We start from the raw sequence: 60,948 nt of genomic DNA, 5'->3' as shown, positions 1-60,948 counted from the left end.
GAGGACTCTGGGGCGGGTGGAGGAGGAGGAGGAGGAGGACTCTGGGGCGGGTGGAGGAGGAGGAGGAGGACTCTGGGGCGGGTGGAGGAGGACTCTGGGGCGGGTGGAGGAGGAGGAGGAGGACTCTGGGGCGGGTGGAGGAGAAGGAGGAGGACTCTGGGGCGGGTGGAGGAGGAGGAGGAGGACTCTGGGGCGGGTGGAGGGGGACTCTGGGGCGGGTGGAGGAGGAGGAGGAGGAGGAGGACTCTGGGGCGGGTGGAGGAGGAGGAGGAGGAGGAGGACTCTGGGGCGGGTGGAGGAGGACTCTGGGGCGGGTGGAGGAGGAGGAGGAGGAGGACTCTGGAGCGGGTGGAGGAGGAGGAGGAGGACTCTGGGGCGGGTGGAGGAGGACTCTGGGGCGGGTGGAGGAGGAGGAGGAGGACTCTGGGGCGGGTGGAGGAGGAGGAGGACTCTGGGGCGGGTGGAGGAGGAGGACTCTGGGGCGGGTGGAGGAGGAGGAGGAGGACTCTGGGGCAGGTGGAGGATGAGGAGGAGGAGGACTCTGGGGCGGGTGGAGGAGGAGGAGGAGGACTCTGGGGCGGGTGGAGGAGGACTCTGGGGCGGGTGGAGGAGGAGGAGGAGGACTCTGGGGCGGGTGGAGGAGGAGGAGGAGGACTCTGGGGCGGGTGGAGGAGGAGGAGGACTCTGGGGCGGGTGGAGGAGGACTCTGGGGCGGGTGGAGGAGGAGGAGGAGGACTCTGGGGCGGGTGGAGGAGGAGGAGGACTCTAGGGCGGGTGGAGGAAGAGGACTCTGGGGCGGGTGGAGGAGGAGGAGGAGGACTCTGGGGCAGGTGGAGGATGAGGAGGAGGAGGACTCTGGGGCGGGTGGAGGAGGAGGAGGAGGACTCTGGGGCGGGTGGAGGAGGACTCTGGGGCGGGTGGAGGAGGAGGAGGAGGAGGAGGAGGAGGAGGAGGACTCTGGGGCGGGTGGAGGAGGAGGACTCTGGGGCGGGTGGAGGAGGAGGAGGACTCTGGGGCGGGTGGAGGAGGACTCTGGGGCGGGTGGAGGAGGAGGAGGAGGACTCTGGGGCGGGTGGAGGAGGAGGACTCTGGGGCGGGTGGAGGAGGAGGAGGAGGACTCTGGGGCGGGTGGAGGAGGAGGAGGAGGACTCTGGGGCGGGAGGAGGAGGAGGAGGACTCTGGGGCGGGTGGAGGAGGACTCTGGGGCGGGTGGAGGAGGAGGAGGAGGACTCTGGGGCGGGTGGAGGAGGAGGAGGACTCTGGGGCGGGTGGAGGAAGAGGACTCTGGGGCGGGTGGAGGAGGAGGAGGAGGACTCTGGGGCAGGTGGAGGATGAGGAGGAGGAGGACTCTGGGGCGGGTGGAGGAGGAGGAGGAGGACTCTGGGGCGGGTGGAGGAGGACTCTGGGGCGGGTGGAGGAGGAGGAGGAGGAGGACTCTGGGGCGGGTGGAGGAGGAGGAGGAGGACTCTGGGGCGGGTGGAGGAGGAGGACTCTGGGGCGGGTGGCGGAGGAGGACTCTGGGGCGGGTGGAGGAGGAGGACTCTGGGGCGGGTGGAGGAGGAGGAGGAGGACTCTGGGGCGGGTGGAGGAGGAGGAGGACTCTGGGGCGGGTGGAGGAGGACTCTGGGGCGGGTGGAGGAGGAGGAGGAGGACTCTGGGGCGGGTGGAGGAGGAGGAGGAGGACTCTGGGGCAGGTGGAGGATGAGGAGGAGGAGGACTCTGGGGCGGGTGGAGGAGGAGGAGGAGGACTCTGGGGCGGGTGGAGGAGGACTCTGGGGCGGGTGGAGGAGGAGGAGGAGGAGGACTCTGGGGCGGGTGGAGGAGGACTCTGGGGCGGGTGGAGGAGGAGGAGGAGGAGGACTCTGGGGAGGGTGGAGGAGGACTCTGGGGCGGGTGGAGGAGGAGGAGGAGGAGGACTCTGGGGCGGGTGGAGGAGGAGGAGGAGGAGGACTCTGGGGCGGGTGGAGGAGGACTCTGGGGCGGGTGGAGGAGGAGGAGGAGGAGGACTCTGGGGCGGGTGGAGGAGGAGGAGGAGGACTCTGGGGCGGGTGGAGGAGGACTCTGGGGCGGGTGGAGGAGGAGGAGGAGGACTCTGGGGCGGGTGGAGGAGGAGGAGGAGGACTCTGGGGCGGGTGGAGGAGGAGGAGGAGGACTCTGGGGCGGGTGGAGGGGGACTCTGGGGCGGGTGGAGGAGGAGGAGGAGGAGGAGGAGGAGGACTCTGGGGCGGGTGGAGGAGGAGGAGGAGGAGGAGGACTCTGGGGCGGGTGGAGGAGGACTCTGGGGCGGGTGGAGGAGGAGGAGGAGGAGGACTCTGGAGCGGGTGGAGGAGGAGGAGGAGGACTCTGGGGCGGGTGGAGGAGGACTCTGGGGCGGGTGGAGGAGGAGGAGGAGGACTCTGGGGCGGGTGGAGGAGGAGGAGGACTCTGGGGCGGGTGGAGGAGGAGGACTCTGGGGCGGGTGGAGGAGGAGGAGGAGGACTCTGGGGCAGGTGGAGGATGAGGAGGAGGAGGACTCTGGGGCGGGTGGAGGAGGACTCTGGGGCGGGTGGAGGAGGAGGAGGAGGACTCTGGGGCGGGTGGAGGAGGAGGAGGACTCTGGGGCGGGTGGAGGAAGAGGACTCTGGGGCGGGTGGAGGAGGAGGAGGAGGACTCTGGGGCAGGTGGAGGATGAGGAGGAGGAGGACTCTGGGGCGGGTGGAGGAGGAGGAGGAGGACTCTGGGGTGGGTGGAGGAGGACTCTGGGGCGGGTGGAGGAGGAGGAGGAGGAGGACTCTGGGGCGGGTGGAGGAGGAGGAGGAGGACTCTGGGGCGGGTGGAGGAGGAGGACTCTGGGGCGGGTGGAGGAGGAGGAGGACTCTGGGGCGGGTGGAGGAGGACTCTGGGGCGGGTGGAGGAGGAGGAGGAGGACTCTGGGGCGGGTGGAGGAGGAGGACTCTGGGGCGGGTGGAGGAGGAGGAGGAGGACTCTGGGGCGGGTGGAGGAGGAGGAGGAGGAGGAGGACTCTGGGGCGGGTGGAGGAGGACTCTGGGGCGGGTGGAGGAGGAGGAGGAGGAGGACTCTGGGGCGGGTGGAGGAGGAGGAGGAGGACTCTGGGGCGGGTGGAGGAGGACTCTGGGGCGGGTGGAGGAGGAGGAGGAGGACTCTGGGGCGGGTGGAGGAGAAGGAGGAGGACTCTGGGGCGGGTGGAGGAGGAGGAGGAGGACTCTGGGGCGGGTGGAGGGGGACTCTGGGGCGGGTGGAGGAGGAGGAGGAGGAGGAGGACTCTGGGGCGGGTGGAGGAGGAGGAGGAGGAGGAGGACTCTGGGGCGGGTGGAGGAGGACTCTGGGGCGGGTGGAGGAGGAGGAGGAGGAGGACTCTGGAGCGGGTGGAGGAGGAGGAGGAGGACTCTGGGGCGGGTGGAGGAGGACTCTGGGGCGGGTGGAGGAGGAGGAGGAGGACTCTGGGGCGGGTGGAGGAGGAGGAGGACTCTGGGGCGGGTGGAGGAGGAGGACTCTGGGGCGGGTGGAGGAGGAGGAGGAGGACTCTGGGGCAGGTGGAGGATGAGGAGGAGGAGGACTCTGGGGCGGGTGGAGGAGGAGGAGGAGGACTCTGGGGCGGGTGGAGGAGGACTCTGGGGCGGGTGGAGGAGGAGGAGGAGGACTCTGGGGCGGGTGGAGGAGGAGGAGGAGGACTCTGGGGCGGGTGGAGGAGGAGGAGGACTCTGGGGCGGGTGGAGGAGGACTCTGGGGCGGGTGGAGGAGGAGGAGGAGGACTCTGGGGCGGGTGGAGGAGGAGGAGGACTCTAGGGCGGGTGGAGGAAGAGGACTCTGGGGCGGGTGGAGGAGGAGGAGGAGGACTCTGGGGCAGGTGGAGGATGAGGAGGAGGAGGACTCTGGGGCGGGTGGAGGAGGAGGAGGAGGACTCTGGGGCGGGTGGAGGAGGACTCTGGGGCGGGTGGAGGAGGAGGAGGAGGAGGAGGAGGAGGAGGAGGACTCTGGGGCGGGTGGAGGAGGAGGACTCTGGGGCGGGTGGAGGAGGAGGAGGACTCTGGGGCGGGTGGAGGAGGACTCTGGGGCGGGTGGAGGAGGAGGAGGAGGACTCTGGGGCGGGTGGAGGAGGAGGACTCTGGGGCGGGTGGAGGAGGAGGAGGAGGACTCTGGGGCGGGTGGAGGAGGAGGAGGAGGACTCTGGGGCGGGAGGAGGAGGAGGAGGACTCTGGGGCGGGTGGAGGAGGACTCTGGGGCGGGTGGAGGAGGAGGAGGAGGACTCTGGGGCGGGTGGAGGAGGAGGAGGACTCTGGGGCGGGTGGAGGAAGAGGACTCTGGGGCGGGTGGAGGAGGAGGAGGAGGACTCTGGGGCAGGTGGAGGATGAGGAGGAGGAGGACTCTGGGGCGGGTGGAGGAGGAGGAGGAGGACTCTGGGGCGGGTGGAGGAGGACTCTGGGGCGGGTGGAGGAGGAGGAGGAGGAGGACTCTGGGGCGGGTGGAGGAGGAGGAGGAGGACTCTGGGGCGGGTGGAGGAGGAGGACTCTGGGGCGGGTGGCGGAGGAGGACTCTGGGGCGGGTGGAGGAGGAGGACTCTGGGGCGGGTGGAGGAGGAGGAGGAGGACTCTGGGGCGGGTGGAGGAGGAGGAGGACTCTGGGGCGGGTGGAGGAGGACTCTGGGGCGGGTGGAGGAGGAGGAGGAGGACTCTGGGGCGGGTGGAGGAGGAGGAGGAGGACTCTGGGGCAGGTGGAGGATGAGGAGGAGGAGGACTCTGGGGCGGGTGGAGGAGGAGGAGGAGGACTCTGGGGCGGGTGGAGGAGGACTCTGGGGCGGGTGGAGGAGGAGGAGGAGGAGGACTCTGGGGCGGGTGGAGGAGGAGGAGGAGGACTCTGGGGCGGGTGGAGGAGGAGGACTCTGGGGCGGGTGGAGGAGGAGGAGGACTCTGGGGCGGGTGGAGGAGGACTCTGGGGCGGGTGGAGGAGGAGGAGGAGGACTCTGGGGCGGGTGGAGGAGGAGGAGGAGGACTCTGGGGCGGGTGGAGGAGGAGGACTCTGGGGCGGGTGGAGGAGGAGGAGGAGGACTCTGGGGCAGGTGGAGGATGAGGAGGAGGAGGATTCTGGGGCGGGTGGAGGAGGATGAGGAGGACTCTGGGGCGGGTGGAGGAGGACTCTGGGGCGGGTGGAGGAGGAGGAGGAGGAGGACTCTGGGGCGGGTGGAGGAGGACTCTGGGGCGGGTGGAAGAGGAGGAGGAGGAGGACTCTGGGGAAGGTGGAGGAGGACTCTGGGGCGGGTGGAGGAGGAGGAGGAGGACTCTGGGGCGGGTGGAGGAGGAGGAGGAGGACTCTGGGGCGGGTGGAGGAGGACTCTGGGGCGGGTGGAGGAGGAGGAGGAGGAGGACTCTGGGGCGGGTGGAGGAGGAGGAGGAGGAGGACTCTGGGGCGGGTGGAGGAGGACTCTGGGGCGGGTGGAGGAGGAGGACTCTGGGGCGGGTGGAGGAGGAGGAGGACTCTGGGGCGGGTGGAGGAGGAGGACTCTGGGGCGGGTGGAGGAGGAGGAGGAGGACTCTGGGGCAGGTGGAGGATGAGGAGGAGGAGGACTCTGGGGCGGGTGGAGGAGGAGGAGGAGGACTCTGGGGCGGGTGGAGGAGGACTCTGGGGCGGGTGGAGGAGGAGGAGGAGGACTCTGGGGCGGGTGGAGGAGGAGGACTCTGGGGCGGGTGGAGGAGGAGGAGGAGGACTCTGGGCGCAGCGGCACAGGGATGACTCATATTTGGGGTTGCCTAGCTACAGCCTGGAGTTGTTTTCTTTAGACTGTGAGCGTGAGTACAGTCTGGAATCTGGATTTCATTGAGAGTCCAGGGCTCAGGGGGCGGTGGAGTAACACAGGGGCTGGTGGAGTAACACAGGGGCCGGTGGAGTAACACAGGGGGTGGTGGAGTAACACAGGGGCTGGTGGAGTAACACAGGGGGCGGTGGAGTAACACAGGGGCCGGTAGAGTAACACAGGGGGAGGTGGAGTAACACAGGGGCCGGTGGAATAAACTCAGGGGCCGGTGGAGTAACACAGGGGGAGGTGGAGTAACACAGGGGCTGGTGGAGTAACACAGGGGGCGGTGGAGTAACACAGGGGCTGGTGGAGTAACACAGGGGCCGGTGGAGTAACACAGGGGGTGGTGGAGTAACACAGGGGCTGGTGGAGTAACACAGGGGGCGGTGGAGTAACACAGGGGCCGGTAGAGTAACACAGGGGGAGGTGGAGTAACACAGGGGCCGGTGGAATAAACTCAGGGGCCGGTGGAGTAACACAGGGGGAGGTGGAGTAACACAGGGGCTGGTGGAGTAACACAGGGGGCGGTGGAGTAACACAGGGGCCGGTAGAGTAACACAGGGGGAGGTGGAGTAACACAGGGGCCGGTGGAATAAACTCAGGGGCCGGTGGAGTAACACAGGGGGAGGTGGAGTAACACAGGGGCCGGTGGAATAAACTCAGGGGCCGGTGGAGTAACACAGGGGGAGGTGGAGTAACACAGGGGCTGGTGGAGTAACACAGGGGCCGGTAGAGTAACACAGGGGGAGGTGGAGTAACACAGGGGCTGGTGGAGTAACACAGGGGCTGGTGGAGTAACACAGGGGCCGGTAGAGTAACACAGGGGGAGGTGGAGTAACACAGGGGCTGGTGGAGTAACACAGGGGGCGGTGGAGTAACACAGGGGCCGGTGGAATAAACTCAGGGGCCGGTGGAGTAACACAGGGGGAGGTGGAGTAACACAGGGGGTGGTGGAGTAACACAGGAGCCGGTGGAGTAACACAGGGGCCGGTGGAGTAACACAGGGGGCGGTGGAGTAACACAGGGGCCGGTGGAGTAACACAGGGGCCGGTGGAGTAACACAGGGGGAGGTGGAGTAACACAGGGGCTGGTGGAGTAACACAGGGGCCGGTAGAGTAACACAGGGGGAGGTGGAGTAACACAGGGGCTGGTGGAGTAACACAGGGGCTGGTGGAGTAACACAGGGGCCGGTAGAGTAACACAGGGGGAGGTGGAGTAACACAGGGGCTGGTGGAGTAACACAGGGGCTGGTGGAGTAACACAGGGGCTGGTGGAGTAACACAGGGGGCGGTGGAGTAACACAGGGGCCGGTGGAATAAACTCAGGGGCCGGTGGAGTAACACAGGGGGAGGTGGAGTAACACAGGGGGTGGTGGAGTAACACAGGAGCCGGTGGAGTAACACAGGGGCCGGTGGAGTAACACAGGGGGCGGTGGAGTAACACAGGGGCCGGTGGAGTAACACAGGGGCCGGTGGAGTAACACAGGGGCCGGTGGAGTAACACAGGGGGAGGTGGAGTAACACAGGGGCCGGTGGAGTAACACAGGGGGTGGTGGAGTAACACAGGGGCCGGTGGAGTAACACAGGGGCCGGTGGAGTAACACAGGGGGCGGTGGAGTAACACAGGGGGAGGTGGAGTAACACAGGGGCCGGTGGAGTAACACAGGGGGTGGTGGAGTAACACAGGGGCCGGTGGAGTAACACAGGGGCCGGTGGAGTAACACAGGGGCTGGTGGAGTAACACAGGGGGCGGTGGAGTAACACAGGGGCCGGTAGAGTAACACAGGGGGAGGTGGAGTAACACAGGGGCCGGTGGAATAAACTCAGGGGGAGGTGGAGTAACACAGGGGCCGGTGGAATAAACTCAGGGGGCGGTGGAGTAACACAGGGGGTGGTGGAGTAACACAGGGGCCGGTGGAGTAACACAGGGGCCGGTGGAGTAAACAGAAGACGGAATGTGGAGTGACTGTAGTAATGTGAGAGTGAGTCAAATCTGCGTGAGGAAGTGAATCAAGAATCTTTGGCTGGTAACCATGGAAACAGGCTAGTTCAGCTTTTGTAAATATGAGGAATGTTCCTTTTATTCAATATAAATGGGACTGTGGACATGTATTTGATTGACACTAGTGCTGTCGAGGATTCTAAGATGAACTTAATATGACAAAAGCTGTGGAATCAAACCGGTTCAACAGTAAATACAGTTATTAAATACAGTTATTAAATAAAGTTATTAAATACAGTTATTAAATACAGTTATTAAATATAGTTATTAAATACAGTTATTAAATATAGTTATTAAATATAGTTATTAAATACAGTTATTAAATATTAAATATAGTTATTAAATACAGTTATTAAATAAAGTTATTAAATATAGTTATTCAATACAGTTATTAAATACAGTTATTAAATACAGTTATTAAATAAAGTTATTAAATACAGTTATTAAATACAGTTATTAAATATAGTTATTAAATACAGTTATTAAATACAGTTATTAAATATAGTTATTAAATATAGTTATTAAATACAGTTATTAAATATTAAATATAGTTATTAAATACAGTTATTAAATAAAGTTATTAAATATAGTTATTAAATACAGTTATTAAATACAGTTATTAAATATAGTTATTAAATACAGTTATTAAATACAGTTATTAAATACAGTTATTAAATATTAAATACAGTTATTAAATATAGTTATTAAATATAGTTATTAAATACAGTTATTAAATATAGTTATTAAATGCAGTTATTAAATACAGTTATTAAATATAGTTATTAAATGCAGTTATTAAATATAGTTATTAAATACAGTTATTAAATACAGTTATTAAATACAGTTATTAAATATACAGTTATTAAATACAGTTATTAAATACAGTTATTAAATATAGTAATTAAATACAGTTATACATGTGACATCATCTGTCTTTGGACCAGTTGATGATTAATCTCGTCCTTCCACACGACGACGGCCGAATACAAAAAATTAAAATGGCAATTGACAGCAGCAGATTTTCTCATATTTTGCATTTTCACGTCCAACTGTCAGAATTATAAACGTGATGAACGTTTTGTGTCTAAATCCATGAATATCATTCAATCATTCTTTTAGTCCTATTGACCACAGAATAATACATAATGTTCATTCATTGTTCAGAATCATATCATATAATCCACGTTTGTGACGTTTGACCACATTGGGCCGTGACGTTTGTTGGACCGTTGACCACATTGGGCCGTGACGTTTGTTGGACCGTTGACCACATTGGGCCGTGACGTTTGTTGGACCGTTGACCACATTGGGCCGTGACGTTTGTTGGACCGTTGACCACATTGGGCCGTGACGTTTGTTGGACCGTTGACCACATTGGGCCGTGGACGTTTGTTGGACCGTTGACAACATTGGGCCGTGACGTTTGTTGGACCGTTGACCACATTGGGCCGTGACGTTTGTTGGACCGTTGACCACATTGGGCCGTGACGTTTGTTGGACCGTTGACCACATTGGGCCGTGGCGTTTGTTGGACCGCTGACCACATTGGGCCGTGACGTTTGTTGGACCGTTGACCACATTGGGCCGTGACGTTTGTTGGACCGTTGACCACATTGGGCCGTGACGTTTGTTGGACCGTTGACCACATTGGGCCGTGACGTTTGTTGGACCGTTGACCACATTGGGCCGTGGACGTTTGTTGGACCGTTGACCACATTGGGCCGTGACGTTTGTTGGACCGTTGACCACATTGGGCCGTGACGTTTGTTGGACCGTTGACCACATTGGGCCGTGACGTTTGTTGGACCGTTGACCACATTGGGCCGTGGCGTTTGTTGGACCGCTGACCACATTGGGCCGTGACGTTTGTTGGACCGTTGACCACATTGGGCCGTGACGTTTGTTGGACCGTTGACCACATTGGGCCGTGACGTTTGTTGGACCGTTGACCACATTGGGCCGTGACGTTTGTTGGACCGTTGACCACATTGGGCCGTGACGTTTGTTGGACCGTTGACCACATTGGGCCGTGGACGTTTGTTGGACCGTTGACCACATTGGGCCGTGACGTTTGTTGGACCGTTGACCATATTGGGCCGTGGACGTTTGTTGGACCGTTGACCACATTGGGCCGTGACGTTTGTTGGACCGTTGACCACATTGGGCCGTGGACGTTTGTTGGACCGTTGACCACATTGGGCCGTGACGTTTGTTGGACCGTTGACCACATTGGGCCGTGACGTTTGTTGGACCGTTGACCACATTGGGCCGTGGACGTTTGTTGGACCGTTGACCACATTGGGCCGTGGCGTTTGTTGGACCGTTGACCACATTGGGCCGTGACGTTTGTTGGACCGTTGACCACATTGGGCCGTGACGTTTGTTGGACCGTTGACCACATTGGGCCGTGACGTTTGTTGGACCGTTGACCACATTGGGCCGTGACGTTTGTTGGACCGTTGACCACATTGGGCCGTGGACGTTTGTTGGACCGTTGACCACATTGGGCCGTGACGTTTGTTGGACCGTTGACCACATTGGGCCGTGACGTTTGTTGGACCGTTGACCACATTGGGCCGTGGACGTTTGTTGGACCGTTGACCACATTGGGCCGTGGCGTTTGTTGGACCGTTGACCACATTGGGCCGTGGCGTTTGTTGGACCGTTGACCACATTGGGCCGTGGCGTTTGTTGGACCGTTGACCACATTGGGCCGTGACGTTTGTTGGACCGTTGACCACATTGGGCCGTGACGTTTGTTGGACCGTTGACCACATTGGGCCGTGGACGTTTGTTGGACCGTTGACCACATTGGGCCGTGGCGTTTGTTGGACCGTTGACCACATTGGGCCGTGACGTTTGTTGGACCGTTGACCACATTGGGCCGTGGACGTTTGTTGGACCGTTGACCACATTGGGCCGTGGACGTTTGTTGGACCGTTGACCACATTGGGCCGTGGCGTTTGTTGGACCGTTGACCACATTGGGCCGTGACGTTTGTTGGACCGTTGACCACATTGGGCCGTGGACGTTTGTTGGACCGTTGACCACATTGGGCCGTGACGTTTGTTGGACCGTTGACCACATTGGGCCGTGACGTTTGTTGGACCGTTGACCACATTGGGCCGTGACGTTTGTTGGACCGTTGACTACATTGGGCCGTGACGTTTGTTGGACCGTTGACCACATTGGGCCGTGGACGTTTGTTGGACCGTTGACCACATTGGGCCGTGGACGTTTGTTGGACCGTTGACCACATTGGGCCGTGGCGTTTGTTGGACCGTTGACCACATTGGGCCGTGACGTTTGTTGGACCGTTGACCACATTGGGCCGTGGACGTTTGTTGGACCGTTGACCACATTGGGCCGTGGACGTTTGTTGGACCGTTGACCACATTGGGCCGTGGCGTTTGTTGGACCGTTGACCACATTGGGCCGTGACGTTTGTTGGACCGTTGACCACATTGGGCCGTGGACGTTTGTTGGACCGTTGACCACATTGGGCCGTGACGTTTGTTGGACCGTTGACCACATTGGGCCGTGACGTTTGTTGGACCGTTGACCACATTGGGCCGTGACGTTTGTTGGACCGTTGACCACATTGGGCCGTGGACGTTTGTTGGACCGTTGACCACATTGGGCCGTGACGTTTGTTGGACCGTTGACTACATTGGGCCGTGACGTTTGTTGGACCGTTGACCACATTGGGCCGTGACGTTTGTTGGACCGTTGACCACATTGGGCCGTGGACGTTTGTTGGACCGTTGACCACATTGGGCCGTGACGTTTGTTGGACCGTTGACTACATTGGGCCGTGACGTTTGTTGGACCGTTGACCACATTGGGCCGTGGACGTTTGTTGGACCGTTGACCACATTGGGCCGTGGACGTTTGTTGGACCGTTGACCACATTGGGCCGTGGCGTTTGTTGGACCGTTGACCACATTGGGCCGTGACGTTTGTTGGACCGTTGACCACATTGGGCCGTGGACGTTTGTTGGACCGTTGACCACATTGGGCCGTGGACGTTTGTTGGACCGTTGACCACATTGGGCCGTGGCGTTTGTTGGACCGTTGACCACATTGGGCCGTGACGTTTGTTGGACCGTTGACCACATTGGGCCGTGGACGTTTGTTGGACCGTTGACCACATTGGGCCGTGACGTTTGTTGGACCGTTGACCACATTGGGCCGTGACGTTTGTTGGACCGTTGACCACATTGGGCCGTGACGTTTGTTGGACCGTTGACCACATTGGGCCGTGGACGTTTGTTGGACCGTTGACCACATTGGGCCGTGACGTTTGTTGGACCGTTGACTACATTGGGCCGTGACGTTTGTTGGACCGTTGACCACATTGGGCCGTGGACGTTTGTTGGACCGTTGACCACATTGGGCCGTGGCGTTTATTGGACCGTTGACCACATTGGGCCGTGGACGTTTGTTGGACCGTTGACCACATTGGGCCGTGGACGTTTGTTGGACCGTTGACCACATTGGGCCGTGGCGTTTATTGGACCGTTGACCACATTGGGCCGTGACGTTTGTTGGACCGTTGACCACATTGGGCCATGACGTTTGTTGGACCGTTGACCACATTTGGCCGTGGACGTTTGTTGGACCGTTGACCACATTGGGCCGTGACGTTTGTTGGACCGTTGACCACATTGGGCCGTGGACGTTTGTTGGACCGTTGACCACATTGGGCCGTGGACGTTTGTTGGACCGTTGACCACATTGGGCCGTGGACGTTTGTTGGACCGTTGACCACATTGGGCCGTGGCGTTTGTTGGACCGTTGACCGCATTGGGCCGTGACGTTTGTTGGACCGTTGACCACATTGGGCCGTGGACGTTTGTTGCACCGTTGACCACATTGGGCCGTGGCGTTTGTTGGACCGTTGACCACATTGGGCCGTGGCGTTTGTTGGACTGTTGACCACATTGGGCCGTGACGTTTGTTGGACCGTTGACCACATTGGGCCGTGGACGTTTGTTGAACCGTTGACCACATTGGGCCGTGGACATTTGTTGGACCGTTGACCACATTGGGCCGTGGCGTTTGTTGGACCGTTGACCACATTGGGCCGTGGACGTTTGTTGGACCGTTGACCACATTGGGCCGTGGACGTTTGTTGGACCGTTGACCACATTGGGCCGTGGACGTTTGTTGGACCGTTGACCACATTGGGCCGTGACGTTTGTTGGACCGTTGACCACATTGGGCCGTGGACGTTTGTTGGACCGTTGACCACATCCGTGACGTTTGTTGGACCGCTGACCACATTGGGCCGTGGCGTTTGTTGGACTGTTGACCACATTGGGCCGTGACGTTTGTTGGACCGTTGACCACATTGGGCCGTGGACGTTTGTTGAACCGTTGACCACATTGGGCCGTGGACATTTGTTGGACCGTTGACCACATTGGGCCGTGGCGTTTGTTGGACCGTTGACCACATTGGGCCGTGGCGTTTGTTGGACTGTTGACCACATTGGGCCGTGGCGTTTGTTGGACTGTTGACCACATTGGGCCGTGGCGTTTGTTGGACCATTGACCACATTGGGCTGTGGCGTTTGTTGGACCGTTGACCACATTGGGCCGTGGCGTTTGTTGGACCGTTGACCACATTGGGCCGTGGACGTTTGTTGGACCGCTGACCACATTGGGCCGTGGACGTTTGTTGGACCGCTGACCACATTGGGCCGTGTACGTTTGTTGGACCGCTGACCACATTGGGCCGTGGACGTTTGTTGGACCGCTGACCACATTGGGCCGTGGCGTTTGTTGGACCGTTGACCACATTGGGCCGTGGACGATTGTTGGACCGTTGACCACATTGGGCCGTGGACGTTTGTTGGACCGTTGACCACATTGGGCCGTGACGTTTGTTGGACCGTTGACCACATTGGGCCGTGACGTTTGTTGGACCGTTGACCACATTGGGCCGTGGACGTTTGTTGGACCGTTGACCACATTGGGCCGTGGCGTTTGTTGGACCGTTGACCACATTGGGCCGTGACGTTTGTTGGACCGTTGACCACATTGGGCCGTGACGTTTGTTGGACCGTTGACCACATTGGGCCGTGACGTTTGTTGGACCGCTGACCACATTGGGCCGTGGACGTTTGTTGGACCGTTGACCACATTGGGCCGTGAACGTTTGTTGGACCGCTGACCACATTGGGCCGTGGCGTTTGTTGGACCGTTGACCACATTGGGCCGTGGCGTTTGTTGGACCGTTGACCACATTGGGCCGTGGACGTTTGTTGGACCGTTGACCACATTGGGCCGTGGCGTTTGTTGGACCGTTGACCACATTGGGCCGTGGCGTCTGTTGGACTGTTGACCACATTGGGCCGTGGCGTTTGTAGGACCGTTGACCACATTGGGCCGTGGCGTTTGTTGGACTGCTGACCACATTGGGCCGTGGCGTTTGTTGGACCGTTGACCACAATGGGCCGTGGCGTTTGTTGGACCGTTGACCACAATGGGCCGTGGCATGGTGTGAAGACTTTGGAATGTGGCGGCGCTCGGCTGCTTTTGTGTTGAAACAGCTCCGAGCAAACGCCTCAATTAAAGGATTTGGACTCGGCGGAGGCTCTGTTTTTGGGCGTCTGTGAGAGAAATGTCTTTATAATTCACAGTAAAACACATCGGCCGCTGGGGAAACAAGTTAAATGTGCTTTTAACACCCTGGGAGTGTAAAATGTGCAGATATCTGGCATTAGACACTATCACAAGGGTTCCTGTCCCTGAAAGTCTTTCCCGGTTCAGATCAGAACAACATTAGGACAAAGAGCTGTTTGTGGAGCGTCCTCATGTGATTTGATGGGAAATAATACATATTCTTAGCAGCGTCCCATCGATCTAAAGGAGACGGTGTGGACAGGACGCTCCGCTTCAAAATGGCACGACTTATACACGATGTAATAAAGATATGATAATATAACAGCCCCTGGCAGTGGGCGGAGTCTGTGGCAGTAATGTCATTATGATGTTTTTCATTAGCAGACAAGTTGGAGATTTAAGATAATTGTGGCTGTCTGGTGGTGTAGTGGTTTAGGGCGCTGCACATAGACCTCGATGATGTGGGCGGGGCAACCCTTAACCCATTTTAACCCATTCTCACCCTAACCCTGTATCTCCTGCGTTGCAACAATGAAATGTCCCCATGTGTGGACAATAAAGGAATATCTTATCTTATCTTGCACTAATCCTTTCTTTTTGCCCCCAGTGTGTTCCACACAGTTCACACCTGCTGCAGTTACACAGAGTGGATGAGTGATGAGGGCGTGGCCCGGATCAGTCTCATTGCACATAGAGCTTGACTCTCCAGGTGAGGCCCACACGCCCAAAGCCCAATCTGGTCCGACCACATTCTGCTTTGTCTCCACTTCTGACGGTGTCTAACTCCTACTTCACCGTGTTCACCGGCCACAGCACCTGCACCTGCACCTGCCTCAGACATGACTGTGGTGCTGACGGGACGTCTTATGTCTTATGTCTTATGGTTGGAGAAGTGTGCGGTGTGTGCACTTTTATGATGTATCGTGGTGTTTTCATAAAAGAACAAACAACATATGATTAATCCGCACCTTCTATTGTGTTGCTACAGGAACGACTTGATCGACTCTGAAGCGTTCCCTTTTCTTTGTCCGCTCTAGAAAACTGGAAGAAGCTAAAGTCGGGGAAATGTTCTCTCCAGCGTTTATTAGCATTTGACGTTTGTTACTCGAGCTGAATAAATGTGACCTCCTTTAGTGGCCCTAAAGTGGACAATTACCTGTGCTCCAGCCTGTTATTATCCAGCTTCACCTGCCCAAAGCCCCAGCTTCACCTGCCCAAAGCCCCTGACAAGATAATATATGACTAACACGTGTTTGTCAAGATGACGAAGAGATCAGTGGATTTTCACAAAGCGACTGACCTCAGAGTCTCATTCCACGAAGAGGACTCAGTGTGTCTGGTGTGTTCTGGTAATACTCGAGTACTAGAGTCATTGAGCTACTTTCTGTGTAGCATGTAGCTCAAGAAAAACAGGAAATCTCTACACAATAAATCATCAGCAGCCGTCCACAAACTGGCACAGGTCTGAAGGTGTCGAAATGTATTCCTCCTTTACTATTTTATGGACTTGCACAAACACTGTTTTTCATGTGTAATCCAGAGAAAATATACTTTCACAAACACTTGTCAGTGTTTATTGTTTTCTGATGTCGTCTTAAACTGTCCCGTGTGAATACAACTTATCCTGACATACAACAATGAACATTGCTTCATAGTTTTTACACTTTTAACCACATTCTTGTCATTCTGAAATGTCTAAAAGTCAAGAAACAGACACAAATGATGCCTTCAATATATTTATTCATGTTTATTGTCTAATGTCTAACTAGATTCATATTTGAACTTGAGGTTCGATACAGAAATAACTCTTGGATTGGGCACTTTAGTTTACATAATGCTGTGGCTGTTACAAATAAGAAATATTAACTAAACACACAAAACACACTAAACACACAAAGCACACGAAACACACGAAACACATTAAACACATTAAAACACATTAAACACATTGAACACATTAAACACATTAAAACACATTAAACACATTAAACACATTGAACACATTAAACACATTAAACACATTAAAACACATTAAACACACTAAACACATTAAACACATTAAACACATTAAACACATTAAAACACATTAAACACATTAAACACATTAAACACATTAAACACATTAAAACACATTAAACACATTAAACACATTAAACACATTAAACACATTAAACACATTAAAACACATTAAACACATTAAACACATTAAACACATTAAACACATTAAACACATTAAAACACATTAAACACATTAAACACACTAAACACATTAAACACACTAAACACATTAAACACATGAAACACACTAAACACATTAAACACATTAAACACATTAAAACACACTAAACACATTAAACACATTGAACACATTAAACACACTAAACACATTAAACACATGAAACACACTAAACACACGAAACACATTAAACACATTAAAACACACTAAACACATTAAACACACTAAACACATTAAACACATTAAACACATTAAAACACATTAAACACACTAAACACATTAAACACATTAAACACATTAAACACATTAAAACACATTAAACACATTAAACACATTAAACACATTAAACACATTAAACACATTAAAACACATTAAACACATTGAACACATTAAACACATTAAACACACTAAACACATTAAACACATGAAACACACTAAACACATTAAACACATTAAACACATTAAACACATTAAAACACACTAAACACACGAAACACATTAAACACACTAAACACATTAAACACATTGAACACATTAAACACACTAAACACATTAAACACACGAAACACATTAAACACACAAAACACATTAAACACATTAAACACACTAAACACACTAAACACACGAAACACATTAAACACACGAAACACATTAAACACATTAAACACACTAAACACACTAAACACACTAAACACACAAAACACATTAAACACACGAAACACATTAAACACATTAAACACACTAAACACACTAAACACACTAAACACACGAAACACATTAAACACATTAAACACACTAAACACATTAAACACACTAAACACATTAAACACATTAAACACACTAAACACACTAAACACATTAAACACATTAAACACATTAAACACACTAAACACACTAAACACATTAAACACACTAAACACATTAAACACACTAAACACACTAAACACATTAAACACATATCATGTGATCATGTCATGTGATCCTGCTGAGAACAGCTTTAGTCCCAGTTTAAGTGATCAATGTGTCGACTTGACCATGAATTCTCTGAAGTCTGCTCTTGACGTTGTAGCGCCGTTAAAACAGAAGGTCATTAGGCCAAAGCGCGCCTCCCCATGGTACAACCAAGAACTGCGTTCACATAAACAAAGAGTTAGAAAGTTAGAGGGATTATTTCGTCGCTCTCACACCGAAGAATCCCTAAAAGCATGGAAAAGTTGCCTGCTGTCCTATAAGCAGGCTCTGCGTAAGGCCCAAACCAGATATTATTCAAATCTAATAGAAGTCAACAAAAGTAACACTAAATTCCTTTTCAGCACTGTAGCTAGGCTAACAAACTGTCACAGTGCAGTAGAGCCCTCAATCCCAGCTACACTTAGCTCTGATGATTTCCTCCTATTTTTTAACAATAAAATAAAAACAATCAGAGATAAATTAGATGAAATTACCCCCGCTATTAGCCCTGAACTAGCCCAAGCTGTAAATCTAACGTCTCATATACATCCACCTGTAAACTTAGAAAGGTTCACAGCTGTTGATCAAGCAGAGATAACTTCAGCCATTATGTCCTCTAAAAGCTCAACTTGTGTCCTAGACCCCATTCCAAGCAGACTCCTCAAAGACATTCTCCCCCTAATTATAGACCCTATTCTTAATATAATAAATACTTCACTCCAAAGTGGCTATGTTCCACAGTCCTTCAAACATGCAGTCATTAAACCTCTTCTGAAAAAGCCTAATCTAGATCCTGACCTATTGGTAAACTACAGACCTATTTCAAATCTTCCCTTCGTCTCTAAAATCCTTGAAAAAGTTGTAGTAAAACAGCTTTGTCGCCACCTGCAGGACAATAACTTATTTGAAGTTTTCCAGTCAGGGTTCAGAGCCCACCACAGCACTGAAACTGCACTAGTTAAAGTCACAAATGATTTGTTATTAGCCGCTGACGATGGACTGGTCTCAATCCTGGTTCTGTTGGACCTCAGCGCAGCGTTTGACACCATCGACCACAACATTCTACTGCAGAGGTTAGAATGTGATGTAGGTGTTGGAGGAACAGCCCTCAGCTGGTTTAAATCCTATCTATCTGATAGGTTCCAATTTGTTAATGTAAACCAGAGCTCCTCACCAAGCTCTAAAGTAATTTACGGTGTGCCACAGGGTTCGGTACTCGGTCCAATTCTGTTTACTCTTTATATGCTGCCATTAGGCAACATTATCAGGTCACATGACATTAACTTCCACTGCTCTGCAGACGACACTCAGCTGTATTTATCAATGAAACCTGATCAGAGCGATCAAGTAGACAGACTTAGTACTTGTGTGAAGGAGATAAAAACCTGGATGACACTAAACTACCTGCTTCTTAACCCTGAAAAAACCGAGGTCATTGTGCTTGGCCCTAAGCATCTACGAGACGCTCTATCTGAGCAGATAGTCACACTGGACAATGTCAGTGTAGCCTCCAGTTCTACTGTAAGAAACCTTGGAGTCTTATTTGACCAGGAGCTCTCATTTAAAGCTCATATAAATCAAGCCTGTAAAACAGCCTATTTCCATTTGCGCAACATCGCCAAAATCAGAAGAATCCTGCCTAAAAGTGATGCCGAAAAACTTATCCATGCATTTGTAACGACTAGATTAGACTACTGTAACTCCCTGCTTGCAGCGTGTCCTAAAAGCTCCATAAAAAGCTTTCAACTGGTTCAAAATGCAGCAGCAAGATTACTAACAGGAACAAAAAGAAGAGAGCACATTACGCCGGTGCTGAAGTCTCTTCACTGGCTCCCCGTCAAGTTTAGAATCACATTTAAAATTCTACTCTTGACCTACAAAGCCATAAATGACATGGCCCCATCCTACCTCAAAGATGCTATAGAACCATATCATCCAAACAGAGCTCTTCGCTCTCAGAATGCTGGCCTTCTGGTGGTGCCAAGAGTCTCTAAAAGTACTGTAGGAGGTAGAGCGTTTAACTATCAAGCTCCTGTGTTATGGAATCAGCTCCCGACCCATGTTAAATATGCTGACACAGTCTCTTCATTTAAGTCCAGGCTTAAAACGTTCCTCTTCGAAATCGCTTATGGTCAGACTAGTTAGGAACAGAAACATAAACCCACAGCTTTAGCTACGCTGCCCTAGGAGCAACTATGCTGGGGGAAGTATGACAGCTTGAGCACTATCCTCTTCTTCTTCTGACTACTTATGCTATCAAACAATATTTATTTTTTGATTCCACTTGCAAACTGTTCACCGCCTTCTTTTCTTTCTCTCACTCCTGAGGACCTGTGGACCCAGATGCCCCTCCCCTGGTGAAGTGGTCCCTGCCCTGTGTGGACGGTCCCTCATCTGCCTGAAGAGTGGGTCCAGCTCGCCTCAGTCGGTCCCTCATCTGCCTGAAGAGTGGGTCCAGCTCCAGTCTCCTCGTGTCCGTCTGTCCGTCTGTGAGAGTCGGATCTCTCCTTCACTGGAACTCCTCCAGGTTTCTACGCTTTTTTCCCAAAGAGGTTTTTTGTAGTTTTTCCTGGCACAGAAGGAGAGTCTAAGGACGGAGGACCCTGGGACATCGTCCCTCGCCACCACAGACATTGTTGATTCATTTCTCCCTGTGGCCCTCAGAGGCAACTGTTGTTGTGATTTTGGGCCTTACAAAAATAAATTGATTTGATTTGATTTGATTTTGACATTAAACACACTAAACACATTAAACACATTAAACACATTAAACACACGAAACACATTAAACACACTAAACACATTAAACACATTAAACACACTAAACACATTAAACACATTAAACACATTAAACACATTAAACACATTAAACACATTAAACACACGAAACACATTAAACACACTAAACACATTAAACACATTAAACACAATAAACACATTAAACACATTAAAACACATTAAACACATTAAACACTCTAAACACATTAAACACATTAAACACATTAAAACACATTAAAACACATTAAACACACTAAACACATTAAACACACTAAACACATTAAACACATGAAAACACATTAAACACATTAAACACACGAAACACATTAAACACATTAAACACAATAAACACATTAAACACATTAAAACACATTAAACACATTAAACACATTAAACACACGAAACACATTAAACACACTAAACACATTAAACACATTAAACACACTAAACACATTAAACACATTAAACACATTAAACACATTAAACACATTAAACACATTAAACACACGAAACACATTAAACACACTAAACACATTAAACACATTAAACACAATAAACACATTAAACACATTAAAACACATTAAACACATTAAACACTCTAAACACATTAAACACATTAAACACATTAAAACACATTAAAACACACTAAACACATTAAACACATTAAACACAATAAACACATTAAACACATTAAAACACATTAAACACATTAAACACACGAAACACATTAAACACACGAAACACACGAAACACATTAAAACACACTAAACACATTAAACACATTAAAACACATTAAAACACATTACACATGAAACACACTAAACACTCTAAACACATTAAACACATTAAACACATTAAAACACATTAAAACACATTAAACACACTAAACACATTAAACACACTAAACACATTAAACACATTAAAACACATTAAACACACTAAACACATTAGACACACTAAACACATTAAACACATTAAAACACATTTAAACAAATTAAACACATTAAACACATTAAACACACCAAACACACTAAACACACAAAACACACGAAACACACGAAACACGTTAAACACATTAAAACACATTAAACACACTAAACACATTAAACACACTAAACACATTAAACACATTAAAACACATTAAACACACTAAACACATTAGACACACTAAACACATTAAACACATTAAAACACATTTAAACAAATTAAACACATTAAACACATTAAACACACCAAACACACTAAACACACAAAACACACGAAACACACGAAACACGTTAAACACATTAAAACACATTAAACACACTAAACACATTAAACACACTAAACACATTAAACACATTAAAACACATTAAAACACATTAAACACACTAAACACATTAAACACACTAAACACATTAAACACATTAAAACACATTAAACACACTAAACACATTAGACACACTAAACACATTAAACACATTAAAACACATTTAAACAAATTAAACACATTAAACACATTAAACACACCAAACACACTAAACACACAAAACACACGAAACACACGAAACACGTTAAACACATTAAAACACATTAAACACACTAAACACATTAAACACACTAAACACATTAAACACATTAAAACACATTAAAACACATTAAACACACTAAACACATTAAACACACTAAACACATTAAACACATTAAAACACATTAAACACACTAAACACATTAGACACACTAAACACATTAAACACATTAAAACACATTTAAACAAATTAAACACATTAAACACATTAAACACACCAAACACACTAAACACACAAAACACACGAAACACACGAAACACGTTAAACACATTAAAACACATTAAACACACTAAACACATTAAACACACTAAACACATTAAACACACTAAACACATGAAACACACTAAACACATTAAACACATGAAACACACTAAACACATTAAACACACTAAACACATTAAACACATGAAACACACTAAACACATTAAACACATTAAAACACATTAAACACATTAAACACACTAAACACATTAAACACATTAAACACATTTAAACAAATTAAACACATTAAACACATTAAACACACTAAACACATTAAACACACTAAACACATTAAACACATGAAACACACTAAACACATTAAACACATGAAACACACTAAACACATTAAACACATTAAAACACATTAAACACACTAAACACACTAAACACATTAAACACATTAAACACATTTAAACAAATTAAACACATTAAACACATTAAACACACTAAACACACTAAACACACTAAACACACTAAACACATTAAACACACTAAACACATTAAACACTGGACAGTTACTAAGGAACTCTCCACTCTGTGTGAAGTCTCATATCCACCATATTCTCCCTCCATCTCCTTTGCTTTTAGTCCCTCCCTTGATTTCCTTCTCTCAAAAGCTAACTTGAACTCTTGTAACCCACTGCCACCTTTGCCATGGCAACCAGCAGCATTCTTTCTTGTTGAAACTCCTTCCTCAGCAACAAGAGCCGGAAAAGAGATCTACGAGGGAGTCGACCGGGGAGAAAACCGCATCACTCTGTTATGTAGTGCTGCCACTGTTTACATGCACACAGTACTATGATTACGCCCCGGCTGCAGTCTGTTGCCATGACGACGGCGGTACACAGCGCGTGTCCGGAGTTATGGGAGTCCCGCTTTAGCTCGCCCCGCCCCCCTCAAGCCCCAGTGAGTCGCCCAGAACGTCGAAAAAGGATCAGCCGGAAGAAAAAAGACATGAGCGCAAATGTCCATCAGATGTGGAAGTCAATTTAGCACGTGTGTGAGTGAAGGGGGAGGGGTCTGGGGAGAGGGAAGACTGTCATGGAGGGTGGAGAGAGGGTGGAGGAGGAGAGACGTGACAGAGAGGGGTGTGGACAAAAGAGGCAGGGCAAAAGAGGGCGGATGGGTAACTTCTACGGATGTACATTTAGACTGGAAAGTTAGTATCTGTGAGTAGTAGAGGGATTTAGACTCGAGAGGAGGCAGACACCAAGCAAAAAAGTGAGTATTTCTTTTTACTCTTTTCAATCATACATTCAATCTCTGCATGAACAATTAACAGTGACTATAACTGCAACATTAAAGTCACATTCAGAAGCCAAGGCGGCGCTGGAAGCAGAAAAACACTCTCGTCAGTTACTTTTATTGTGGGGTTATTTTCACCGGCTAAAGTTCGGTCGCCTTGGAAGACGTGTTTATTTTCCATGTGCAAAAACCACATGATTACCTCCATGTGCACTTCTTGGACTGCTCCCATTCACACCACACAGTTACAGTCCAGAGCAGGCCACACTGGAGCCACAGCTCTGCAGATCTGAGAGTTTACATCGATTTGAAGTCAGGGACGTGGTCAGCACATTGTAGAAGTATGAGTAAAGTATGAGTAAAGTATGAGTAAAGTATGAGTAAAGTAGTCTTTGGTTGTCTTGGGTTATGAGGGAATAATCAGCCATGGACCCAACCCTGACCACTCCTTATTCCACGTCTGAGCAGCTCCAGATTCACCTCCACAACACAAGCGGCAAATCAAGTTTTTGCTTGAGTTGTTTTTGGAGCATAATCCATATTGTTTGATTTCAAAGGAATTGTTCAACTCAAACGTGACCTCAGAATGGACGCTAGAACTCTTGTCCCATCTCTGAGACTAAAGTGGGACAATAACGTCTCTCCCTGATCTAATGGGAACATGTACGTTGGAAAACGGCAGGTGTCGTGTTGTAGTGGGAACGACTGTGTGTGAATGACCTCACAATGGTGGGACAGGGTGTGGGCCCCTGAGTCAGGTATTCTTGGCAGTTATTTTAAGGAGTGGCGTGTATTTTGACAGCACTATAGACATGCCTGAACTCATCTGCACTGAATTGACTTCCCTCCACTCAACGTCTCTCATTCCAACTGACAATTGAAGGCAATAGTTTAACTTTTATTGCACAAATGTCGCCAGTGTTTACCTTTTATTTGAACGAGCGACTGCTGCATCCTATTTGCAAAGTTTGGGTTGAGAGCGTGCGTGTCGGAGTCATTAGAAGTTGGGAAGCCACACCCTGACTCGATGCCCATTCCATGCGTTTAGAAAATGCGTCACAATAATGTCTTCTGCTCTGTGCACAGATGTGAGGTGTGGAGCGCTCTCTGTGTGCGTTCCACCCGCACCGAGCCTTGCAGTCATTCTGTGCAGTCAGTTGCAAAGTGGTTTGACATGTTTCGTGTCTTTTCTCTCACCAGCGACGCCACCATGCTGATTCTTCTCGTCGCCATCTTTTCCCTTCACGTCATCGCCATCATCCTCCTCTTGGTGGCCACGATTGACAATGTAAGGACGGCCGATCATCTCGTTCGAACCTAAAGACGTAGCGCACCAGGGCCAATCGGGTTTGAACATGAGCGCACAGAAAGGTGTTGATGGAGGGCGCGGTGGTGAAAGAGGGTTTCTGCTTCACCTTCTGTCGGCGCTCAGAGCCTCATTCCTCCCGCTCAGCACTTGCTCTGATCTACAGCTGAATAGTTCACATTTCTGGTTGACAGATTGTGTCACAGATGGAAGTGACGTTTCAGCTTGAACATGAAATAAGTTGGATTCCTTTGTTCGTACTATTCACCACAAATATGTAAAGTACCGTGTATCTTCTTCTTCTAGGCCTGGTGGGTGGCTGACTCCATGTCCACGGATATCTGGGGGCGCTGGATCTTAACAAAAGGCGTGTGGAACTTAACTGACCTGCCCGAAGGCGCTCACTATCCAACGGGTGAGTTTATGAAGTAAATCTGTTTCAAGTGTACACAGAGGCCGCAGTGTTTAAGTTCATGTTTGAGACAAAAGCACAAGACACGGACTGACCACAAACAACGTACAATACACTGACTAACAACGTACAATACACAGACTAACAACGTACAATACACTGACTAACAACGTACAATACACAGACTAACAACGTACAATACACTGACTAACAACGTACAATACACAGACTAACAACGTACAATACACGGACAAACAACGTACAATACACTGACTAACAACGCACAACACACTGACAAACAACGCACAATACACGGACAAACAATGTACAATACACTGACTAACAACGTACAAAACACTGACCAACAACGTACAATACACTGACTAACAATGTGCAATACACGGACTAACAACTTACAATACACTGACAAACAACGTAACAACTTACAATACACTGACTAACAACGTACAATACACTGACTAACAACGTACAATACACTGACAAACAACGTAACAACTTACAATACACTGACTAACAACGTACAATACACTGACTAACAACGTACAATACACTGACTAACAACTTACAATACACGGACTAACAACGTACAATACACTGACTAACAACTTACAATACACGGACAAACAATGTACAATACAGTGACTAACAACGTACAATACACTGACTAACAATGTACAATACACAGACTAACAACTTACAATACACTGACTAACAACGTAACAACTTACAATACACTGACTAACAACGTACAAAACACTGACTAACAACGTACAATACACTGACTAACAACGTACAATACACTGACTAACAACGTACAAAACACTGACTAACAACGTACAATACACTGACTAACAACGTACAATACACTGACTAACAACGTACAAAACACTGACTAACAACGTACAATACACTGACTAACAACGTACAAAACACTGACTAACAACTTACAATACACTGACTAACAACGTAACAACTTACAATACACTGACTAACAACGTACAAAACACTGACTAACAACGTACAATACACTGACTAACAACGTACAAAACACTGACCAACAACGTACAATACACTGACTAACAATGTACAATACACAGACTAACAACTTACAATACACTGACTAACAACGTAACAACTTACAATACACTGACTAACAACGTACAATACACTGACTAACAACGTACAAAACACTGACTAACAACGTACAAAACACTGACTAACAACGTACAATACACTGACTAACAACGTACAATACACTGACTAACAACGTACAATACACTGACTAACAACGTACAAAACACTGACTAACAACGTACAATACACTGACTAACAACTTACAATACACGGACTAACAACGTACAATACACTGACTAACAACGTACAATACACTGACTAACAACTTACAATACACGGACTATCAACGTACAATACACTGACTAACGACTTACAATACACTGACTAACAACTTACAATACACAGACTAACAACGTACAATACACTGACTAACAACGTACAATACACTGACTAACAACTTACAATACACAGACTAACAACTTACAATACACTGACTAACAACGTACAATACACTGACTAACAACGTACAATACACTAACTAACAACTTACAATACACTGACTAACAACTTACAATGCACTGACAAACAACGTACAATACACTAACAACGTACAATACACTAACTAACAACGTACAATACACTAACAACGTACAATACACTAACAACGTACAATACACTAACTAACAACGTACAATACACTAACAACGTACAATACACTGACTAACAACGTACAATACACTGACTAACAACGTACAATACACTGACTAACAATGTACAATACACTGATAACTAACAACGTACAATACACTGACTAACAACGTACAATACACTAACAACGTACAATACACTAACTAACAACGTACAATACACTAACAACGTACAATACACTGACTAACAACGTACAATACACTGACTAACAACGTACAATACACTGACTAACAACGTACAATACACGGACTAACAACTTACAATACACTGACTAACAACGTACAAAACACTGACCAACAACGTACAATACACTGACCAACAACGTACAATACACTGACTAACAACGTACAATACACTGACTAACAACATACAATACACAATCCAAAGAAAGGGAAACTTTTGAGATGACTCAAAAGGGGTAAAAGTGATGTTAAATCAGCTTCAATCAAACTGAAACAAAATAAATAAATACAAAACACAGTAACAAATGTAGGATTTTCAAAGGTGGGCGTGGCATGGAATATTTTTATGACACTGACTGATACATCTGTAAAGTTTATACCATCAATATCTGTATATTACATGTATAATAGTCTACACAATGATTGATCAAAACTGTGTGTACATTCCACAAATAATCAGAGGTTGGAGAGAACAAAACGCTGTCATTAATAACAGAACTCATAACTAAACTGCAACACAATATTCATAACTGGGAGTGTTTGGAACATCTGAGGTTTCAACATTCTCCACTTACAGCTGATGCCACGATGTCAGCACTTTATTCAGAGCAAAGGAAAACCAGGGCTTTATCTTTTAGCCTATTATAATTATGATTTTGGCATTTCAAATAATTGCATTCCTTGACTTTGCCACATCTCTCTCTGGCTCCCCCTGCAGACTACCTCCAGGCGGTGCAGGCCAGCTCCGTGCTCGCCTGTATATTCTCCATCTTGGGCATCTTTGTGTTCATCGCTCAGCTCTTCACGTTAACCAAGGGCAAGAGGTTCACCATCTCTGGGATCTTCCAGTTCCTCGCCTGTAAGTGACCACGCCCTTCCTCAAAGTACTGTTTCCTGTTGTCATATGTTCATGTTGTGACCCCTCTGACCTTTGACCCAGGCCTGTGCATCATGATCGCAGCCTCCATCTACACCGACCGCTTCCACCTGAACGAGAGCTCAGGCGGTTACGGTCACTCCTTCATCCTGGCCTGGATCGCCTTCGGTCTGACCTTCATCTCCTCCATCGTTTATTTCGTGCTACGTAAAAAGACGGCGTGACGTCGCCACAGCTGAACGCGGAGTATTTTTGAACAAAAGTATTGTTGACGTTACTAAATTAAGAATGATTCATGTTTTAAAACACATGTATATTTAAATTGCCTATTTAGGGGCGACGTTTTAGTAACTGGAAACTGTTACAATATGAAATAAACAGTTACAACATTAAATTTCCAAATCATCAAAGATTAGTTTTGTGCTAATTAGTTTTTAAATTTTTCTCTTGAAAGTGATTAACATTCAAGCATCAGTAAGAATACGTTGTTTGTGATTCGTTAGTATCGTTGTGTTTGTACAATTCTACTGCTCAAAAACAAGTCAGATTATGATTTTATAGTTACATATGTGTGTTATTAAAATGTATGTTTCATTGTCACATTTTCCCACAGTTCATTGTGTATGTACATAAATGTTTCTTATAACGCTCTGACCTGTTCTCTTTATACAATAGTTTTTAAGATATTAAACAATAAAACACAATCGATTATTGCTCGTCTGGTTTTTACTTCAATCATAAACGGCTGACGACACATTTGATACAGGTTGTGTGTGTTCTGTGTGTGTTCTGTGTGTGCTCTGTGTGTACTCTGTGTGTGTTCTGTGTGTGCTCTGTGTGTACTCTGTGTGTGTTCTGTGTGTGTTCTGTGTGTGCTCTGTGTGTGTTCTGTGTGTGTTCTGTGTGTGTTCTGTGTGTGCTCTGTGTGTACTCTGTGTGTGTTCTGTGTGTGTTCTGTGTGTGCTCTGTGTGTGCTCTGTGTGTGTTCTGTGTGTGTTCTGTGTGTGTTCTGTGTGTGCACTGTGTGTGCTCTGTGTGTGTTCTGTGTGTGTTCTGTGTGTGTTCTGTGTGTGTTCTGTGTGTGTTTTGTGTGTGCTCTGTGTGTGTTCTGTGTGTGTACTGTGTGTGTTCTGTGTGTGTTCTGTGTGTGCTCTGTGTGTGCTCTGTGTGTGTTCTGTGTGTGTACTGTGTGTGTTCTGTGTGTGCTCTGTGTGTGTTCTGTGTGTGCTCTGTGTGTGCTCTGTGTGTGTTCTGTGTGTGTTCTGTGTGTGTTCTGTGTGTGTACTGTGTGTGTTCTGTGTGTGTTCTGTGTGTGTACTGTGTGTGTTCTGTGTGTGTTCTGTGTGTGTTCTGTGTGTGTTCTGTGTGTGCTCTGTGTGTGCTCTGTGTGTGCTCTGTGTGTGTTCTGTGTGTGTTCTGTGTGTGTTCTGTGTGTACTCTGTGTGTGTTCTGTGTGTGTTCTGTGTGTGTTCTGTGTGTGTTCTGTGTGTGTTCTGTGTGTGTTCTGTGTGTACTCTGTGTGTGTTCTGTGTGTGTTCTGTGTGTGTTCTGTGTGTGTTCTGTGTGTGCTCTGTGTGTGTTCTGTGTGTGTTCTGTGTGTGTTCTGTGTGTACTCTGTGTGTGTTCTGTGTGTGCTCTGTGTGTGTTCTGTGTGTGCTCTGTGTGTGTTCTGTGTGTGTTCTGTGTGTGTTTGACATCATGTGGACTTTGCAGCATCATTGATCCAAATGTAACTCTGTATTAAAGATGGCTGCCGTCATCTTCATCTTCATCTTCATCATACTCCGGACATAGATCCTGATGTTGGAAATAGGGCGAGTGCATGGAGACAGACAGGGCTGTGGCGGGGGACGACAGGGCTGTGGAGGGGGACGGCAGGGACAGGCGGTGATGAGGGGATGTGGGTGTGGTCTGTGACGTAGGAGGAGGGAAGGACAGTGAGTGGTGTAGTTGAGGTGAATGCGAGTGCCTGAGGGCAGACGAGGTGGGCGGGGCAGGAGCCTCGTAGTATGGGGACAGGTGAGACAGGTGCGGTGGAGACGGGGACCAGCCCGTGCTCGCAGGTGCAGGGCTGTAATAAGGAGCAGGAGGTGGAAGTCCCATGAAGTTGAAGCTGCAGGTGTAAAGGCTGGACATGCGCCGGGGCCCCACCATCAGGACCTTCTTGGTGTAGTTGTTGAGGGTGGAGACTCCGGCCGACATAGACACAGTGAAGGCCAACCACGCCACGCTGAGGACACACAGCACAGGGGTCACCAAGGTCAACCGGGCCAAGGTCAACTCAGACTGATGCCATCAGCTTGTACAAACAGGACTTACTAAAAGGCCCAGGAGTATCCATAGCTGTGAGGTTTGAAGTCCTCTGGTCCCATGGAGGCCGTGGTCTGAAACACCTGCATGAACATCATGTGGCCCACCATGCCCAGCAGACCTGGGGTCAGCAAACAGAAGCATGTCCAGTACAACCTGACAAGTACCAGGGCAGTGCTGGTGGCTCATACCTCCAAGAACAGTGAAAACTGCAGCGAATGCGTTGAGCAGCTGGCCCCAGCGCTTGGTGGAGGGGAAAAAGGCGCCCATGCACAGCTGAGCAGACAGCAGTGTGCAGCTGAGCAGCAGCAGCGCGATGTACATGAGCTCCAAGGTCAGATACAGCCACATCATGGCTGAGGACACAACACACGTCTGACCAGAGTGCGCACAGGGAGCGTGCACAGAGAGCGTGCACAGAGAGTGGAGCATGCACAGAGAGCGTGCACAGGGAGCGTGCACAGAGAGCGTGCACAGAGAGTGGAGCATGCACAGAGAGTGCGCACAGGGAGCGTGCACAGAGAGCGTGCACAGAGAGCATGCACAGAGAGCATGCACAGAGAGCGTGCACAGGGAGCGTGCACAGAGAGCATGCACAGAGAGCGTGCACAGGGAGTGTGCACAGAGAGCGTGCACAGAGAGCGTGCACAGAGAGCATGCACAGAGAGCGTGCACAGAGTGGAGCATGCACAGAGAGCGTGCACAGGGAGCGTGCACAGAGAGCGTGCACAGAGAGTGGAGCATGCACAGAGAGCGTGCACAGGGAGCGTGCACAGAGAGCGTGCACAGAGAGCCTGCACAGAGAGCCTGCACAGAGAGCGTGCACAAAGAGCGTGCACAGAGAGCGTGCACAGAGAGTGGAGCGTGCACAGGGAGCGTGCACAGAGAGCGTGCACAGAGAGCAAGCACAGAGAGCCTGCACAGAGAGCGTGCACAGAGAGCGTGCACAGGGAGCGTGCACAGAGAGCGTGCACAGGGAGCGTGCACAGAGAGCGTGCACAGAGAGCATGCACAGAGAGCCTGCACAGAGAGCGTGCACAGAGAGTGTGCACAGAGAGCGGAGCGTGAACAGAGAGCGTGCACAGGCAGCGTGCACAGGGAGCGTGCACAGAGAGCGGAGCGTGCACAGGGAGCGTGCACAGGGAGCGTGCACAGAGAGCGGAGCGTGCACAGGGAGCGTGCACAGGGACCGTGCACAGGGAGCGTGCACAGAGAGAGAGCGTGCACAGAGAGCGTGCACAGAGAGAGAGCGTGCACAGAGAGCGTGCACAGAGAGCGTGCACAGGGACCGTGCACAGGGAGCGTGCACAGAGAGAGAGCGTGCACAGAGAGCGTGCACAGAGAGCGGAGCGTGCACAGGGAGCGTGCACAGGGAGCGTGCACAGAGAGAGAGCGTGCACAGAGAGCCTGCACAGAGAAAGCAGCAGAAAAGTAAGTACCTTTTTCAGAATCTGGAGTCAGAGCGTACAGTCCTCTGCACTTCTCTTCTGGAGAAAGAAATGTTACATTTGTGAAGAATTTATTGAAGTAATAACAATTTATCTCTGTGAAAAACATGAACTTTTGCCTTTTGAGTTGTAGCAAGTGACATTTAATATATATATATATATATATATATATATATATATATATATATATATATATATATACAAAATTCTTGAACTTATGTGTTCCTAAAGCCTAAAGGTTTGGACAGGACAGGACAGGACAGGAGGGGACAGGACCCAATCTAATAAAACTCTGAGAACACCAACAATGAGATTTGAATAAAATGGCTAAAATAAAGGTTGAATTTGCATATGTTTGTTTTTAAAACCTTTCCTTTTTATAGAATATTTCTTATATTATTATTATTATTATTATATATTATATTTAATTATATCACAGTCTGTTTCAAATCCTGTTGAAATGAGTTGTGAAGCGAGTGAATCCTATTATCCTTTCTCCCCCGTTCTAATCCATAATTGAGTCATGTCTCAAATCTAAATCTCTCCAGCCGTTCACAGAGAGGGAAAATCCTCTTCACGCAGCAGCAGCACAGACACAGCACAGACACATCACAGACACAGCACAGACACATCACAGACACATCACAGACACAGCACAGACACATCACAGACACAGCACAGACACATCACAGACACAGCACAGACACATCACAGACACAGCACGTACACAGACACATCACAGACAGAGACACATCACAGACACATCACAAACACAGCACAGACACAGCACAGACACATCACAGACAGAGACACATCACAGACACATCACAGACAGAGACACATCACAGACACAGCACAAACACAGCACAGACACAGCACAGACACATCACAGACACAGACACATCACAGACACAGCACAGACACATCACAGACACATCACAAACACATCACAGACACAGCACAGACACAGCACAGACACAGCACAGACACATCACAGACACAGCACGTACACAGACACATCACAGACAGAGACACATCACAGACACATCACAGACACATTACAAACACATCACAGACACATCACAAACACATCACAGACACATCACAAACACATCACAGACACAGCACAGACACAGCACAGACACAGCACAGACACAGACACATCACAGACACATCACAGACACATCACAGACACATCACAGACACATCACAGACACATCACAGACACAATACAAACACAGACACAGCACAGACACAGACACATCACAAACACATCACAAACACATCACAGACACATCACAGACACAGCACAGACACAGACACATCACAGACACATCACAGACACATCACAAACACATCACAAACACATCACAGACACAGCACAGACACAGCACAGACACATCACAGACACATCACAGACACATCACAAACACATCACAAACACATCACAGACACATCAGAGACACATCACAGACACATCACAGACACAACACAGACACAGCACAGACACATCACAGACACATCACAGACACATCACAGACACATCACAGACACAGCACAGACACAACACAGACACAACACAGACACAACACAGACACATCACAGACACATCACAGACACAGCACAGACACAGCACAGACACAGACACATCACAGACACATCACAGACACATCACAAACACAGACACAGCACAGACACAGCACAGACAAATCACAGACACAGCACAGACACAGCACAGACACATGACAGAAACAGCACAGACACATCACAGACACAGCACTGACACAGACACATCACACACACAGCACAGACACAACACAGACACAGACACATCACAAACACATCACAGACACAGCACAGACACATCACAGACACAGACACATCACAGACACAGCACGTACACAGACACATCACAGACAGAGACACATCACAGACACATCACAAACACAGCACAGACACAGCACAGACACATCACAGACAGAGACACATCACAGACACATCACAGACAGAGACACATCACAGACACAGCACAAACACAGCACAGACACAGCACAGACACATCACAGACACAGACACATCACAGACACAGCACAGACACATCACAGACACAGCACAGACACAGCACAGACACAGCACAGACACAGCACAGACACAGCACAGACACATCACAGACACATCACAGACACATCACAGACACAGCACGTACACAGACACATCACAGACAGAGACACATCACAGACACATCACAAACACAGCACAGACACAGCACAGACACATCACAGACAGAGACACATCACAGACACATCACAGATTGAGACACATCACAGACACAGCACAAACACAGCACAGACACAGCACAGACACATCACAGACACAGCACAAACACAGCACAGACACAGCACAGACACATCACAGACAGAGACACATCACAGACACATCACAGACACATTACAAACACATCACAGACACATCACAAACACATCACAGACACAGCACAGACACAGCACAGACACAGCACAGACACAGACACATCACAGACACATCACAGACACATCACAGACACATCACAGACACATCACAGACACATCACAGACACAATACAAACACAGACACAGCACAGACACAGACACATCACAAACACATCACAAACACATCACAGACACATCACAGACACAGCACAGACACAGACACATCACAGAAACATCACAGACACATCACAAACACATCACAAACACATCACAGACACAGCACAGACACAGCACAGACACATCACAGACACATCACAGACACATCACAAACACATCACAAACACATCACAGACACATCAGAGACACATCACAGACACATCACAGACACAACACAGACACAGCACAGACACATCACAGACACATCACAGACACATCACAGACACATCACAGACACAGCACAGACACAACACAGACACAACACAGACACAACACAGACACATCACAGACACATCACAGACACAGCACAGACACAGCACAGACACAGACACATCACAGACACATCACAGACACATCACAAACACAGACACAGCACAGACACAGCACAGACAAATCACAGACACAGCACAGACACAGCACAGACACATGACAGAAACAGCACAGACACATCACAGACACAGCACTGACACAGACACATCACACACACAGCACAGACACACCACAGACACAACACAGACACAGACACATCACAAACACATCACAGACACAGCACAGACACATCACAGACACAGACACATCACAGACACAGCACGTACACAGACACATCACAGACAGAGACACATCACAGACACATCACAAACACAGCACAGACACAGCACAGACACATCACAGACAGAGACACATCACAGACACATCACAGACAGAGACACATCACAGACACAGCACAAACACAGCACAGACACAGCACAGACACATCACAGACACAGACACATCACAGACACAGCACAGACACATCACAGACACAGCACAGACACAGCACAGACACAGCACAGACACAGCACAGACACAGCACAGACACATCACAGACACATCACAGACACATCACAGACACATCACAGACACAGCACGTACACAGACACATCACAGACAGAGACACATCACAGACACATCACAAACACAGCACAGACACAGCACAGACACATCACAGACAGAGACACATCACAGACACATCACAGATTGAGACACATCACAGACACAGCACAAACACAGCACAGACACAGCACAGACACATCACAGACACAGACACATCACAGACACAGCACAGACACATCACAGACACATCACAAACACATCACAGACACAGCACAGACACAGCACAGACACAGCACAGACACATCACAGACACAGCACGTACACAGACACATCACAGACAGAGACACATCACAGACACATCACAGACACATTACAAACACATCACAGACACATCACAAACACATCACAGACACAGCACAGACACAGCACAGACACAGCACAGACACAGACACATCACAGACACATCACAGACACATCACAGACACATCACAGACACATCACAAACACATCACAGACACATCACAGACACAGCACAGACACAGCACAGACACATCACAGACACATCACAGACACAATACAAACACAGACACAGCACAGACACAGACACATCACAAACACATCACAAACACATCACAGACACATCACAGACACATCACAAACACATCACAAACACATCACAGACACAGCACAGACACAGCACAGACACATCACAGACACATCACAGACACATCACAAACACATCACAAACACATCACAGACACAGCACAGACACAGCACAGACACAACACAGACACAGCACAGACACATCACAGACACATCACAGACACATCACAGACACATCACAGACACAGCACAGACACAACACAGACACAACACAGACACATCACAGACACATCACAGACACATCACAGACACATCACAGACACAGCACAGACACAACACAGACACAGCACAGACACAGCACAGACACATGACAGACACAGACACATGACAGACACATGACAGACACATCACAGACACAGACACATCACAGACACATCACAGACACAGCACAGACACATCACAGACACATCACAAACACATCACAGACACATCACAGACACAGCACAGACACAACACAGACACAACACAGACACATCACAGACACATCACAGACACATCACAGACACATCACAGACACATCACAGACACATCACAGACACATCAGAGACACATCACAGACACATCACAGACACAACACAGACACAGCACAGACACATCACAGACACATCACAGACACATCACAGACACATCACAGACACAGCACAGACACAACACAGACACAACACAGACACAACACAGACACATCACAGACACATCACAGACACAGCACAGACACAGCACAGACACAGACACATCACAGACACATCACAGACACATCACAAACACAGACACAGCACAGACACAGCACAGACAAATCACAGACACAGCACAGACACAGCACAGACACATGACAGAAACAGCACAGACACATCACAGACACAGCACTGACACAGACACATCACACACACAGCACAGACACACCACAGACACAACACAGACACAGACACATCACAAACACATCACAGACACAGCACAGACACATCACAGACACAGACACATCACAGACACAGCACAGACACAGCACAGACACATCACAGACACAGACACATCACAGACACAGCACAGACACAGCACAGACACAGATATATCACAGACACATCACAGACACATCACAAACACATCACAGACACAGCACAGACACATCACAGACATATCACAGACACATCACAGACACATCACAGACACATCACAAAAACATCACAGACACATCACAGACATATCACAGACACAGCACAGACACATCATAGACACATCACAGACACATCACAGACACAGCACAGACACAGACACATCACAGACACATCACAGACACATCACAGACACATCACAGACACAGCACAGACACATCACAGACACAGACACAGCACTGACACAGACACATCACAGACACAGCACAGACACATCACAGACACATCACAGACACAGACACATCACAAACACATCACAGACACATCACAAACACATCACAGACACAGACCCATCATAGACACAGCACAGACACAGACACAGACACATCACAGACACATCACAGACACAGACACATCACAGACACATCACAGACACAGACACAGCACAGACACATCACAGACACATCACAGACACAACACAGACACAGCACAGACACAACACAGACACAGCACAGACACAGACACAGACACATCACAGACACATCACAGACACATCACAGACACAACACAGACACATCACAGACACATCACAAACACAGACACAGCACAGACACAGACACATCACAGACACATCACAGACACATCACAGACACATCACAGACACAGCACAGACACAGCACAGACACATGACAGACACAGACACATGACAGACACATGACAGACACATCACAGACACAGACACATCACAGACACAGACACATCACAGACACAGACACATCACAGACACATCACAGACACATCACAGACACATCACAGACACAGCAAAGACACATCACAGACACATCACAGACACATCACAGACACAGCAAAGACACATCACAGACACAGCACAGACACATCACAAACACAGACACATGACAGACACATGACAGACACAGACACATCACAGACAGAGACACATCACAGACACAGCACAAACACAGCACAGACACAGCACAGACACATCACAGACACATCACAGACAGAGACACATCACAGACACATCACAGACAGAGACACAGCACAGACACACCACAGACACAGACACATCACAGACAGAGCACAGACACATCACAGACACATCACAGACACATCACAGACACATCACAGACACATCACAGACACAGCAAAGACACATCACAGACACAGCACAGACACATCACAAACACAGACACATGACAGACACATGACAGACACATGACAGACACAGACACATCACAGACACATCACAGACACAGACACATCACAGACACATCACAGACACATCACAGACACATCACAGACACAGCAAAGACACATCACAGACACATCACAGACACATCACAGCACAGACACAGCACAGACACAGACACATCACAGACACAGACACATCACAGACACAGACACATCACAGACACATCACAGACACATCACAGACACATCACAGACACAGCAAAGACACATCACAGACACAGCACAGACACATCACAAACACAGACACATGACAGACACATGACAGACACATGACAGACACAGACACATCACAGACACATCACAGACACATCACAGACACATCACAGACACATCACAGACACATCACAGACACATCACAGACACAGCAAAGACACATCACAGACACATCACAGACACATCACAGCACAGACACAGCACAGACACAGACACATCACAGACACAGCAAAGACACATCACAGACACAGCACAGACACATCACAAACACAGACACATGACAGACACATGACAGACACAGACACATCACAGACACATCACAGACACAGACACATCACAGACACATCACAGACACATCACAGACACATCACAGACACATCACAGACACAGCAAAGACACATCACAGACACATCACAGACACATCACAGCACAGACACAGCACAGACACAGACACATCACAGACACAGCAAAGACACATCACAGACACAGCACAGACACAGCACATCACAGACACATCACAGCACAGACACATCACAGACACAGACACAGACACAGCACTGACACAGACACATCACAGACACAGACACAGACACATCACAGACACATCACAAACACAGACACAGCACAGACACATCACAGACACTTCAGCACCGGCCCCTCTGGCCTCTGACCCTCAAACTGTGGCTCCTGGTGTCACCTTGGGACCATGAGTCACATGACCAGAGCTTAAAGCTCAGAGTCATTGGGAGTGTGAGCGATGAGGAACACGGTGGAGATACAAGAGAAAACAACCACGGCACATTGACCATTTTCACAGTATCTGAGACTTTTCTTCATTCTCAGATTCACTCGTAGACATTTCGGTGCTTTCACTAGTCTCAGAATGAACCCAGACCAATAGAAAAAGTACGTATTGTTTTGATAGAAGAACGTCTTATTTACAGAAGCTACTCACCCCATTCGTCCGAGTAGATGTTCTCCTCACACGTGATGAAAAGCCCGGTGTGGAACACGGGAAACACAAACCGATCGTCTCCGGTCTCCCAGGAGAACTGGATGTCGGAGGAGTCGGACACGCCTGGGACCGGGATGCAGTTGCTGTGTTTCTTGGCCGTGCAGAGGGGCTTGGGCACCTTCTGTTGGCCCACACACCAGTACGAAGAGAGCAGAGCGGAAGTGGCGAGGAACAGAGACAACGTGGTCTGGAGGAAAGACAGACGAGGGGAACGCATCTGCCGTATGAACGCCATGTCTGAGGAAACACACATCATGAGGAAACACACATCATGAGGAAACACACATCATGAACGCCATGTCTGAGGAAACACACATCATGAGGAAACACACATCATGAGGAAACACACATCATGAACGCCATGTCTGAGGAAACACACATCATGAGGAAACACACATCATGAACGCCATGTCTGAGGAAACACACATCATGAACGCCATGTCTGAGGAAACACACATCATGAGGAAACACACATCATGAACGCCATGTCTGAGGAAACACACATCATGAACGCCATGTCTGAGGAAACACACATCATGAGGAAACACACATCATGAACGCCATGTCTGAGGAAACACACATCATGAGGAAACACACATCATGAACGCCATGTCTGAGGAAACACACATCATGAGGAAACACACATCATGAACGCCATGTCTGAGGAAACACACATCATGAGGAAACACACATCATGAACGCCATGTCTGAGGAAACACACATCATGAACGCCATGTCTGAGGAAACACACATCATGAGGAAACACACATCATGAACGCCATGTCTGAGGAAACACACATCATGAACGCCATGTCTGAGGAAACACACATCATGAGGAAACACACATCATGAGGAAACACACATCATGAACGCCATGTCTGAGGAAACACACATCATGAGGAAACACACATCATGAACGCCATGTCTGAGGAAACACACATCATGAGGAAACACACATCATGAGGAAACACACATCATGAGGAAACACACATCATGAGGAAACACACATCATGAGGAAACACACATCATGAGGAAACACACATCATGAACGCCATGTCTGAGGAAACACACATCATGAGGAAACACACATCATGAACGCCATGTCTGAGGAAACACACATCATGAGGAAACACACATCATGAGGAAACACACATCATGAGGAAACACACATCATGAACGCCATGTCTGAGGAAACACACATCATGAACGCCATGTCTGAGGAAACACACATCATGAGGAAACACACATCATGAGGAAACACACATCATGAGGAAACACACATCATGAACGCCATGTCTGAGGAAACACACATCATGAACGCCATGTCTGAGGAAACACACATCATGAGGAAACACACATCATGAACGCCATGTCTGAGGAAACACACATCATGAGGAAACACACATCATGAGGAAACACACATCATGAACGCCATGTCCGAGCACAGGCCAATTTACTTTCGTTCATTTTTGATCACCTATTTCGCCCGTTTGGGAATGTTTTGGTCACATGATCATGGTAAATGTCTCTCGAACACAGTGATAGAATTAACAAAGCGATTATGATTCTGTAAGAGAAGCGCTGACAATCACGATATATTCCTTTAGTCGAGAAAAACTAAAACTAACTACTGAAAACTACAGAATATTAACCTGATTTCCTATCCAATTGTCAGTTTCTCTATAGTATTATCATTATTGTCATCTATATATATTTTTACACTAAAGACACTTGTTAAGAGTCAATGTTAAACTTTATTTTTCCTGCACTTTTCGCCCAAAACCATAAGTGACGGTGACAGTTTCCATGGCAAAGTGTTTCTGCTCAACTGCCTTCTCTGATTAGTGCGGTGTTCAAAGAAAAGGTGCAGGGAGCCAGTGGTTTTACATGACCAATCACCTTCAGACAGTGAGCAGAATAACAACACACTGCAGCTAATTAGGGAGAGACTGAAAAATCAAGGACAAAATAAGTTGCCATGGAACCTCTCCAGGAGCCGCACGCTCAGAGCAGCGAGGCCTGCGATCGGTCCAGCAATGTATTCAATCAGAGCCAGAAATGAGAAGCCCTCACCTTGTTTAGCGCGGCGTAAAGCTGACTTTATGTCCTCCTCATGTCAGAGTGGCGGTGAATGTGCCTCCCGGGCTGGCTCCTCTCCCATCAGCGACCTCTGTTACCGGGCAGCCGCCAGTCTTTATGGTACAGTCCTACAGAGAGTCTCACACACTCACACAAACCCACACTCTTTAATCCATCCACATAAATCCAACACAGACAAGTCACTTCCATCTGCTTTCATTTTCATTTACTGGACTCATCTTTGCCCTCGCGCTTCCACTGATTCACATGCTCAGAAATCAAGCAATATTTCAGTCTGGGAATGACCTGCGAACCTTGAAATCTAAAAAATGGAATAAAAATAGATTGGTTTGTCCCAGCTTTTTAAAAAAAATATATGTTTGCTGAATGTTTTGTTAAAATTTGTAGTAGATATTATTTGAGAACAGATAAAGGCAGCTTATGTTTTTTAAATGACAAACTGTGACGTTCAAAAGTAATCGAGGAATGTATATATATATATATATTTCTTTTTTCTTTCTACGAGGCTTTGCACCCTTTATGACAAAACATAATTGTGTCGTGTTAGAGAATACATAAGAATATATTTAAGACCGTATAGACATTCTGAGGTTTCTATTTTTTACCATTAGGAGTTTTTTGTTTGGTTTATCTTTTTATTGCCAATTACCACAAATTAGGAGTGTGCGATATGCCTAAAAGTCCATACGATATTTTTTAGAGCCAAGATCAGAATTTCATGCCGGAGCTTGACCAATAGGAGCAGGTGGGAAAAGTGTGTCTGTTTGAGCATAAACCGAGATTAAACAGAGAATTTAATCTCAAAAAGACAATTTCATAGAAAGCTCATTACACTTCTCTTTTATCATCATACTTAGATTTAGACTCAAATACAAATCGAATGCAGCTGCTCAATAGACATCAATTCAACAAAAGTATGTCATATTCACGCAGTGTCATGAACTTGTGGATGTAAACATGTGTACTTAGCACATTGTGGCTGGTGTGGATATTTCTACCTCTAACCTCACTCATTAGAGGTCATAAATGAACTACACGATCTGGGGTGTCTCAGTGGCTCACCTGTCACTCTCAGTGGCTCACCTGTCACTCTCAATGGCTCACCTCACCTGTCACTCTCAATGGCTCACCTCACCTGTCACTCTCAGTGGCTCACCTGTCACTCTCAATGGCTCACCTGTCACTCTCAATGGCTCACCTCACCTGTCACTCTCAGTGGCTCACCTGTCACTCTCAATGGCTCACCTCACCTGTCACTCTCAATGGCTCACCTCACCTGTCACTCTCAGTGGCTCACCTGTCACTCTCAGTGGCTCACCTGTCACTCTCAGTGGCTCACCTGTCACTCTCAGTGGCTCACCTGTCACTCTCAATGGCTCACCTGTCACTCTCAGTGGCTCACCTGTCACTCTCAATGGCTCACCTGTCACTCTCAGTGGCTCACCTGTCACTCTCAATGGCTCACCTGTCACTCTCAGTGGCTCACCTGTCACTCTCAATGGCTCACCTCACCTGTCACTCTCAATGGCTTACCTGTCACTCTCAGTGGCTTACCTGTCACTCTCAGTGGCTCACCTGTCACTCTCAGTGGCTCACCTGTCACTCTCAGTGGCTCACCTGTCACTCTCAATGGCTCACCTGTCACTCTCAATGGCTCACCTCACCTGTCACTCTCAATGGCTCACCTGTCACTCTCAATGGCTCACCTCACCTGTCACTCTCAATGGCTCACCTCACCTGTCACTCTCAGTGGCTCACCTGTCACTCTCAGTGGCTCACCTGTCACTCTCAGTGGCTCACCTGTCACTCTCAGTGGCTCACCTGTCACTCTCAATGGCTCACCTGTCACTCTCAGTGGCTCACCTGTCACTCTCAATGGCTCACCTGTCACTCTCAGTGGCTCACCTGTCACTCTCAATGGCTCACCTGTCACTCTCAGTGGCTCACCTGTCACTCTCAGTGGCTCACCTGTCACTCTCAATGGCTCACCTCACCTGTCACTCTCAATGGCTTACCTGTCACTCTCAGTGGCTTACCTGTCACTCTCAGTGGCTCACCTGTCACTCTCAGTGGCTCACCTGTCACTCTCAGTGGCTCACCTGTCACTCTCAATGGCTCACCTGTCACTCTCAATGGCTCACCTCACCTGTCACTCTCAATGGCTCACCTGTCACTCTCAATGGCTCACCTCACCTGTCACTCTCAGTGGCTTACCTGTCACTCTCAGTGGCTCACCTGTCACTCTCAGTGGCTCACCTGTCACTCTCAGTGGCTCACCTGTCACTCTCAATGGCTCACCTGTCACTCTCAATGGCTCACCTCACCTGTCACTCTCAATGGCTCACCTGTCACTCTCAATGGCTCACCTCACCTGTCACTCTCAATGGCTCACCTCACCTGTCACTCTCAGTGGCTCACCTGTCACTCTCAGTGGCTCACCTGTCACTCTCAGTGGCTCACCTGTCACTCTCAATGGCTCACCTGTCACTCTCAGTGGCTCACCTGTCACTCTCAATGGCTCACCTGTCACTCTCAGTGGCTCACCTGTCACTCTCAATGGCTCACCTGTCACTCTCAGTGGCTCACCTGTCACTCTCAGTGGCTCACCTGTCACTCTCAATGGCTCACCTCACCTGTCACTCTCAATGGCTTACCTGTCACTCTCAGTGGCTTACCTGTCACTCTCAGTGGCTCACCTGTCACTCTCAGTGGCTCACCTGTCACTCTCAGTGGCTCACCTGTCACTCTCAATGGCTCACCTGTCACTCTCAATGGCTCACCTCACCTGTCACTCTCAATGGCTCACCTGTCACTCTCAGTGGCTCACCTGTCACTCTCAGTGGCTCACCTGTCACTCTCAATGGCTCACCTCACCTGTCACTCTCAGTGGCTCACCTGTCACTCTCAGTGGCTCACCTGTCATGCACATAACAGACTGAGGCAGTATTCTCTCTCCCTGTCACTCCCCCATCCCCATCTCCACTTCCTGTCTGTCTTTACTGCCTCTAGAGAACAAAAGACAAACAGTCAAAACCACATTTGACACGAATCATTCAAAAGTGAAACATCATTGAAGCATTTTAAGTGTATTCATAATTCATATACATATTGACAGGTTTCTAATACAGCATGGTTCTGATAGCGTCACTGTCTTCTTTCAGGGTTTTTTTTTGCTTTTTTTTTTACAAGAATAACGATAAAAATAATAAAGACAACACCATGAAAAACCCACTTTGAAGTTGTATGGCAATTCTTCTTTTGGATGGATTCTGTAACTCCACGTCAGACGCACTCCTTGAAACATTTTGGTGATTAACATGAACGTCGCACCTACTTAACGAGATGTCCAAGAGCATATACACTTTTAGTCCCATAACTTTTCATTTGTAACATCTTTGCACCGGGGCAAAAGTCCATCAAAGCGGTCCAGGACGGCAGGAAACACACTGTCCCAACGTTTGCACGATTGTACTTAAAAAATAAGCGTGAGTCCGTTTGTGTTTTTCATGATCAGTACCGTAGGAATCCCAATGGTGAAAAATAAGAACACTTTTCAAATCCACATATATGCAGTTTCTTTAGTCTCACACACACTCACCTCTCATTCAGACACATGAAATTTGAAAGGCAACAGATCAGTCCATTCTGCAAGGCAATAATGTCTTTGTGGCAAAACTCGACCCTGACGTCCCATCGGCACGAAAAGACTCCTCCCTCTCCAGGAATGAACATTGTAAAAACTCCAAGTAATGTCTTAAATAAAAGCCAGATACATCCATTTCATCGTAATAGGTAAATACTGATGAGGATACAAAATCATAAGAACTCAAATAAATGTACAAATATAAAATAATACTCATCTTTAAGGATACTGCGTTCTATTTTCGGGTGCAACAAACTCCAATACATGATGAGAATAATTGAAAGCAAAGTTTACATGACAATACAGAGGGTAATAATGAACAAAAGCTTTAAGGGCATTGTGAAAAATAAAGCCTCAAAGGAGAGTCGGTGTCCATTACAAAAATGTTCTTTGTTGCACTTTGATCCGCATTGTTCCCCTTTCCTCGGTGTTGCAAGTGGGTTTTCCTGCATGGACAGGTATTTTTGTAAAAGTGTTGTGTAGTTTGCAGTCCTGGATGTGAATGATTCAGATTCCGTTGAGAAATAGTACAGTCCCTTGTTCTCTTACTATGTGCCAGTCTGATGCTTTTGTTTGGAGCAGTATCAACTATTCACTGGTCACACATCTGCAGACCGAACCAACCTGAAGAGGACAGAACACAGCAGTTGTTTCATTCCATTTCATTAAAAAACTCAACGTTTTTTAAGCATACATACATTTATATACATACACACTCTCTAAAAATCTCTTTTAATGCATCACCTGCATATGTATTGTTAGAATGTAATTAACCAATGTAGCATAGAGTTGAATGAAGTTTTGCAAAGGAGTTAAATGTGAGAAGGAGTGGCACAAACACACTCTTAGTACAGCCGTTGAGGTACTCTGCAGCACAACCGCTGTGAGAAATGAAATGGGAATGTCTTAACAGAAAAGACACAAACAGCCTCAGGCCCAGAAATTAAGAGTCCATTTAACCAGGGGCCACTAATGAAAACGCTGCCTCCACTAAACAATGACACAGAAGAACATCAGTCAGAGCTGATCCAACCTATTCACTGTGTGTGGCAGCAAAACAGCTCTGATTGAAACACTGATGGACGAGTGTGAATGTCTCATGAAGCAAAGAAGAGCTGGGATCAAACCGCTGACCTTGATAAGCGACGAGAACATTCCTCCAAACAATAACAGTTCATCTTTTTCTTTTTGTTAAGCCTGCAATAGTATGTACTGCAATCTGTACTATGAAGGTGTAATATCCACCTACATCTCTGATTTATAATGTAATTCATAATATATAGTGTATATATATATATATATATGTATATATACATATACATATATATATATATATATATATATATATATATACATATATATATATATATATATATATATATTTTTTTTTTTTTAACTACCTGCTTAAACTGTTCTTTCTAAGAGAGCTGTGTAATCACATTGAGTGCAGTACAATCTTAGCATTTAATATTTCAAATGAAGCTTCATGTATTCATTTAGTCTATGCTGGAGCTTTATGGCCAATCGTTGATGGGTTAAAACGTTCAAATATTAGTCCCTCGTTAATTAGATTATAAATAACTTTTTTACTTACAGTTGTCGTAGTCAAACTGGTCACTTTCCTCTCTGCTTCTCTCACCCTCTTTCTGACTGCTCCAGGTATACAGACTTGAATGGCCGGATGCTCGGGGTAAACTGCTGGACATACAAATCAGCCAAATTCATATTAATCAAAAGTTACGAGTGAATTTTTACTTAAATGGCTGAAATTAAAAGTGACTAACCTTTCTTTCTTTACCTTGTGCTTCGGACACCGCAGTGAGAAATTATCTTCATTCAGAGAGCAATCTGGATAAAACAAAGATAACTTGATTAATGAGCACTACAGACTCATTAGCCCTGATCCATTGTTAGATCTCTCTTCTCACCTGCTTCAATAGCACATAGGTAGTGATAACGGAGTGTACAGCCTTTACTGTAGCAGCCCAGTGTTGAGCCGACCATGTTGCAGAAGGAACAACACTGGGAAACAAAGACGCAAAACACAAAGTTACTGAAAGCATTCATGACAAACGTAAGGTGACAAAGTCAAAGTTAACTCACTGTTTCTCTGGCTCCATCTAGCGCTTCCTGCAAGCCGTACAATTTTCCACTAACAAGATACACCCCACTGGTCCAAACAATACATGCTTCATGCACCCACAGCTCCTCCGGGTCCATGGGCATTTGAGGCAGCTGGGCGAGCTGCGCCAGGGGCCCCAGGGAGTCTAGAGCAGGAGGCGGGGGCTGGAAGGGCAGGGAGGCCTTGCTGTTCGATGGCACCATTCTGGGGTTCTTCTCACTGGACTTGTGCCGTCGTTTGAAGCGGGGGTGCGACGTGAGTTTTCTATGCTGAGGTCGCGGCGCCTGAGTTTCTTCGGCCGGCTTTTGTTGCTCAATTTCACTGTCTGGTTCTCTCTTGAGTTCTGGTAAATGCATTATGTCAAAATTCATGTCCCAGCTTAGACGAGATGGTTTATTGGTGCTGGGTGAGAGGAAGGGAGAAGCGCTGCTGAATCTCTCAGTTATGTGCATCATTTCCTCTGGCGGAGCTGGAAAGGCAGTTTGAACTGTGCGGCTAAGATATGAGTCGAGGCTGATTGGATAGTCACTGTAGTTAGGTTTGGTAAATGGCGTAACATCGCTTGTCTGTATGTCTTGGATACTGCTGAGAGCATTTGAGCTTGTTTCTGAGTTTGGTCCAATTTTGTTTGCGCCAGCTGGCGTTTGACACTGTCTGACCTGTGGCTGATTCTTGGGGAGCTTTGCAACATATTCCGCTGGATAGTAAGGTCCATAGAGGTCTCCTAGATTCTTATAGTTTGCCCATTTCTGACAGAGGCAGCAGAGCAAGCGGCCTGAGTGATTGGTTTCTGTAATCACAGGGCCTGAGATAACATAACCAGATGAAGGAAGTGCTTTGCCTGACTGAAGAGTTGTTTCCACCTCATCTGTCTCCCTTTTCTCTGATTCTCTGTCTCTCCGAGATAACTGAGCAGAAAGAGCTGAGGTCAGGAGAGAATCAATTCCACTACCGCTGGCCTTCCCTCCGACAGCACTTCGCTCTCCTTTCATCTTGTCCTCTTCTGCATTTATTATCGAGCACACAGCTCCGATCTCAGGGACCTTATTCTCTACATGTATGTGTGGAACAAACGACCCTTTCCTAATTGGGTCCAAACATGCTTGGTTACTAAGGCCCCTTCCAGCATTTAAAGGTACATCTGGGTCATTTTTGGCCAGTAATGGCGTAACAGCTGCTACTCCTCTTCTTCTCTGCCGCTGCTTGCCTCCTGCTTCAAAAAGTTCATCTTCATCCTTCACGCCTCTGCGTCTCCTCCGCACTGATTTAACCTCCGTTTCTGGCTGTGTGTCCTCACTCTCCATATCAACTTTGGGTACCTGTGTTAGAATGGGAGGGGCCAGTGGAGGGGGAGTGGTGTTTTTGTTCTCAAGCAGAGGGGGCGTTTCAGACTCAGGGCTGCACATGTCTTGTGCTGGTTGTGGTGTCATAGCTGCAGGTGGAGTTACAGAAGGCAGGGCAGGAGGACCATACGAAGCTCCTGGTTGAGCTTGAGATGAAGTCTGTGGTGGAGTTTGGCCTTGACTTTGAGCTCGTTTCTGTTTATTGACGCTCCCCACGGGCCTGCCTTTCTTTTTACCAGAAGGAAAATAGCCTTTTGGCACAGAACTGTCTTGTGGTTTCAAATCCTGTGGTGACATACTGGATCTAGAAGAGGACATCTGATGTCTGCTCAGCATATGTCCTTGTGGAGGGGCGGTTCCGTAATAGTCACTGCCGTGATAGTCGTCAAACCCCATGCCAGACTCCTGAAGTTTCTGTCGAAGGAGGTTTGCTGCAGACTGCTCTCCTCTTCTGGTTTCAAGTTGTTGGTAAGTATTGGTGAAATGCTGAATGTCTGAAAGAGCAGAAGAAGACGGTGGCGGTGAACCCTGAACTGGCCTTGGCAGAGGAGGCGGTGGTGGTAAAGGTCCAAGCAAAGTGAAATCCTCTTTGTCACCAGAAGCTGATGCTGGTATTCCAAAATCAAAGTCTTTTTGTTTAATTGTTTGGGACGTCTGTCGAGAATCAGCTTCATCAACTCTTTGAAACGGAATCATATCATTTAATGAGTGACTTTCATCCATGTAACCATCATCTCTTCCGCCAACCTTTGGAAAAATGGTCAGATCTTGGTCCTGTATGTCATTCAGTGGTTGCATTTCATTTGAGTGAGAAAAGCTAGAGTAATGATTTGGCTCATCATCATTATTGGCTGCTGGCTTTTTAATATTTGGTGTTATTTTTTGCACAATTGCCTCTAGCTTTAACCCTCGTCCCTTTCTTGGAGGTGTGATTTTAGTGTTACTGGTTGATGGAGACATTGATTGTGAATAGGTGCTCTCCCTGGAAAGAGGAGAAGACAGCCTGGGACATGACATTTCTGAACTTGATGAGTCATCTTCATTGTGATGACTTGTTTCTGTATGAGTCCCAGGGGAGTGATGCAAGTTAGTGGAGGCCGCTCGCTGCTGGGGTGTATCCTGGAGTTGCCGTTTGGCTGGAATAGGTGAAATAAATGAGCGGACGCGCCGTCTTAACATGAGTGGATTTGTGTCTCCAGAACCGCTCGCTTTAATTTGCCGTTGTGTTTGGGGAGGAGGGGAGTGCATGTCGGCTGATAGCTTAGCTGTGCTGGTCGTAGGATTTGGACAGGGATGTTTTGTTTCCTCAGCAAGTCCCCTTGAAGCACAGAGTTCTGCAGCATTGGAAATTTGAGTTATTTCTGGGGGAACAGGGTTGTGTGTAGCTACAGGTGGGGGAGGGGGAGCGAGAGAAGGAGGTTGAGTTCTGTAGAAGGCTTCTCCATCTCTCCCCGAGTGTGTGGCCTCCCACATTTTCATATCATAATAAGAGCTCAGCATTGCTGATCGGTCATTAGCCATGTCAGGATGTGACATCATTCTTTGTCTCTGCTCTAAATGGCTAACCTTTTGTCTTCCTGGAGATGAGCCAGGCTGCATCAGAACATCTTTAGGTGTCCGGCTCATGGCCTTGAACCAGTCATTCATGTCTTGTGGCAGTTGAAGTGGGGGGCGTGGGTGAGGAGGGTAAATCAGTTTATTGGTACATTGGGTCTGTCCAGATAAATTTTGGTAAGGATGGTGAGAAGGAAAATGCGGTGTGTTGCGCGGCATCATGCCCTCTCTCATGTCCCCAAATGTATATCCATGAAAAGTGCTAGCATTTCCAGTTGATAAATCTATCCCACGTAAATAGGACTGGTGTCTTGATGCAGAGGATAAAGGATTAGTGTTGATGCCATGTAAGGGCATAGGAGATGCATCCACATTTCCTCTCCTGGACAGGTCAGTGTGGTGAATAGGGAGGAAATTTCCTGCATCTAACTCTTTTTGCACAGCTTCCACTTTCGCTACTTGTTTCTCTCCATTTTCCTTTTTACTCACATCATTGATTGATGCTGGAGAGGAAAATGGCTGTTGAATTACAGAAGCTCCACTTTGACTTTTCTCCCGTTCTCTGTCACTCTCCCTGTCCCTCTCAGGTGTGCTGCGTCTGTTGGGCGACATATCACAAATGACGGATCGCCGCTCGGAGGGGGCTAAGCTAGAGCCGGATGGGTTCGGAGGCTCAGCTTGACCACTACTGCCAGTGAGGGGCTCGGGTTCTAGCAAAAGAAGTTCCTGTACAGCAGAGGATTGAGTGGAGATATGAGAGAGTGCTTTTCTCTGTGGAAGAGAGTAGTCAGCTAAGTTTATATGTTTTGGTGGTGGCTGTTGAGCATCTGCAGCTTGTGGCAAAGTACTTTTGGACACACGCAATTCATTTTTTTGTGTTTTTTGTAAAAAGTTTGCACCAGATGATTCTAACTTTACAGAGGCCTCTGCGGCAAAATCAGACTCCTTAGCATTACTCTGTTTTGGATGTATGTTTTTTTCTGAACTACCCAATTGAGCATTAGCTACTTTACTTTGCATTTGAATACTTTCAGTTAGACTGTATGAGTGTCTGCTTTGAAACTGATTTTGGAGATTGGTAGGATATACTTGTTCTGGTCTCCCATAACGTCGGTCTAAATTATAGCCTTGAAGTACCTCCTGCAAGAGACTTGGAAATTGCTGCATTTGTGAGTTATCTCCTTGACCGGCTGTGGGCCCTCGTCCTCTCTTTGTTGTAGGCTCTGCTGCAGAGTCTTTTGGAGGCATAGAAACAAAGCTAGTCTGTGATTGTTGGTACCCGGCATATTTGGAATTTGATTCTATTACACCCCCTGGACCCATTCTTCCCCTGTTCTTCGTCGACAAATCTGAGCCATATGTCGATTCAGGGAAGCCATATTTCTGGGACAGATTTTGCGGCTGTCTTAAATGTGATCTCTGATTGGAGGAAAGACTCAAATCTACACCTTCATCACCATTGTGGTTGCTGGGTTCTCTTGAGTGTAACTGTTTCTCTTCAGTGCTTTCCTGCATCTGTTTGTTCTTTTCATTTAGACTTGCCTCAGACCGAGCCGACACAATAACCCCTACACTGCTGGCACTTTGCTGCTCCTCCAATGTGTGCTTTTCTTCTCTCTCATTATTTTGTAATCTGGATGCAGCCTGCCGTTTGCTTTCTTTGTCCTGGCTATGTTGTGTTTTGATGTCTAAGTTTTGGCCACTCGGTTTCTGCTTTTTGCGCACACCCTCGGTTGCATTTTTCATTATCTCATTTTTAACAATTGTGTTTTTCTTGAGAGAAACCCCATTTTCATTATATGCAGACTCTAGTTCTGAAATACTGTTAGGAACAGAGCAGGAGATTGATGGAGGTGAATGTGGTTTCGGACCAGTCTCTCCTATATTTGATTCTGACTCGCCTGCTTCTTTTGCCTGGGTGCAATTGTTTGCCTGCAGTTGACTCTGAGATGCAAGACGATTACAACTTGGTTCTGAGCCACTGCTCGCACCACTCATCTGCCTCAGCCTTCCATGTTCCTCCTCAGAAAACTGTTCTTCTTCAGGACCAATCTCTACACCCACACCGCCATCTTTAACTGTACTAGTACTAGAGGTGGCACTTGCATTTCTGCTCCTTGGTTGTGATGCTGCAAGTAGATCATCTCTTCCCCTTTTCTGAGAAAGCACAGTGTCAGTGAGAATCATGTGCTGAACAGTGTTTGGTAAATTGGCTACTTGGGAACTCAAGGCATTGAGACTATTTAGACTAGAATCTGGAATTTTGTTGCGAGACGATGAGTAAACTGAGGAGATTTCTTCCTGTTGTCCAATCCCTGCACCTAAACCCATTTTATTGCGAGCTGCTGGAGGGACACTGCCTCCAACCGCAGTCATGCTGTGAGCTTTGTGACTGCCACTGCTGCCACAGCTACTAATGCTGCTATTGGAGTTGGGTGTGGGGCTTAATTGGGGTATGGTCTGCAGTAACCTAGCATGACCATGGTTGCTACGAGGGTTTAATATAGGAGGATGAGACGGGCCATGACCTGAGGGGTTTCCATGTGCCTCTGAGACCCCCATCAAAGGAGAAGGAGATGAGCTACAACTGGGAGAGTGCACAGCTGAAGCGGCTGGAGAGGGGTTTGATATGGGACTAAAGTTTTGGTTCATTTGGGTTTGCTGCGCATTAGGAGGCATTGGGGATTTGGCTAATTCTGTGGTTTGAGGTATACTGGGATTGGAGGGCTGCTGATGTTTAGCATAAACAGTGCCCGAAGAAGAGCCTTGGTGCTGCATCTTCAGTGAGTTGTCATAACCTACCCCTAAGTTGTGCTGAGAGGAGCGATGCTGTAGTGTGGCTTGCTTGTGAAGTGAGTGTGTCTGTGGGGAATATCCAGCATAATTAGATGCATGGTAACTCTGCTGAACATTCTCCAATGGACCCACATTGTTAGAAGCAACTGAACCAGAGTTTGAAGCTGTATTGACATTGGGAGAACTGTTGATTTTGGGATCAAATCCGGTAATGGCAGCGCCATCAAGATATCTCTGTGGAGGGGGGCTGTACATTCCAGATGAGCCTGTGGAACCCCCTCCTTGTGGGGAATATTGTGGATACTGGGCGGCCATCCTGTGACCAGATTGTGGGTAATTTCTATGCTGCTGATGGACGGACGGAAAGGTTTGTCCATGTTGGCGGTGTTGCATTTGAGAACTTGGCACTGACTGCATTGTAGGGTTCTGAGCCATGTTGTACTGCTGCGAAGGAGAGAAAGCACCAGTCCCAGCAACTCCACCTGTACCAGCAGTGGAACCATAGTCAACTGGATAAGGGGACATTAGGCCAACAGGCGTTGTAGAGCCAGATCCAGTCGGTCGATACTGATGAGGGATATGTCCATCCATACTGGGGTAGCCAAAGCTTGTTCCAAAACCAACCCCCATTGTCCTGCTCCTATCTTTCCCACCAACTGAAAAATAATATTCCATGGGAGCCTTTCGGTAAGGGTTATTAGAGTTGCCACTGTGCATGCTTGCATGCACTGGTGGCAGTTCCACAGCTCCTCTGTTCCTGGAGCTGTAAGCTAGCATGTGGTTGGCTTGACTGGGGTGGGGATGGCCTCTGTGCAGGCTCTGCTGTTGCATCCCTGCATAATCATCTGTCATCCTTGGGGAAATCTGGGGTTCTGCTGGCTGAGAGGGATAGGGAGGTCCTGCTCCACCCCTTCCACTAAATCCAGGGGGGTGAGAGGAGGGAGCAGGGCTGTTAGAAAAATTCTGCATTTTCCTTTTTTCCAAGTTTGCAATAAACACAGAAGTCTTTTAAGAGTCTATAGCAAGGAATGTATGGGATCAAAAAGAGGTGGAGAATAAATCACTGACCAATAAAGGCTGGCAGATCGGGGCACTTGTATCAGTCCAAAGGTAATGGATTATGTCATAGTGTTTTCACTTAATAAGGTCACTCATTAGCTCAAAAAAACAATATATAATCAGCCTGAACACGTTTTGGCACTGCGTGTGGTACTTCAAAGTTGTTAGATGTACAGGCTTTGCTTTAATATTTTTTCCACCAAGAAGAGCTAGGACTGAACAATGTTCTGCTCCAACAACATCTTGTGCAAAAAGAGAGACTCAGTTACGGCACTGAGCATTCTGAAAAGCAATCCATCAGTGGTTTTCATATGCATGTTTACCATGACCTGACTCACACAAATGTGAGCTGCACAATGTAGTAACTTGAGTCAACAGATCATAGTACAGCCCTCTACAAAACACTCCCAGGGGAAAAAACTCCATGACTTGAGTTGTTGAACGAAGAAGCACTATGAAAGAAAATATTTGTCTTGGTCCCTATGTTTCAGAAATTGTTTCTCGTTTCATTGTTCTTTCTTCTGCATCGTTCATCTAGACTGCAGAAGTCTTTGGTCCATATTCAAGAGTCGCACTTTTTCCAACTGAGCACTTAGAATCTTCCTCTGTGTCTTGAGCATTTAGCCGTCCTAGCTCGCTTTTGATATTGAATGTCATTTAATTCTACCTGGTTCCATAGCAACAATTTCCCAAAGGGGGTAATCCATTTATTCCACTTCAAGTTCAGTCAAGCTTCTTTTTTTCTCCCTCTTCAGTGTTTCCACGTACAAGTCCTCCTCCTCGAGAAGGCCTCACATTTCTGCAAACACATAATTTATAAAATATATTAGCACAGATTACTCTTATTTTAAATCTAAAAAAACAACAACAGTTACAGAGTTCAGCAAATGAAAAAATACTATCATAAATATATGTAAAATCACTCATCCCAACATTAAGTTATTGTAATGAGGAAACAACCTAGGAAAGTACGTTAAAATGACAAATGTATTTGGACAATAATCATAACTTTTGCTAACAAACAATGGCACAGGGCCCTTTCAGCCTGCACTTTCTACAATAAAGACTGTTAATACTTGCCCAAGAAGTGTCTTGAATATAAATCAATTTGATATGTTGAAATTATTTTTCTGAGGCAGTCAATCAGTCAAGGTCACTCTTAAGACATGTAAACAAGTACAGTAAAAGTCATTACAACTGGACTAAAGCAACCAACCTGCTTATAACCTTGTTATTACTAGAGTTAATTAAAAAGTCAAGTAACAAAAGAACTGTGTTCCCTTTGCTGTGTTTGCAACTTGGTCTGAGACAATTCATGTTTGTAGTTGAAGCCACATTTTCACCTGATCTGCTGATTTCATGAAACTCATGTGTCTGCTTTGTTTACACTTTCCCCTCATTTCAACTTGAACAGGCTGTTTGCAACAATGAAGCTACAAACTGTATTTTACCGGATGATTGTTGTAACATAAGCATTTAATATAGATGTAAACATAGCATGTGGCCAGGTCATTCTCCCCTCATCTCATATCATCATATCACCATTTATCACATGAAACAGAGAAGAAACAGAGAAGAAACAGAGAAGAAACAGAGTAGAAACAGTCGGCCTCTTGCATGTACCACAACAGCACTGTAACGTCACTGACACAGGTATAGTAGCTTCATGGAGCTGATACATGCTAATACACTAATCATAATGTCCACAACGCGTTTATTCAACTAAAACACATCACAGCACCTTAAGCACTTAGCATCACTAGCCAAAAGCAACATGTACGCATTACATTTAGCAGCTGAACAGCCCAGTTTAGCCCTGTAACATTAGCTGTAGCCGACAGTAGCCTCTATTACACATGAAAGGCGCGAGTCGCTTACTTTAGAACGTCTCGAGAGCGCGTCTGGTGCGTTAGCATCGGAGCTATTTGTATTTATTACAATAGCACAGCAGATATAGCTTCACGCACAGCGAACACGCACGGAAGCTAGTGCGAGCATGTTAGCCCCCAGCGCCAGGCTCCTGAAGAGGTGAGGAGCGGGGCAGATGTGCGTCTAATGCACAGCTTTAATGTAGACGCGTTAAGCTAACGACATTGTCCTGGCAACCGGCCTGATGTTATGGCGTTACAAAGGAACGATCATGACGTCGCTGCTGCTGTAAGAGCCCGGGCCGGTGGAGGCAGCGAGAGCCGCAGCTAACGCACACGTACCTGGAATGTAGCACTACAAGGCCCCTGGAAGAGCGAGAGGCTGTTTTGTGACACAATCCCCGCGGCTGTGGCAGGAAACCCCCGGCTCCAGTCGACCGCTCCCCCGCTCTGCCCTCAGCCTTGAGTCCAGACAACCCCGAGGGGCCCGTCACGACACGCGGAGCCCGGGCCTTTCTGCCGATACCCGTTTTTTTCCTTTTGTCCTCACCTCCCCAAATGATGCGAGCGGAGCACAATCGGGGCGCCTGGCTGTGGGTCCCGTACGCGGCGCGGTCCACACACCCCCGCCCCCTCGGTGCCTGCGCCTCGCTCTCCTCTTTCACGCACCTTCCTCACGCTCCGAACACGCGCGCGCCGCCATCCGCCTCTCCGACGTCTTCTGTCCCGCAGTCGCTCTGGCGGTGATGAAGCTCATTCGCGTTGGTTTGATTGTGTGTTATTGAAATGGAAAGACCGCCTTGGAAACGCACACAATCTGTTCCTGCTCCACACCCGCCATCATAGTCCTCATGTTCCTCATCCTCCTCATCCTCCTCATCCTCCTCATGCTCCTCATGCTCCTCATACTCTTCATGCTCCTCATGGTCCTCATACTCCTCATGCTCCTCATGCTCCTCATACTCTTCATGCTCCTCATGGTCCTCATACTCCTCATGCTCCTCATGCTCCTCATGCTCCTCATCCTCCTCATGCTCCTCATCCTCCTCATCCTCCTCATCCTCCTCATGCTCCTCATGCTCCTCATACTCTTAATGCTCCTCATGCTCTTCATGCTCCTCATCCTCCTCATGCTCCTCATGTTCCTCATACTCCTCATGCTCCTCATGCTCCTCATGCTCCTCATGTTCCTCATACTCCTCATGCTCTTCATGCTCCTCATCCTCCTCATACTCCTCATGCTCCTCATGCTCCTCATGCTCCTCATGCTCCTCATACTCCTCATGCTCCTCATGCTCCTCATACTCCTCATGCTCCTCATACTCCTCATGCTCCTCATACTCCTCATGCTCTTCATGCTCCTCATGCTCCTCATACTCCTCATGCTCTTCATGCTCCTCATGCTCCTCATACTCCTCGTGCTCCTCATGCCCCTCATGCTCTTCATGCTCCTCATACTCCTCATATACTCCTCATGCTCCTCATACTCCTCATGCTCCTCATGCTCCTCATACTCCTCATGCTCCCCATACTCCTCATGCTCTTCATGCTCCTCATGCTCTTCATACTCCTCATGCTCCTCATACTCCTCATGCTCCTCATGCTCCTCATACTCCTCATGCTCCCCATACTCCTCATACTCCTCATGCTCCTCATACTCCTCATGCTCTTCATGCTCCTCATGCTCCTTATACTCCTCATGCTCTTCATGTCATGCTCCTCATGCTCTTCATGCTCCTCATACTCCTCATGCTCCTCATGCTCCTCATACTCCTCATGCTCTTCATGCTCCTCATGCTCCTCATACTCCTCATGCTCTTCATGCTCCTCATGCTCTTCATGCTCCTCATACTCCTCATATTCTTCGTGTTCCTCATACTCCTCATTCTCCTCATACTCCTCATACTCCTCATGTTCCTCATGCTCCTCATACTCCTCATGTTCTTCGTGTTCCTCATACTCCTCATTCTCCTCATACTCCTCATGCTCCTCATGCTCCTCATACTCCTCATGCTCCTCATCCTCCTCATACTCCTCATGCTCCTCATGCTCCTCATACTCCTCATGCTCCCCATACTCCTCATGCTCTTCATGCTCCTCATGCTCTTCATGCTCCTCATACTCCTCATGCTCCTCATACTCCTCATGCTCTTCATGCTCCTCATGCTCCTCATACTCCTCATACTCCTCATGCTCTTCATGCTCCTCATGCTCCTCATGCTCCTCATACTCCTCATACTCCTCATGCTCCTCATGCTCCTCATGCTCCTCATACTCCTCATGCTCTTCATGCTCCTCATGCTCCTTATACTCCTCATGCTCTTCATGCTCCTCATGCTCTTCATGCTCCTCATACTCCTCATGCTCCTCATGCTCCTCATACTCCTCATGCTCTTCATGCTCTTCATGCTCCTCATGCTCTTCATGCTCCTCATACTCCTCATATTCTTCGTGTTCCTCATACTCCTCATTCTCCTCATACTCCTCATACTCCTCATGTTCCTCATGCTCCTCATACTCCTCATGTTCTTCGTGTTCCTCATACTCCTCATTCTCCTCATACTCCTCATGCTCCTCATGCTCCTCATACTCCTCATGCTCTTCATGCTCCTCATACTCCTCATGTTCTTCGTGTTCCTCATACTCCTCATTCTCCTCATACTCCTCATACTCCTCATGTTCCTCATGCTCCTCATACTCCTCATGTTCTTCGTGTTCCTCATACTCCTCATTCTCCTCATACTCCTCATGCTCCTCATGCTCCTCATGCTCCTCATGCTCTTCATACTCCTCATGCTCCTCATACTCCTCATGCTCCTCATGCTCCTCATACTCCTCATGCTCCCCATACTCCTCATACTCCTCATGCTCCTCATACTCCTCATGCTCTTCATGCTCCTCATGCTCCTTATACTCCTCATGCTCTTCATGTCATGCTCCTCATGCTCTTCATGCTCCTCATACTCCTCATGCTCCTCATGCTCCTCATACTCCTCATGCTCTTCATGCTCCTCATGCTCCTCATACTCCTCATGCTCTTCATGCTCCTCATGCTCTTCATGCTCCTCATACTCCTCATATTCTTCGTGTTCCTCATACTCCTCATTCTCCTCATACTCCTCATACTCCTCATGTTCCTCATGCTCCTCATACTCCTCATGTTCTTCGTGTTCCTCATACTCCTCATTCTCCTCATACTCCTCATGCTCCTCATGCTCCTCATACTCCTCATGCTCCTCATCCTCCTCATACTCCTCATGCTCCTCATGCTCCTCATACTCCTCATGCTCCCCATACTCCTCATGCTCTTCATGCTCCTCATGCTCTTCATGCTCCTCATACTCCTCATGCTCCTCATACTCCTCATGCTCTTCATGCTCCTCATGCTCCTCATACTCCTCATGCTCTTCATGCTCCTCATGCTCCTCATGCTCCTCATACTCCTCGTGCTCCTCATGCCCCTCATGCTCTTCATGCTCCTCATACTCCTCATACTCCTCATGCTCCTCATGCTCCTCATGCTCCTCATACTCCTCATGCTCTTCATGCTCCTCATGCTCCTTATACTCCTCATGCTCTTCATGCTCCTCATGCTCTTCATGCTCCTCATACTCCTCATGCTCCTCATGCTCCTCATACTCCTCATGCTCTTCATGCTCTTCATGCTCCTCATGCTCTTCATGCTCCTCATACTCCTCATATTCTTCGTGTTCCTCATACTCCTCATTCTCCTCATACTCCTCATACTCCTCATGTTCCTCATGCTCCTCATACTCCTCATGTTCTTCGTGTTCCTCATACTCCTCATTCTCCTCATACTCCTCATGCTCCTCATGCTCCTCATACTCCTCATGCTCTTCATGCTCCTCATACTCCTCATGTTCTTCGTGTTCCTCATACTCCTCATACTCCTCATACTCCTCATACTCCTCATGTTCGTCATGTTCCTCATACACCTCATGCTCCTCATGCTCCTCATACTCCTCATGCTCCTCATGCTCCTCATGCTCCTCATGCTCCTCATGCTCCTCATACTCCTCATGTTCCTCATACTCCTCATGTTCCTCATACTCCTCATGCTCCTCATACTCCTCATGTTCCTCATACTCCTCATGTTCCTAATGCTCCTCATACTCCTCATGTTCCTCATGCTCCTCATACTCCTCATACTCCTCATGTTCTTCATGTTCCTCATGCTCCTCATACTCCTCATGTTCCTCATGCTCCTCATACTCCTCATACTCCTCATACTCCTCATACTCCTCATGTTCTTCATGTTCCTCATGTTCCTCATGCTCCTCATGCTCCTCATACTCCTCATACTCCTCATACTCCTCATACTCCTCATGTTCCTCATACTCATACTCCTCATGTTCTTCATGTTCCTCATACTCCTCATACTCCTCATACTCCTCATGTTCCTCATACTCCTCATACTCCTCATGTTCTTCATGTTCCTCATACTCCTCACACTCCTCACACTCCTCATACTCCTCATACTCCTCATACTCCTCATGTTCTTCATGTTCCTCATACTCCTTATGCTCCTCATGTTCCTCCAGAACACCTCCTCCTTCTCTCCCAAAGCTTTGGATATTGTATGGTTTCTCTAATTTGTACTTAAAAACATAGAAATGGCTCACTTACTTTATCCTGGCCTTTGTTCTGGTTTGGTCCAGTAGGGGCCCGTGCTATGAGGAGCCTGTTGGAGGAATGGCATCTACACACATCGATGTGTTGGTCCCTCACGTTATGCAAAAGGCAACAAAAAAATAGAAAATTATTCATTAAATTTCATTTTCAAATAAGATAGGAAAACCTTTATTCGTCCCACAATGAGG

The 60,948-nt window shown here is 47.8% G+C and overlaps 3 protein-coding genes across 4 annotated transcripts; 1 reads left to right on the top strand and 2 right to left on the bottom strand.

Moving 5' to 3' along the window:
• The first annotated feature begins 23,300 nt into the window (after nt 1–23,300).
• On the top strand, nt 23,301–28,579 carry LOC140357735 (peripheral myelin protein 22-like). Its single transcript, XM_072442248.1, has 5 exons — nt 23,301–23,434; nt 24,659–24,746; nt 25,071–25,179; nt 27,880–28,020; nt 28,102–28,579. The coding sequence occupies exons 2-5, from the start codon at nt 24,669–24,671 to the stop codon at nt 28,260–28,262; spliced, it is 489 nt and encodes a 162-aa protein (XP_072298349.1). The 5' UTR covers nt 23,301–23,434; nt 24,659–24,668; the 3' UTR covers nt 28,263–28,579.
• A 1,199-nt stretch (nt 28,580–29,778) lies between these two features.
• Nucleotides 29,779–41,786, bottom strand: LOC140358824 (germ cell-specific gene 1-like protein). The gene is made up of 6 exons (XM_072443874.1): nt 41,696–41,786; nt 39,563–39,859; nt 31,788–31,835; nt 30,540–30,704; nt 30,358–30,469; nt 29,779–30,268 (listed from the first exon to the last, which is right to left on the bottom strand). The coding sequence occupies exons 2-6, from the start codon at nt 39,855–39,857 to the stop codon at nt 29,779–29,781; spliced, it is 1,110 nt and encodes a 369-aa protein (XP_072299975.1). The 5' UTR covers nt 39,858–39,859; nt 41,696–41,786.
• A 3,006-nt stretch (nt 41,787–44,792) lies between these two features.
• Nucleotides 44,793–56,737, bottom strand: tcf20 (transcription factor 20). Of its 2 annotated transcripts, none has more exons than XM_072443723.1 (6): nt 56,450–56,737; nt 47,469–55,038; nt 47,294–47,387; nt 47,150–47,213; nt 46,960–47,060; nt 44,793–45,989 (listed from the first exon to the last, which is right to left on the bottom strand). In XM_072443723.1, exons 2-6 carry the CDS (start codon nt 54,147–54,149, stop codon nt 45,958–45,960), a joined length of 6,972 nt encoding a protein of 2,323 aa, XP_072299824.1. In that variant the 5' UTR covers nt 54,150–55,038; nt 56,450–56,737; the 3' UTR covers nt 44,793–45,957. The 2 variants fall into 2 exon arrangements, with proteins under 2 accessions (XP_072299824.1, XP_072299825.1); XM_072443724.1 differs by having other exon boundaries at nt 47,164–47,213.
• Nucleotides 56,738–60,948: the final 4,211 nt, after the last annotated feature.

The sequence above is a fragment of the Eucyclogobius newberryi genome, unplaced genomic scaffold (assembly GCF_026437365.1).
Source record: "Eucyclogobius newberryi isolate DKJ021-1_F unplaced genomic scaffold, fEucNew1.0.hap1 SCAF_13, whole genome shotgun sequence".
NCBI classification, from domain to species: Eukaryota; Metazoa; Chordata; class Actinopteri; order Gobiiformes; family Gobiidae; genus Eucyclogobius; species Eucyclogobius newberryi.
Note: the sequence above shows the minus strand (reverse complement) of the source record. Positions and strands in the feature narration are given on the sequence as shown.

Bases quoted from the DNA above. Each gene is read 5' to 3' on its own strand.
- LOC140358824 (XM_072443874.1), bottom strand. From the start codon at position 39,857: ATGGCGTTCATACGGCAGATGCGTTCCCCTCGTCTGTCTTTCCTCCAG. The intron at 31,836-39,562 runs GTGAGTAGCTTC...TTCTTTCTCCAG, and splicing joins CATCTACTCGGACGAATGGG to AAGAGAAGTGCAGAGGACTG. The intron at 30,470-30,539 runs GTATGAGCCACC...TGCTGACCCCAG, and splicing joins AGTTTTCACTGTTCTTGGAG to GTCTGCTGGGCATGGTGGGC.
- LOC140357735 (XM_072442248.1), top strand. From the start codon at position 24,669: ATGCTGATTCTTCTCGTCGCCATCTTTTCCCTTCACGTCATCGCCATC. The intron at 24,747-25,070 runs GTAAGGACGGCC...TTCTTCTTCTAG, and splicing joins TGGTGGCCACGATTGACAAT to GCCTGGTGGGTGGCTGACTC. The intron at 25,180-27,879 runs GTGAGTTTATGA...CTCCCCCTGCAG, and splicing joins AGGCGCTCACTATCCAACGG to ACTACCTCCAGGCGGTGCAG.
- tcf20 (XM_072443723.1), bottom strand. From the start codon at position 54,149: ATGCAGAATTTTTCTAACAGCCCTGCTCCCTCCTCTCACCCCCCTGGA. The intron at 47,388-47,468 runs GTGAGTTAACTT...TTTGTTTCCCAG, and splicing joins TAGATGGAGCCAGAGAAACA to TGTTGTTCCTTCTGCAACAT. The intron at 47,214-47,293 runs GTGAGAAGAGAG...TGTTTTATCCAG, and splicing joins CCTATGTGCTATTGAAGCAG to ATTGCTCTCTGAATGAAGAT.